This window comes from Oncorhynchus mykiss, chromosome 11 (assembly GCF_013265735.2).
Source record: "Oncorhynchus mykiss isolate Arlee chromosome 11, USDA_OmykA_1.1, whole genome shotgun sequence".
NCBI classification, from domain to species: Eukaryota; Metazoa; Chordata; class Actinopteri; order Salmoniformes; family Salmonidae; genus Oncorhynchus; species Oncorhynchus mykiss.
Genome location: NC_048575.1, coordinates 43,149,269 through 43,212,616, shown reverse-complemented (window position 1 = coordinate 43,212,616; position 63,348 = coordinate 43,149,269). Strand labels below are relative to the sequence as shown.

Below are 63,348 nucleotides of genomic sequence, written 5' to 3'. Positions count from 1 at the left end.
ATCACAAACAGGAAATTATGTCACTTCCTTTGCGGGAAAACAACTGTGGTGAACCTGGTGAGTATCTAGATTTCATAGTATTACATTTTCATCATTATATGTTTGGTGAGGTGATGTGGGAAAGCATAACTTGTTATGCAAAAATACAAAAATATTTTTGTCAAACAATGCAAATTCCTTTTCAAGTGGCAACCATTATCCTAGCTTCATCACAATCACTTGGAGCATAGTTGCTAATTTTAGCTCCAGCTGTCCACACTCTTATTGTCCACCCTGTTATATATGTACTGTACACTGAACAGGGTGGACAAATGGATATCTTGCATTAATGTGTTGCTAAATATCTGTTTTTGTTCATAAATTGTGTTACATAATTAGAGTATACATAGCAGGTATAGTATTTTAAGAATAAATAAATATCAATTGAATCAGGTTTTTCTGAAGGAATGTCACCTCCTCTTAGTGCAGTTGAAAGACAGTGGCTGTCAGGGAGTGTACAGGTCAGGTGCAGGAGAGCAGAGTATAGTTAACAGGCGCACTTTTATTTTTGTTCCAAAACTGAGAGCACTACATAAATCAAACAAGCTCAAAACACAGAACATAACAAAAGTAAAGCGCGTAATAAAACATGAACATGAAACAATTACACACAAAGACATGATGGGAACCAGAGGGCTAAATGCATGTAGATTGAATGAAAACCAGGTGTGTATGGAACAAGACAAACAAATGGATATATGAAAAATGGAGCGTCGATTGGCTAGAAAGCCGGTGACTCCAGACACCCAAGTCATATACTGTTCTCTCTGCTACCACATGACAAGCGGTAGCAGAATGGAAAAAGTTTTACGCTGCTGCTACTCACTGTTTATTATCTATCCATAGTCACTTTACCCCTACCTACATGTACAAATGACCTCGTTAACCTGTACCCTCACACATTAACTCGGTAACGGTACCCCCTGTATACATCCTTGTTATTGTTATTTTTTAAACTTTTTTTTTACTTTATAGTTTATTTGGTAAAGATTTTCTTAACTCTTTCTTGAACTGCATTGTTAGTTAAGGGCTTGTAAGTAAGCATTTCAAGCATGTGACAAATAAAGCTTGATTTGATTTGATGTGGAGATGACTTGTGCTTCAAAGTGTGAGGTGGTTGTTTTAGATTGTGAACTGTACAACAATACGGATTCTTGCATTGGTAGCCATAGCATTTCCTCTAATTAATTTGTTCTGTCATATCACTCGCATTTTAAAATACAATTTATTATGTACACCTTTCTAGTACTGGGTTGGACCCCCTTTTCCTCCAGAGCAGCCTGAATTCTTTGGGGTCATTCTACAAGGTGTTGGAAGCATTCCACAGGGATGATGGTCCATGCTGACGCGATGGCATCACACAGTTGCTACAGATTGGACGGCGGTTCCATCTCATCCCAAAGCTGCTCAATTGGGCTGAGGTCTGTGGACTGCACAGGCCATTTAAGTAAATTGGACTCGCTGTCATTCCAGGCAATGTATTTCCACTCCTTAATTGTCCAGAGTTGGTGATCGCGTGCCCACAGGATGCGCTTCTTCTTGTTTTTAGCTGATAGGATTGGAACCCGGTGTGGTTGTCTGCTGCAATTGCCCGTCCTTGACAAGGATCGTCGAGATGTGAGTTCCGAGATGCCGCTCTGCACGCCAGTTGTACTGCGCCATTATTTGTCTGTTTGTGGCCCGCCTGCTAGCTTGCAAAATTGTTGCCATTCTCCTTCGACCTCTCATCAATAAGCTGTTTTCACCCACAGGACTGCCATTGACTGGATGTTTCTTTGTTGCACCATTCTCTTTAAACACTGTTGTGCATTAAAACATTCAGGCAGGAATAGAGTACCTCCTGGATACATGTTCAGGAGTTACTCAAGATTTTCAAGTGAAAGTAACTATCCCAGTTCATTGACAGTAGCTGTTCTTGTAAACAAAGATTTGAACAGTAAATGTCTTGCAACTACTGTAGTGCAAATGTTGAACAGTGCCACCAAATGTTCAACAGTGCCACCAGTCTGTACTACTAACACAGAGAGGTCATGTTGACCAACAGATCAAAAAGGTCTCAGCTTACTTCTGAACATTAATTCATGGTTTGGAATATGGTTTGAAACCTAGCCTCTACCAGACTGGTACTGAATGTAATGGTGGTGAGCTTACAAACAAAAAGGAGCCTAAGTAAAATGAACAAACATTTATTCTTTTTTCGGGGTGACGGAGAGCAGGTCTTGTTCTTAAAAAGAAAAATGTAAAAAACATCCCAGACATTCACATTGTAAAATAAAAGGTTATGCTATGAATATAAAACGTTATTATGTGCACTTTAATGCTAAAACACAACTGGCAAAACGAGACAAACATACATGACAAAAATGGTTTTAAAAAGCACAACTGTTGGGCACTCCGTAAATTGATTACAGTCTTCAATTGTGCAACACAAAATCTCTACAAAGTGTTTGGTAATATTGTGACGAGGACAAGGCATAATCAGCTGTTTGAAGCCCTACACTTTGGTCCATTGTTGACCCCTAAATGTCAAACTATAAGGTCAATTTAGTGTAGTGTGTAGTAAAGGAATATCTTCATCACATTGACTAATACTGTGATGATAGCTGTCTCCTGCAAAGCCTGTACGATACATGTACAAAGTATTGAGACTGCCGTCAGGCCAACTGATTGCATCATCAGAATATTTCACTGATGACATAATAGCATAGCAAGAAGAGGAAAAGCAGCTTGAAAAAATAAATTATATCGCATCTCTTGTTGAAAAAGGTGTTTGTTCAGGTCTTTTGGAGTGTTTCACGCAGCACATTCTCTCAATTGTCATTTTGCATTGACCTAAGAAAACGGCACCCATTATCAACGTATTATATATTCTATAAATATCTATTCATATACAGTTGAAGTCGGGAAGTATATATAAACTTAGGTTGAAGTCATTAAAGCTCGTTTTTCAACCACTCCACAAATGTTTTGTTATCAAACTATAGTTTTGGCAAGTCGGTTAGGACATCTACTTTGTGTATGACACAAAGTCATTTTTCAAACAAATGTTTACAGACAGATTATTTCACAGATAATTCACTGTATCACAATTCCAGTGGGTCAGAAGTTTACATACACTAAGATGACTGTTCCAGTGGGTCAGAAGTTTACATACACTAAGTTGACTGTGCCTTTAAACAGCTTGGAAAATTCCAGAAATTGATGTCATGGCCTTAGAAGCATCTGATAGGCTAATTGACATAATTTGTGTCAATTGGAGGTGTACCTGTGGATGTATTTCAAGGCCTACCTTCAAACTCAGTGCCTATTTGCTTGACATCATGGGAAAATCAAAAGAAATCAGCCAAGAAAAAAGGTCTAGTTCATCCTTGGGAGCAATTTCCAAACGCCTGAAGGTACCACGTTCATCTGTAAAAACAATAGTACGCAAGAATAAACACCATGGGACCACGCAGCCGTCATACTGCTCAGGAAGGAGACGCGTTCTGTCTCCTATAGATGAACGTACTTAGGTGCGAAAGGTGCATATCAATCCCAGAACAACAGCAAAGGACCTTGTGAAGATGCTGGAGGAAACGGGCACAAAAGTATCTATATCCACAATAAAACGAGTCCTATGTCGACATAACTTGAAAGGCCGCTCAGCAAGGAAGAAGCCACTGCTCCAAAACCATCATAAAAAAAAGCCAGACTACGGTTTGCAACTGCACATGGGGATAAATATCATACTTTTTGGAGAAATGTCCTCTGTTTTGATGAAATAAAAATAGAACTGTTTGGCCATCATGACCATCGTTATGTTTGGAGGAAAAAGGGGGAGGCTTTCAAGCAAAGAACACCATCCCAACCGTGGGATGTTGTGGGGGTGCTTTGCTGCAGGAGTGACTGGTGCACTTCACAAAATAGATGGCATCATGAGGAAAGGAAAATCATGTGGTTATATTAAAGCAACATCTCAGGACTTCAGTCAGGAAGTTAAAGCTTGATTGCAAATGGGTCTTCCATATGGACAATGACCCCAATTATACTTCCAAAGTGGTGAGTAAAAATGGCTTAATGACAACAAAGTCAAGGTATTGGAGTGGCCATCACAAAGCCCTGACTTCAATCCTATATAAAATGTGTGGGCAGAACTGAGAAAGCGTGTGCGAGCAAGGAGGCATACAAACCTAACTCAGTTGCATCAGCTCTGTCTGGAGGAATGGGCCAAAATTCACACAACTTATTGTGAGAAGCTTGTGGAAGGCTACCCAAAACGTTTGACCCAAGTAAAACAATTTAAAGGCATTGCTACCAAATACTATTTTAGTGTATGTAAACTTCTGACCTACTGGGAATGTGATGAAAGAAACAAAAGCTGAAATAAATCATTGTCTCAACTATTCTGACATTTCACATTCTTACAATAAAGTGGTGATCTTAACTGACCTAAAACAGGGAATTTTTACTTGGATTAAATGTCAGGAATTGTGAAAAACTGAGTTTAAATGTATTTGGCTAAGGTGTATGTATTCTTCCGACTTCAACTGTAGGTGTTCCTTTTGTCGAGGTCGGAAAGGGCAGTGTGGAGTGCAATAGAGACTGCATCATATGTGGATCTGTTTGGGCGGTATGCAAATTAGAGTGGGTCTAGGGTTTCTGGGATGATGGTGTTGATGTGAGCCATGACCAGCCATTCAAAGCACTTCATGGTGACAGTCGTGAGTGCTGTGTGTCAGTAGTCTTCTAGGCAGGTTACCTTATTGTTCTTTTAAAACATGTTGGTATTACAGACAAGGAAGAAATGTCAGGATTTGTGAAAAACATAGTTTAAATGTATTTGGATATGGTTTATTTAAACTTCCGACTTCAACTCTATATTTATCTTTACAACACACGGATGAGACGAGATGAAGGCTGCAGCTGGTGACAAGGAACTGGTTATTTGTTCAAAGCTGACCTCACAAGCACTCTAAATTGATTGGCTCGGCATCCCCCATGTTTCTTTTCTCTTTCAGTGATCTGAAATCTGATTGGTCAGTGATGTGTGCCATCCAATAGTCCCAGGGCCTGCTCCGTTCCTCTGGTAAAGATGAAATCTTGGATGAAAAACTGCATAAAATACATACAGTAATCATGTTTAACAACAGGAGCTCTATTGATGTTAAACCCAAGGATAGATCCTCTTTCTTTGAAATTGTATTTCCGGATTATGGAGAGGACCTTAATGGGAGATGTATTGGTTACTGCGGATTCATTTGAGCGTTAGGAGCTGCGTAGCACAGACTATTTGAAAATGTTTTGAATTCTTTTGTATAACACAAGCACAATAATTTCACAAAAGCTGATCTTTGCCTGTATCTTTTTCACCATGTAAGAGTTGAACAATCTTCAGTCTGTGTAAAATAGAGGACTGTCTAATGAATGCACTATTTGGTTCGAAGTTCTTCCCCAGCACACTCATGAGAGGTTATTTTTCTTTAATTTCCAGTAGCCAGTGGAAGGTATCCACTTTGGCGTTGTTATAAATTAGTGTCCCTATATCAGAATATTCTTTGAAAAGGCACTTCATTCCAAGATTCCATCATCAAAATGGTAAGAAAATTTCACATTTCCTTTGGGTTTGTTTTTTTTGTTCCTTTTTTGTTCAAATGTATTTTTCTTTTTTCATTCGTAAAAAAAAAAAACATCTCCACATGAGTGACAGTCATGCAGTCCTATTGTGCAGATTGTGAGCAGGCGTAACCTAGCCTAACCACATCTCCACATGAGTGACAGTCATGCAGTCCTATTGTGCAGATTGTGAGCAGGCGTAACCTAGCCTAACCACGGCGATCCCTGTCTTCTGTTTCGCCTGTTCACCGATCTCCTCAATCTCCTTCCTCGATGGTGAGGACGGTGTCGGGCCTCTGCCTCGTCGGACCGCCACTTGTAGTTATTACTGCTGAACAGGCTGTAGCTCTGGTGCCTCCTTGAGAATGCCCTTTGGGAGTTTGATGCTGAGGAAGAAACAATAGCACTTTGTCGGAAAATGTGGAGTGAAAACCGGTAAACAAAGGTATCCTCACTATAATCAGTCAATTAATCAATCTATTGTACTTACGACTCATGCAAGCAATTTTGGGGATGTCCCATCGGCCATCTCCACGGCAACGGATGGTTGGCACATGCCTCTGGATAAAGCCGCCCTTACACTGATACCTCACCAGAGCATTGATCTCATAGCGTGACCTCTTCCTGCCGAAGGTCTGAGCATTCTGTACCAGAGGGGGCTGATTACAGGCCACTGAGGAGAACACACAGGGGTAGATGGAAGAATGGATGGCTGAATAGATTAATGGATGAATGGATGGATGAATGAATAATGTACACAGTCAGTGGATTGAAATAGCTCTCAACAAGGCACTGCATGTTTTACATTGTGTAGTTGTGGTGAACACACTCCCTTTTTTTTTTAATATGGCAAAAAGTATTGTTTTCAAAGAAAAGAAAAAGAAAAACGACAAAAAAACAACTTTGTCTTACCTGTGCCTTTCTTGCAGGTGAAGGTGAGGTGATAATTACAGGGCACATCGTTCCACTGGCCGTCCTCGTGCCAGATCATCACCACACAGTCCTCTCCAGATGAGAAGAAACTGTCCGGCTGGTTGGGGCGCCAGTTTTCATATTGCTGGTGGGGAGGGAAAGAAAGAACAGAAACAAACTATTATGAAAAGATCATCATCATCATCATCATCAGTAGCAGCATCATAATCCTCGTCGTCCTCATCGTCGTCCTCATCAGCATCCACCTCAGCATTATCAGGTTTAGGATTATGTTTATTTCAACATCTTGGAGAAACACATATAAAATCTGATGCAATACAATATAAAACGCAAGTCAAATATATGATCAGTGTATCATCAATAAATCATAAGTCATAAACAACCAATTGGAATACCACTAAATCAAATAGGATCAGACCAGGATCTCCGTAAATACACCTTAGAGATTTTCCACTAGCAAGTGTCTCACTTTGTCCTACCCCATACAATACAGAAACACATACTCTGTCTCCCTAAGAACGACAGCTAACAGCATGCTGACAACACTGCTTATCTCTGGGGTACAATTGGAACAGTAGATATGATCAGTGATAGTCCAGTCTTAAGGTAACACAATCAGTACATTCACTATCACAGTAAATCACACATATTTCTTACCCCTAACATGACCCACCAGCTCCCCCTTGCTATTGCACATAAGTGTACCAAGTTAGATTCTATTGATAATAAAGGAACTTGGGCTTTTAACAATAATGTGTAAGATGCATTGTTTGATGCAGCAGGAGGGAACAACACTGCTGTTGAAAATATAAAACAATTGCCATTGGTTTCACATTTTCAGTCTGTGTTACCAATAGCCTTTCAGTATGTACTGTATACTGAACAAAAATATTGCAACAATTAATTCCAAAGATTTTACTGAGTTACAGTTCATATGAAGAAATCAGTCAATTTAAATGAATTCATTTGACCCTAATCTATGGATTTCACATGACTGGGAATACAGATATGCATCTGTTGGTCACAGATACCTTAAAAGAAATGGGCCTCACAATGGGACTCAGGATCTCTTCACGATATTTCTGTGCGTTGAAATTGCCATCAATAAAATGCAATTGTGTTCGTTGTCCGTAGCTTATGCCTGCACATACAATAACACCACCGTCACCATAGGGCACTCTGTTCACAACGTTGACATCCACAAACCGCTCGCCCACAGGACGCCATACACGTGGTCTGCGGTTGTGAGGCCGGATGGACGTACAGCCAAATTCTCTAAAACGACATTTCAGGTGGCTTATGGTAGACATTAAATGATCTGGCAACAGCTCTGGTGGATATTCCTGCAGTCAGCATGCCAATTGCACACTCCCTCAAAACATGAGACACCTGTGTCATTGTGTTGTGTGACAAAACTGCACATTTTAGAGTGGCCTTTTATTGTCCCCAGCACAAGGTGCACTTGTGTAATGATCATGATGTTTAATCAGCTTCTTGATATGCCACACCTGTCAGGGGGATGGATTATCTTAGCAAAGGAGAAATGTTCACTAACAGTGATGTAAACAAATTTGTGCATTTGAGAGAAATACGCTTTTGTGTGTATGAAACATTTCTGGGATCTTTTATTTCAGCTCATTAGACATGGGACCAACACTTTGCATGTTGCGCTTATATTTTTGTTCAGTCTAGTAAGGTTGGTGAGGCAATTTCTGAATGTGACTGCTGTATGTGATTCTTAGATTCCCCACACGGGGGCACTATTTTCCTTTTTCCTGTTCAGATCAATACAGACTTTTGACTCATCTTTAACTATTATAATGGTCATGCTGTGTGGCCCTATAGACATCACAGCAAAAACATTTGTAAATTATATTTATTATTTAAACTCGTGTTTACTTATAAACAAGATCAGGCGAAGAGTTGTAAAATGTACTGTCACTTAGGGTAAGCTAAATAACTTTTCATTTTCCTCCACTTTCAAACTGACCCCTCTGTCTCTCTGACCACCCTCTTAGCCTCTATCCTAACCCCCTCCTCCCCTCTGTCCTCTGTCCTTACCCCTCTCCACCCCTTTGTCCTCTATCCTCACCCCCTCCACCCCTGTCCTTTATCCTCACCCTCTCCACCTCTCTGTCCTCACCCCATCCACCCCTCTGTCCTCTACCCCTCACATCACCCCATCCACGCTGCTGCCTCAGAGACCCCAAAGGATACTGCAAGACCAGCTACACTATGACATAATTGTACAGAGTTTTCTGAGAGAGGCTTCACTTCAAAGCCAAACAAAGGAAGAGAAAAGAGGTCAAAACACAACATAAACTGAGCATGTAAGTCCTGCTCAGATACACATTTACACTGCTACAGAATTTGTGCTGTGCAGCATGGAAATAACCATGAGAAATATAAGGTTTCTACTAGAAATACAACGTCACGTTGCCAGTTTGTAAGCTGGTGGACACAGATCCATTTTGGAATACAGAATATTATCAATTCATCCATGGAAAGTATATTCAAATGCTACACCAACAATATCATTTTCCTAAGTCAGGATTTTTCTTCCCGAACAAGGTGAGAGTGGGTTTAAGAGACGGAGGCTTCTCAATGCCTTGCTATCGTCACTGTACAATACAATCCTAGGAAAGAAAAGGTGCTATTTAGAACCTAAAACTGTTCTTCGGCTGTTCCCGTAGAAGAACCCTATTTTGAAAAATATTTTCCAAAGAAGGTTCTACATGGAACCAAAATGGGTTCTCCTATGGGGACAGCTAAAGAACCTTTATGGAACACTTTTTTCTAAGAGTGTATACCAGAGGAGGCTGCTGAGGGGAGGACGGCTCAAAATAATGGCTGGAACAGAGAAAATGGAATGGATTCAAACCATGTGTGTGATGTATTTGATAGCATTCCACTTATTCCACTCCAGGCATTACCACAAGTCTGTCCTCCCCAATTAAAGTGCCATCAACCTCCTGTCGTGGACACGTTTCCAACAACATACAACACATCCCGATTATAATATATGCCTGGAATAATTAGTGTAACTCTGCTTCCACACACTACAATGCGCGCACACACACACACACACACACACACACACACACACACACACACACACACACACACACACACACACGTACAGTTGAAGTCAAAAGTTTACATGCACTTAGATTGGAGTCATTAAAACTTGTTATTCATCCACACCACACATTTCTTGTTAACAAACTATAGTTTTGGCAAGTTGGTTAGGACATCGACTTTGTACATGACACAAGTAATTTTTCCAACAATTGTTTAGAGACAGATTATTTCACTTTATCAATTTATTTATAATTCACTGTATTACAATTCCAGTGGGTCAGAAGTTAACATACACTAAGTTGAATGTGCCTTTAAAAAGCTTGGAAAATTCCAGAAAATGTTTTTCGGTAAAATGGCTTAAGGACAACAAAGTCAAGGTATTGGAGTGGCCATCACAAACCCTGACCTCAATCCTATAGAACATTTGTGGGCAGAACTGAAAAAGTGTGTGCGAGCAAGGAGGCAGACCTGACTCAGTTACACCAGCTCTGTCAGGAGGAATGGGCCACAATTCACCCAACTTATTGTGGGAAGCTTGTGGAAGGCTACCCAAAACGTTATACCCAAGATAAACAATTTAAAGGCAATGCTACCAAATACTAATTGTGATGAATGAAATAAAAGCTGGAACAAATCATTCTCTCTACTATTATTCTGACATTTCACATTCTTAAAATATAGTGATGATCCTAACTGACCTAAGACAGGGAATTTTTACTAGGATTAAATGTCAGGAATTGTGAAAAACTGAGTTTAAATGTATTTGGCTAAGGTGTATGTAAACTTCCAACTTCAACTGTACATGTAGAGTATATATTGACTCAGCTTCAGAGCTGCTTGGAATGCACTGCTGCATTGATCAGAGCTACCATCTCTCAGCAAGGCTTTTTGTTCAAATAGTCTGTTCAAAGCTGTGACCCCCCCCCCCCCCCCCCTCTCTCTCCCCATTCCTTCCCTAAGGCCCCATGCAGGGACCCTGTTATTACGGTTAGCAAACACATCAGCTTCCTGCTTTGCTGACTGACTCAACAAACACCGCTTGGGCAACCCCACAACAGCCCCCTGCATCCTCCACAAAATAATCAAACAGGCTCTTCACCCCCCCCCCCCCCCCCCCCCCACACACACACAGTAGAATTTATACATGTCCTTAATTAATTGAGAATCAAGGCCGTGTGTGTTACAGTTGAAGTCGGACGTTTACATACACCTTAGCCAAATACACATGAACTCAGTTTTTTACAATTCCTGACATTTAATCCTAGTAAAAATTCCCTGTTTTAGGTCAGTTAGGATCACCACTTTATTTTAAGAATGTGAAATGTCAGAATAATAGAGAAAGAGAATTATTCATTTCATCTTTTATTTCATTTCAATGTGTTTTTTTCTTCTTCTGTCCAGCTTCTTAAGCAAGAGATTATTTAATACCAGTTATGTTAATACACTCTGCTCCCAGATAAAGCCGAGATACAGTAAAGCTGACCACCCACCCAGGCCCACTACCCTACCCCCTCCCCTTCTCTCTATCTGCTGCTGTGCACAGGTGCTGCCCATCTGTGTGTCTGGCTGCTGGTTGGTGGCCCTTCCCTCGGGTGCCTGCTGTGCTTCCTGAGGAGAGAGAGGAGAGGGGGAGGCCTGTACCTGTCTGTGCCTGTCAGTTCCTCTCGATTCCGCATCACTGACACCTTCATTCCTATCTCTCTCAGCTGAGAGGGGATCCTGCTGCAAACGGACACAACTTATTTCCTGCCCCCCAGGCACTCTCTGTCCCTCCCCCTTCCAGCCTCCCCTGGTGATGGTGGGCTCTTATCTTTGAAGTGAAGAGTTAATCTGTTTAACGTAGCTGAAAGTAGTAATTAACCACTTTCCTGTTTAGTGAGGGGAATCTGCAGTAAGTTTACACAACCATAAACAAACACACATCCACTTGAGCAGACGCATAACGCTGCATACTGAAGCACACCTAGTGGCAATTTTTTTTATTGTTAAAGTTTGTGAATGACAGAGATTGTTGTCATTGAGTGGCACCCGATGTCACTGGACATATAGTGTAGCGTGACACCAAGCCAGTGCGCTCAACAGGGTGTTGAGGACAAAGTAGTGTACTTCATGAGAAAGTGACCACAGTGAGTTTATTTTTTAACTACTTCAGGATAATCTTTTTCGATGTAACCTTTCTTTAACTAGGCAAGTCAGTTAAGATCAAATTCTTATTCACAATGATGGCCTATGCCGGACAATCCCGGGCGACGCTGGGCCAATTGTACACCGCCCTATGGGACTCCCAATCACGGCCGGATGTGATACAGCCTGGATTTGAACCAGGGTGGCTGTAGTGACGCTGAATTGCAGTGCCACTCGGGTGATGGCCACCCAGACGGTGGTGTCAGCAACATATTTAGCAGGATTCAACACTGTTTATTGGGGCAAAAAAAGTGTGAGAACCCCTTCTTACCATGGGCATGCTGTCGGTCCAGCGGAAGTCATTATCGTACATCTTATCGTTCAGGCCGATCCATTGGTAGTCCTGTCCAAGACCTGGCGTGCATGGCACAAGGAAACACAGGAGGTCAATGATTTGATTCCACTGCCTCATTTAGGCGTCTTTCAGTCCTTCCATAAACAGAGAAAGGCATTTTTTAAGTACATGCACCACTCTTCCTGTTCCAACTGCCTGCCTCCATTCTCTCTCTCTCTCTCTCTCTCTCAGTCGAGACATTTGTTGTCTACTCTGCTGGCGCTGCCAACCAGCCAGAAAACTACTGTTGTCATCCACTATGCCTCTTTAACTTTTGCTCCACAGCCCATATACACTGATGAGATGAGCAAATGCTGACTTTAAGGCGAGCAGCATGGGGATACATGTGTTGGCAATCCCCTGGTGTTTCTGGAAATCCGTTCCATATATATATATATAATATATATATATATATATAGGATAATCCTACTATTGGCTGCTACCCTGCAGGGGTTGTGCCTTAGGAGGTATACTGTCTGTGATATGCCGTAGAAGTAACTTACAGCTTGTTAATACTGTGTTATTGAGCATTCTTCTCTGCAAGAGTGTCTGTCTGCTTGCCTGTCCGGTAATGCAAATGCTTTGAACTACTAGTTGGTTGTGTCTTGTGTGCAACTAACAGTGTTGTTTGTGTGTCGTGTACGTGCATGTGTGATATCACACTTACGGTTGACAAACTGCTGCTCATCATGGGAGAGAATGCTGGTGAGGTGTGCCCCCTGTACCCGACACTCCTTCTCCGCTGTATCCCAGTTCCTCCTCTGGGGGATGTACTTGTAGCAGTGTCCCTGGAACTTATGCCAGCCGTAGTCACACGTTTGAGTGTCTGAGAGAGAGAGAGAGAGAGAGAGAGGTAATATGATTAGTAGATACAAAGGTTACACGTATTCCAATACCCTTTCATTATTATTTCACTGAAAAATATAGTCTGCCTTAAGATTTAAGAATGTCCAATCTGTCCAACACCTGTCGGAGCCTGGTCCTATCTGCACGTTTATCTTTGTTTGTTACTAATCCTCCAGTGCATAACAAATAGATTAAGGAGATATTTGGGAGAAAGACAGAGAGCAGGGTACTGTGCGTCTGGCTCTGCTGCTATCTCGGACACATTAATTAGCGCTGTTGCTCTCACTGTATTTCTGTCTCTCAGGGTCAGGATATGGCCGCTGTCTCCGTTACCCCCGAGAACCACTAAACGAGTGGGGAGGTCAAACAAAGAAAGACACTCAGGGTCGACAACAGCAGGAGTGTCACACGAACATCCTGGATAGCTGTGTGGACGGTGTCTTCCCCAAATCTCAGGTCGACGCTAAACAATTGTAAGGTTATTGTTCTCAGCATAGCTAATTAAACGTGAAATACTGTAAGACCACGGTTTTGGAATGTAATTGATATAGCTCTGCTAGGTGAATAGTTACAGGGGTTCACAGGTCACATTCTGCATATATGGATAATTGTGTTGGGAAACCCCTGAATTGGTACCAATTAATATTCTAGAATATAGTTGAGCATCAGCTGGCAATTCCTAATATAGATTAGCATCAGCTGGCGGTTCCTACAGCCATTACTGTAATTTTAACCAAGCCAGGCTTTTCCCAAAATAAGAATGTAAGTATGAAGTATGTAACATTACACATTGTTTAGCTATCAATCCCCTCAGTTTCTAACAGACATAGTGGAAGAATAACATCTCCTAACCTCATTACACAATGGGCTGCCTGCATTTACACAGGCAGCCCAATTCCGATCTTGTTTATACTTATTAGTCTTTTGGTCGGCTCGGAAAAAGATCTGATGTGATTGGTCCAGAAGCAATTTGTGGAGAAAAAAAATATCAGAATTGGACTGCCTGTGTAAGCACCGTTTTTTCAATATCAGATTTCATGAACCATTTTGATTGTAACCCTGTCATGATGCAATCATGTGTGTGTGTGTGTGCTTGTGTGTACTACTGTGACACGTCTATTTACTTCTATTTACTATTTACTCTCTCTCTCTTGTCGTGGTTACTCCCTCGATACAGCTGCACAACCCTATGGATTAATCGTGGCCTTTTCTCTGTTTGTCCACTCTTACTGTTTCTCCTCTGGCACGAGACCCTTAGAAAACAGCTGGGTCTTAGCACACCTGGCTCGCTGAGGAGTGAAGGCAGCAACATTCGAGGTGCGGTCGGGACAAACTGGCCAATGTGGATGATGCCCTTGGTCAACACACTAGGGTCAAAATGGGGTGCAGCGAAGCTATAGACTCGAATAAGAGGCTATGAGTTGGTCTGGATGGCATCATCCTTAGTTATCACACCCATCAATGTCAACGAGTGTCCCGACCCAGGTTCTGTGGAACAAATCCAGTAAGGTCTACTGATTCCTTTCACATTCCCTGCTTAAGGCCAGTGAATGATTGCATCATTGTTGAGCTGATAAAGACTAGCACACCTGTACTGGTAAATTCCTTTACAACTTGACTGGGTGGGCATCAACCAAATGTCTGTGATTTCTTTATTAGGCCATTGTGTTTCCTGTCATGTGGAATTTGTAGAGACTGTAGCCCCTGGCAATGTGTTTAGTAACACTACCCTATATCTTAATAGTATGAGTGCCTGAGGACGACACTAAGGTCTGTAAAATGTGGATGTCCTGAAGACATAAATAAAGATGTTTATGACTCAGAGACTGTCTGTGAGTGGAAAGCAGCAGGTGTTATGGAGAAGGCACTGAATGGACCTGTACTGTGAGGTGGGAGGTGACCATCCCATTTCTACTCTAACTCCAGTGTTTTAATGACTCAGTCTCATCGTCCCACTCTATTTCCCAAGGGCTTATTTTACTATGTCATATTCTTCCTTGTATCTACAAGTGCTCTAATGAGTGGATACACTGTAGGTCGGACATAAAATAAAAAAAATAAAAAAAAGGTTAGCTGGAAGCCTGAAACAACCTAAAACCAATATCTGATCATATTATTTGATTCAGCTGATATGTTCGACACGGAGAGGATCATACTGACAGATCCCATGGAAATTGTAACAAACATACCTTCATCACAATACAATCCAGCATAGCTTGGGAGACAAACACAGGTGAAGGAATTCAGGCCGTCAATGCAGGTACCTCCATTGCGACAGGGGTTGGATTGACATTCATCAATGTCTGAAAATTATTTGGGAATAATATGGGTAGATTACACTGCATAGGTAAACAAAAAAAATGGTGGGGGGCAAATACATATTTCTGGGGAACTCTGAATTCAAATATTATGCAGATCCTACCATTCGTTAAATTTTGGCACATGGCTAATGCACCCAACGCTACACCAGTAAGCCACCAAAATGTGTCCTCTTTCAAATGTATTTCATTAGCATATTGAGAACTGATCATCACACTCTGCAACGCTTAGTAAAAAAAACATTCTTGGCATACCTGTTTCACAACGATCCCCACTGTAGCCAGGGGCACAGCTGCAAGATTGGAAACGTCTGCTTCTGTAGCAAGAGCCCCCGTTCAGACAAATGTTCTCGGTGCAGGAGTGGATGCCTGTGGGTTAGAAGTAAAATGAGAAAAACAAACATTCAATTGATATCACATTCTAGAGAAGACAAATGTGAAATGACAAATGTTAAAAAGTATGATATGATGATATTATTTCCATTACACACAATAGCATTGTATCATTGACCACCATTTTTAAAATGACATACCTGCAATCTCAACAACAGTCATCTGGCCCAAATCCATTCCAGTCTCAGCTGAAGTGATAGTTTCCACTACCTTGATGGGGGGTTCACCCTCGACTAATGTAGGTCCTGATACATTATCATAGTCCACACTTTCCTCCTCCTCAGACACAGATGAAGGAGTGCTTTGGATCATAGAGACAGATTCTGTCTGGCTCTGTGTTTCAGCTGGCGATACAGTTGTGTACTCTGGCATTTCCCACATTGGCATCTTAGTGGCAGGAGTAACAACTTCAGAAGCCGTCTTTCCTTCGAGACTGCTCTCAGAACTCGCTGACTCAATTTCAGCCCTAGGATGCGTGAGAGAGGGTGAATCAGTGATGGCGGTTGCAAGTTCTGCCTGAGTAACAGAGAGGGATGGGGTGGTCTCCTCTGCTGTGTCACTCTCCGGCTTCACAGGGGAAACTATGGTCACCTTTTTCTCCAAGCCGCTTACTGAGCTGCTTTCAGAGCTGGAGGAGGCCAATGCTGACTGAGTCACAGATCGGTTTGACTCTTCCTCCGAGCTGCTCGATGAACTGCTCTCTGAACTTGATGACGCACGCTCAATCTTCTGAGCCTTCGTTGGGACACTGCTGAGCGTGGTCGCTTCTACCTCAGGTGTTGTGGTGGTTTCAATGAGGGAAGGTTTCGACTCAACCTGTAAGGGCTCTGTAATACTCTCATAGTCCACTTCTTCATCAACGTCTGTCGTTGGTGTTCTATACACTTTAGTTTCTAACACTTTCTCGGTTAGAGGAGAGCCAATGGCAGAAATGTCTGTTTCTTTGACCTCGGCCTCTTGTTTGGAGCTGCCCTCTGCACTAGGAGAAGCATCCTCTGTTGTAGGTACCTGGCTTGAAGCTTCAACCTGTTCCTCTGATGTAGATGGTACAGCATCAGTCTTCACTGGAGAGGCAGTGGAGACACAATCTGATTCAGAGCTCTGAGTGGGTGTTGTTAAAGTGTCAACAGACTGGCTTGAATCTTCCTCAGGCAGCATGGGTCTGGTTGTCGTCATTGCTGTTTCCTCAGAAAATTTGTCCGGTTGGGAATGATGGGTAAATGCAATCTCAGACAGGCCCTCTTGGAGCAAAGCCTCAGGTGTTGTCAGGTCTGGTTTGGGGGAAAATGTTGCGACAAACTCGATCATCACATTGGCCTCCGTTGTCACCTTAGTGGAATGGACAGAGACAATTGGAGGGGCTGTACTAGCCAGGAGAGGAGCTTCTGGTGCAAAACCATCTGTGGTGAAACTCTCACTTGTCTGGTCCCCTGAGCTCTTGTCATCTGTAGAAGGTAAGACAGAGTTGCTTTCAGTATCATCAATAACTGACGGTTTATCAGAGACTGCTGGTCTCTCTGTTTGCTCAGTGACTTCACTCTCTGCTGTTACAGATTCCTGTGAAGATGTTGTAGCTTTCTCAGTGCTATACAGAGAAGAAACTGTAGTAGTTGGTGGGTCTTTGGTAAACATATGAGGAGTCTGGTCACCTGAGCTCTCCTCATCTGTATCAGATAGGACTGAGCTCACAGTGTTTTCCATTGAACTGGAAACACCCGGTGGCTGTTCTATGCTTGTTGATTCCGTCTGTTTTGTTTCTTCACTTTCAGCAGTTATTTCAGCAGAGGCGAGGTCACTCATTGAGTCGGGTTTCTCTGTGCTGTACAGAGAAGACACTTTTGTAGTTGCCACCTTTTCACTATCTGCTCTGGTGGTCATTACGTGTGGCATTGCTGTGGTTGTCACTTGTTCAGTGGCAGACTCTGTGGTAGACATATCAGGGGTTTGATCACCTGAACTACTTTTGTCTGTAGAGGAGAGGACTGGGCTTGTCTCCGTCTCATCAATAACAGGAGTAGATGACGGCTGTTTTGAGCCTGATGGCCTCTCTGTTTCTTCTGTGACTTCAGTCTCTGCTGTTACAGTTGCATGTGAAGATATAGTAGGTTTCCCAGTGCTATACAGCAATGAAGCTAAAGTTGTGACAGACTCTTTGGTAAACATATCAGGAGTCTGGTCACCTGAACTCTCCTCATCTGTATCAGGTAGGACTGAGATCACAGTGCTTCTCATTGAACTGGGAATGTCTGATGGCTGTTCTGTGCTGGTTGATTCTGTCTGTTCTGTTTCTTCACTCTCACCAGTTATTTTAGCAGAGGTGAGGGCACTCGCATATTCAGAGACTGGTGATGTGGATGTCTGCAATGGCTTGGCTGTGCTACTGTGCACATGAGCTTCTGTTTCAAGAGACTCCTGGGTGGTCATTGGAGTTGCCCCTTCTACTGAACCTGTTTCTGTGTCATCAACACCTGGAGTAAAAGACTCCTCAGAGTCTGATGCTTTTGTGGTCTGATCAATAGCAGCACTCGCATCTGGTGATTTTGCTGTTGTCATTACATGTAGGACTGGGCTCGTCTCTGCCTCATCAATAACAGGAGTAATTGCTGGTCCCTCGGTTTGGTCTGTGCCTTCAGTCTCTGTTGTTACCGATTCCTGTAATAATGTTGTGAGTTTCTCTGAGCTAAACAGAGAAAGAACTGTAGTTGTTGTAGTTGCATACTTTTTGGTAAACATAGCAGGTTTCTGATCACCTGAGATCTCTTCATCGATGGAAGTGAGGACTGAACTTGTGTCAGAGGCAGTGCTGACAGCTGTAGGTTCTCCCTCTGGTTTTGTGGTTGTTTGAAGAGCAGGTTCAGATTCAACCTGTGACAGATCTGGAATATTTTCATGGCCCGCCTCTTCCTCAATGTCTGGCAAAGCAGATGTGACCACAGCGGAAGCAGGTGTACTGTACACTGCAGTGGTAATATCCGTGACTAGAGAAGTAACAATATACCCGGTCGCTTCCTCCTTTATAGAGATACTGGTGGGAGTGCAAGTCCTGTTGACCTCACTGTCCTGTTCTGAGCTGACCTCTGTATCAGTAGAAACTCTCTCTGTTGTAAGTCCCTGGCTTGAAGATTCAACTTCTGATTTAAATGGTATTGCTGTAGAAGCCGTGGCAACAAAAGGTGATTCTGAGCCCTGTGCAGGTGTGGTTACAGTGTCAATGGAGTCCCTTGAATCTACCTCAAGCAACATGGGACTCGTGGTGGCCTCTGCAGTTTTTTCAGATGAGACGTCAGTGAGAGGATGTTGGGTAAATTCAATCTCAGACCTGGTCTGATGGAAAGATTTCCCAGGCATTGTCATGTCCACCTCGGGGACAAAGGTTGTGACAAACTGGACCACCACATCGGGCATTACAGATGGCTCAACAGTGGAATGGACAGACAAACTCAGCTGGGAGTAAGCTTTCTCTGTGTTCTCAGTGTTAAACAGAGACGACACTGTGGTAGATGTAGTCTTTTCACTCTCTGCTATTGATTTTTCATGTGACATTGTTGTGGCTGTTACCTGCTCCATTTTGACAGTACTGTCAAATGGAGAAACTGTGGTAGTTGCAGACTCTTTGGCAAACATATCAGGGGTCAGCTCACCTGAGCTCTCTTCATCTGCGGGGGTTAAATTGGAAGTGGAAGCAACTGATGATGTATCTGTGCTATACAGAGAGGATGTGGTTTCAGAGGGTTTGGGTGTCCAAGTTGTAATTTCCTCCCCAGAGATGCCCTCCTCTGAGAATGAAGGTGCTGGAGTTGTAACCTCTGTCACTTCACCCTTCTCAGTAGCTGTTGAGCTCATGTCTGGGGTGGGAGTTGTGGTTTGGGAGGTCTCCACTACAGAGGCGGAGGTTCCAGAGCCTTCAGAATCGTCATCTCCTGAAAACTCATCAACAGGCAGTGGACTGGTTGATTTCACAGTCTCTCTGTCTTCCTCAGTGGACACTGACGTCTGTTGTGTAGCAGTGGAAGCAGTGGCTTGCATGGAACTAGATAAAGTTGTTGTGTTCTCCACTTCAGAATCCTCATCAGATGGGCCTTCCCCTGCAGATTCAGTAGTAGTAGGAGAAGGGGTGGTGGATAATTCCATCTCATCTGTCAGGAATTCATCATCCTCACTGCTAACTGTGGTCTGTGTGCTTGCATCTATGGGCTGAGTTGTTGGATGGGATGATACAGGGGCAGAAGGAGTAGTCTCTGTATTGGACTGCTCTTCAGTGACACCATCTCTGGAAAACTCATTAACAAATATATATGATGTGGTGAAGGCCGTCTGAGAGCTGGACTCTGTGAAAACAGTTGTGGCTTGAGTGGTTTGAGCTACAGTGGACATGACCTCTGAACTAGATGCCTCAACATACTCTATAGATGATGTGGTGGTCGTTATTACAGTCTCTGAATCTTCAACTTTTGTAGAGCTGCTTGTCGTCTCAGCACTTGCCTCTTCAGATATATTTACGGAGGTGACTGACGGGATATGTGTTGTAGCCAGACTCGGTGGGTCAATTGTGGAAGACAAGTAGTAATCGGGCCCAGACCCTTCAGGTTCCTCTGTCATTGCATTTGAGGAGTGTGGTGTCATGGTAAGGGCTGTGACTCCCCCTGCTTCCTCTGCAAATATGGTGGGGTGGAATTGTGAGGAGGGGTCCACCATTGTCACAGTATCAGCATCAATTATTGTGTCATCTTTAGTGATAATCTCAGGGGTTGTGGTCATGCTGTCCACAACAGTGGAGAACAGTTCGTCCTCATCTATGGCCTCTTCTGTAAATATGATAACTGGGCTTGTTGCTGGTTTTGTACCACGCAGCACCATGGTGGGGGTCTGGTTAGTTTTGGTTTGGCTGCTGGTTGAGGTGATGATCATAACCTGCTGGTCAGTGACACCCTGATAGATAATAGAGGGGATGGCAGTGGATATGGGTGACTGTGAACCAAAAGGCACTGTTGTATGGTCTCTGACAGTGGTGTGGTCCCTTGCTACAGTGTGGTCTCCAGTGGTTAAATGATCACTCATTGTATGGACTCTCATTGTAATATGGTCTATTTTGGTTGTAGGGAATTGGTGTGTTGTATGGTCACTCATAGTTGTACGATCACTCCCAGTAACAGTAACAGGGGGCTGTGTAGACTCAGGAAAGATGGTGGTTTCTGTGTCAGGGCTGATATGACCTTCCTCATCTGGGCCTGGTGTGCTTGACACAATGGATTCTGTTTGACCTGTTGCCTCGCTGAATGTGTCTCTCTCAGTTGACGGTTGTTGTTTGGTTGTGAACGCCATCCGTTTTGATATGTCATCGACACCCGTTGTCTTGGGAGTGGCGTAGTCAGAGTGAGGTGATATGGAAGTCTGAGAAGATTGCATTATTGTTGACATTGGTGTGGTCATGACTTGTTCTGTCTTGACAGTACTGACAAGAGAGGACAATGTTGCAGTGACAGACTCTTTGGTAAACATATCACGGGTCTGGTCACCTGAGCTTTCTTCATCTGTAGAGGAGACTACTAAGCTTGTCTCTGTGTTAGGGAGAACTCTGAATATGGTAGCTTCTCCCTCAGGTTTTGTGGTAGTTTGAACAGGTGAAGGTAAATAGTCCACCACTTCGTCAATATATGGCAAAGTGGATGGTGTGAAAGTGGTGGTAGTAACAAGTTGTTCTGAGCCTGACGTTTTCTCTGTAACTTCGCTCTCTCCTGTGGTCATTACAAATGGCGGTGCTGTGGTTGTCACTTGTTCTGCTTTGTCAGTGCTGTCCAATGAAGTAACAGTTGCAGTGACAGACTCTTGCATAAACATATCAATGGTAAGGTCACCGAAGCGCTCTTCATCCTTGGAGGTTAAATCTGAAATGGAATCAACTGATGTTTTTTCAGTGCTACACAGAGAAGAAGGTGAAGTTGGAGCAGATCCTGCAGTCTCAGCTGTGGTCAGTATTTGTGTTGGCTTGTCAGTGCTGAACATTGAAGTTACTGTAGTTGTAGAAGTCATTTCACTCTCTTCTGTTGCAGTTTCCTGTGACGTGGTGGTAGGTTTCTTAGTGCTATCCAGAGAAGAAACTGTAGTTACAGAGTCTTTGGTAAACATATCAGGGGTCTGGTCACCAGAGCGTTCTTCATCTGTGGAGGTTATATCTGAAATGGAAGCAATTGATGATTTATCTGTGCTGTATAGAGAAGAAACAGAAGTTGTAGCAGTCCTTGCAGTATCATATATTGCAAATTTATGTGACTTAATTGTCAATACTTTTCCTGGTTGCTCAGTGACATGTTCTGTTTTGTATGTACTGTATACAGAATACAATTTTGCAGTGACAGACTCTTTGGTAAACATATCCGGAGTCTGGTCACCAGAGCTGGCTTTGTCTGTGAGTGAAATGGAAGCAACTGATGGTTTATCTGTCACATCACTTTCCAGGTCCTGAGCTTTGCTAGAAGTAACCTTTGCAGTTGTGCCAGATGATTTATTTACATCAAGCTCAACATCTGTTTCTTGGATTGTTTCAGTGCTGAAAGAAAATGTGTTAAAATCCTGCTTTGTTGTTGCTGTACTAGACAGAGGAGGAGAAGTTGTGCTTGCAGGTTGCCGAGTAGACACGTCAGAGATGTCTTCACCTGAACTCTTGTCCTCTGTCCCTTCAGCCTCAGCTGTAGAGTCTATTGTCAAGTCCCCACTACTCTGCTCTGTGAAAGAGGCTGGGGAAGCCTCTGTTGTATTATCTGTGCTTGACATGGAAGGAGATTGGATTAATGTGGATTTCTGGGACTGCGTGAACTCTGTTGAAGATTCAACACGAGGTGTTTCAGACGTGCTTTCAGTCTCTCTGATTTCAGTCTCATTGGTTGCAACAGTGAAATGGTCCTGTGGTTCAGTGGTGGTCCGCACTTGTGCCTCCTCCCCTGACTCTTCTGCTTGGATTTTCTCCTGGACACCATCTATTGGTGAGATTTCAGAGACCTCCATGTCTACATAAGTGAAGGAAGTGAGAAAGGGTTTTGATGTGCTTGCTAGTCTAGTTGTTTGGTCCACAGAAAGCTCCAGAGTTTCAATGTCTGCAGCGGGAGTGTACAAGGGTGTTTCATATATTTCTTCTGTGGGTGTGATGACTGTTCCTACAGTTGTGCTTTGGAAGGGGTCACTGCTGATTATTGGGGAGGAAGATTTGGTCATCACAGCATCTGACCCTAGTGATGTTGCTGTAGCAAACTCCTTGCTAAACATATCAGGTGTCAGGTAGCCAGAGCTCTCTTCATCTGTGAATGTGACCACTGAGGCCGCCACATGTGAGTCAGAGCCAACTGAATGTCCCTCGGTGCCTGTTAGTTCTTCTGTCTTTTCAACCACCTTGGTTCCATCAGTTACCTCTGTGCTTGCTGATTTTGTAACCATTGAGTCTGTTGAAGATGATGTAGTATGCAGTGGGGTTGTTGTAAAAGCATATGTGTCATCACCTGAACTCTCATCCTCTTTGCCCTCACTTTCTGAAGTAGAGGGTTCTGTGAAGTCTCCACTTCCCTGCTCAGGCAATGAAGCAGTCGCTGATTGTGTTGTTTCATCTGTGCTAGTGGAGACAGGATATTGGGATGACATAGATGCTTGGCTGATCCGTGTTGAGGATGCAACACGTGGAGCATCAGATGTACTCACTGTCTCGTTGATTTCTGTCTCATCTGTGGCTACAGTGAACTGGTCCTGTGGATTAGTGGAGGTCTCCACTGGTACCTCTTCACCTGAACCCTCTGGCTGAGTTGTCTCTTGGTCATCCTCTGTAGTTGAGATTCCAGATCTCTCACCCATGTCTATGAGTGTAGAGGTGCTGTGAGTAACCTGTGTTGAGGCCCCGGTTTGTTCTGTCACCTGTCCAGTTGATGAATGAGGAGTGGTATAACTACTGACAAACTCAATTATCGTAGCTTGCACCTTGCTAAACATATCAGGGGTCTGGTCACCAGAACTGTCTTCTTCTGTTGAGGTCACTGTTGTTCTTGATGTAGTGTACGCACTAACTGACTCTGATGGGAATGCCGTAGTTGCAACAGATTCCTTGGTGAACATCTCAGTTGTGGCACCACTTGAGCTTATATCCTCTTCTGAAGTGAGGACGGCTATAGTCTCTGTTTCATCAATGATGAAAACAGCTGAGGACATTTCTGAGCCTGTTGGTTCTTCTGGCTGTTCTGTTCCAACTGTACTGTACACTGGGAGAAGAGGTGCTGCATCTGACTGTGTGGTAAACATATCAGGAGTCTGAACTCCTGAGAGCTCCTCTGGGATGGTACTATCAACATGAGCAATGGTACCTGTGCTACGTAGAGACAGATCTGTAGTAGCAATAGCAATCCCTTTACATTCTGCTGTTGCAGTTCCCTGTGACGCTGAAGCCATTACATGTCCTGATTTCTCAGTGCTGAAGACGGAAGTCGCAGATGTCTTTTCACTCTCTGCTGATGCCCTTCCCTGTGACACTGTGGTATGTTTCTCAGTGCTAAACAGAGAGGAAGATGTGATGATTGTATTCTTTGAAGTCTCAGGGGTTACAATTTCATGGAATGCTGTAGTTACTAATTGTACTGGTTTCTCAGTGCTGAATAGAGAGGACTCTGTGGTGGTTGCAGTGTCTTTGGTAAAAATAGCAGGGTTCTGGTCACCTGAGCTTTCTTCGTCTTTGGAAATGAGGACTGCACTTGTGTCAGGGGCAGTGCTGACGATTGTAGGTTCTCCCTCAGGTTTTGTGGTTGTTTGAATGGTAAATGGTATAGTTTCAACGAGTGGAGGCTCTACACTTATGTCATAGTCCACCTCTTCATCAATTTCTGGTGAAGTGGATGATGTGACAGTAATGGGAGCTAAATGTGTTGCTTCTGTGCTGTACAAAGAAGATGTAGGTGCTAAGGAAGATGTATTGGTAAACATTTCAGTTGTCTGGTCACCTGAGCTTTCTTCATCTGTAGAGATGAGGACTGAACTTGATTCTGTGTCATCAGTAATATGGGTAACAAAATGATTTTCTGTTACTTGTCCTGGTTTCTCTGTGCTATGTAGAGATGAAGCTGCAGTAAGAGCTGTCTTTGAAGTCTCAGCTGTTGCAGATTCATGTGACGACGCCGACACTGTTTGGCTTGGTTTCTCTGTACTGAAAAGAGAGGAGACTGTCGTAGTTGCAATTTCTTTGGAATAAGTATCAAGGATTGAGCTTGTCTCTGTATCGCCAATGTTGGAAACACCTGATGTCTTTCCTGTTTGTCGAGTCGGTTCAGATTCTGTTATCTCAGTTAATGCTTCCTGCGAGGTGCCGATCACTGTAGCTGATGTCCCCATTGATTCCCATGTCTGAACTATCAGGGTAACCACGGGAGTCATTGATGATTCCTGGGTAAAGATTTCAGTTGTGTCCGCTGAGCCCTCCTCTGTGAGGGTGTATATAAAATATGCTGTTTTTTTGACATTTGCAGTGACTGATGGGTGGACAGTTGCATCTGTTGTCTTGGTGGTAACGTCCAAAGAAGTGGCGGCAGTACCTGCTGTGGTCGGGGACCCAAAAGGTGACACTGTCGATATCCCATTAGCATGTCCACTGGGTCCAACGCTTGTTGATTTAGTAGACACCTCGTCCCTCATTGTGACTGTGCTGAACTTAGGAGATGCAGTTGTTGCAGAAGCCATACCGGTGAACATTTCAGTTGTCTGACTGACTGGACTCTCTTCTTCAACTGATGTGAATCTTGTCTCTGCATCATCACTAATAGGAATAGATGTTGACTTCGAAGACTTTGTGACTGTGCTGAACAGAAGAGAGGCTTTTGTTGCAGAAGTCACACCGGTGAACATTTCATGGGTCTGTTTACCGGAGGTCTCTTCATCTGTAGAAGTTATTACTGGAGATGTAATAGTAGTGCCTGCCATACCAGGAGTAACTGAGAGTGTATCTTTGCTTGAGGTTTCTACTTTCTGCTCAGTCACACCCCTTATCACAATAGCTTCCTGTGTTGTGTATCTGCTGACTGAGTCTGATGGAGAGGGCATGGTTGTCTTGATCATCCGAACAGTAGTGTACATTGGATACGCTGTTGTCACTGGAGTCTCTTTGGTGGACATCTCAGATGTCTCTTCATCTATAGACCTGATGGCTGCATCATCAATAACTGGAGTTACTCTTCCTGTTTTCACTATCACTGTTGTCTCTATATCAGGCTGTGTTGTGGTTGTTTCCAGCTCTGTTTCGATTGTGCTTGAAGCCCTTTTTGTGGGGGATATATTAGGAGTCTGGTCACCTGAGCTCCCTGTAGTAGATGAAGAGGAAGTTGTTTCTGTGTCATCAGAAACAGGATACACTGGACGTTTTTCTGTGACTGTGCTTTCTGCAATTCTTTCTGCGCTGTACTGAGAAGTTGCTGTGGTTGTAGTGACCTTTCCACTCTCTGCTGTTGCAGTTTTTTCTGATATTGTTGAAGGTTTCTCAGTGTTATACAGAGAAGAAGTTGCAGAGATTGTAATATTTGATACTGAAGTCGTTACATGTTCTGGTTTCTCAGCGCTGAACAGAGAATAAACTCTGGTAGTTGTGGTGTCTTTGGTAAACATTCCAGGTGTCTGATCACCTGAGCTCTCTTCTTCTGTGGAGGTGAGGACTGAACTTGTAACAGGGGCAGTGCTGACGGTTGTAGGTTCTCCCTCAGGTTTTGTGGTTGTTTGAACAGCGGAAGGTATAGATTCAAGAAGTGAAAGCTCTTCACTAGTGTCATAGTCCACCACTTCAATAATATCTGGCAACGTGGATGATGTGACAGTAATGGAAACTAAACTTGTTGCTTCTGTTCTGTACAAAAAAGACGCAGGTGTCACGGAAGAAGTCTTAGTAAAAATCTCACTTGTTTGGTCACCTGAACTCTCTTCATCTGTAGTGGTTAAAGAGGAAGTTGTTTCTGTGCCATCGGAAACAGAAGTAACTGAAGGTTTATCTGCGGCTGTACTTTCTGCAGTTTTCTCTGTGCTGTAGAGAGATGTTGCTTTAGTTGTAGTGGTCTTTCCACTCTCTGCTGTTGCAGTTTCTCGTGACATTGTTGTTGGTTTCTCAGTGCTATACAAAGAATATGCTGCAGATATTGTCACCTTTGATGTCTCACCTGTTGCAGTTTCATGTGACAATGTAATGCCGACATGCCCTAGTTTCTCTGTACTGAACAGAGATAATACGTTGGTGGTTGCAGTGTCTTTGGTAAACATATCAAGGATTGAGTTTGACTCTGTGTCATCAATAATGGGAACACCTGATGTCCTTCCCGTTTCTTTGGTTGGTTTAGATTCTGTTATCTCAGTTAATACTTCCTCTGAGGTGTCGATCACTATAGCTGATGTCCCCATCGGTTCCCAAGTCTGATCTATGAGGGTAACCACGGGACTCATGGACGATTCTTGGGATGATTCTGTTGCAGTTTCATATGACGCTGTAGTCCCTACAAGTCCTAGTTTCTCTGTACTGAATAGAGAGGACACTGTGGTAGTTGCAGTGTCTTTGGTAAAAATATCAGGGGCCTGATCACCTGAGCTCTCCCCATCTGTAATGGTAAGTACTGATGCAATTGTCTGAACATCAGCACTCTTCTCACCAGTAGTGGAGGTGACTGAGCTTGTCTCTGTGTAACTAGTAACAGGGGTACCTGAAGGTTTTTCTGTGTTTGTGTGCCTCTCTGTGACTCCTGTGACAGTCTCCACTGTTGCAGTGTCTTGTGACATTGTTGTTTTCTTTGTGCTATATACAGAAATAATTGTGGCGGTAGCGGTCTCAGTGTCAGCTGTTGCAGTTTCATGTGATGCTGTAGTCACTGCATGTTTTGGTTCCTCAGTAATAAACAGAGAATGTGCTGTGGTTGTTGTAGTCACAGAGTCTGTGGTATCACTTGTCTGGTCACCAGAGCTCTCTTCATCTGTAGAGGAGACTACTGTGCTCATCACTGCGTCACCAATGATAGGTGGAACTGATGGTGTTTCTGAGTCTGGTGGTTTCTCAGTCTGACCTGTAACTTCACTTTCTCCTTTTGGGATCGTTACGTCTGGCATGGCAGTGGTTTTCATTTGCTCTGCTTTGACTGTGCTATAAACAGAAGAAACCGCTGTATTGACAGGCTCTTTGGTAAACATATCAGAAGGCTGGTCAACTGAGCTCTTTTCATCTGTTGCAGAGGGGATTGAGCTGGTCTCTATATCAGTAGCAGAAGTTTCTGTGGCTTTACTTTCCTCTGTTTCATGTGATGTTGTAGATATTACATTGTTTGGTTTCTCAGGGCTAAACAGATAGGAGACTGTGCTGGTTGGAGTGTGTTTGGTAGACATATCAGGCATCTGGTCTCCCGAGCTTGTCTCTGTTTCATCACTTATGTGGACAGTGGGGGGCTTTTCTGTGACTGATGTCTCTTCATTTGCAGCATCGCCGACTGTTATATCTACAGGTTGCTTAGTGGTCGTCATCTCAATCTCCTTTTTGATTGAGCTGAACAATGTAGCGCCACTTGTGGCTGTAGACTCGGTGGGGAACATATCAGGAGTCTGATCACCTGAGCTCTCTTCATCTGTGGAATCAAGGACTGAGCTTTTCTCTGTAACGGGAAAAGATGACGGTTTTTCTGAGCCTGACAGTTTCTCGGTCTGCTCTGTAATTACAATCTCTGCAGTTTTATGTGACACTGTTGTAGTAATTACTGGTTTATCAGGGCCATACAGAGACGACACTGTGTCAGTTGCAGTGTCTTCGGTGAAAACCTCACTTGCCTGGTCACCTGTCACTTTGTCTGTAGAGGATAAGGCGGAGCTTACATCTGTTACCACAGTATCCATTGCAGAACCACTGGAAAAAGCTGTGCTGATAGTTACAGAAGGTGCGACTGCTGATGATACATCAAACATTTCACTGGGTTCAATGCTTGATAATACCGTTGATCTATCATCCTCCTTTCTGCCCGTGCTAAACAAAGGAAATGCTGTTGTCACAGGAGACTCCTTAGTGGACATCTGAGTTGTCTTTTCTCCAGAACTCTCTTCATCTTTAGAAGTGACGGTTGTGCTAGTCTCTGTGTCATCAATAACAGGAGTTGCTGATGGTTTCTCTGTAGCCTCGCTGGTTGCTGTTGAGGTTGTGGTCACATCCTCTTCTGTTTTGACTATACTATAAAGAGGAGAGAGATGTGTTTCAGTAGCTATGCTAGTAGACATATCAGGATCACCTGAACTTTCCTCCTCCACAAGATTTGGGGTAAGTGAAGGTTTTTCTTTGCTTATGGTGTCTTCTGGTTTAGGTACCGCACTTGTCACAATTGTGCCCTGTGTGGTGTATCGGGTGATTAAGTTTAAGAGAGATGACATGGTTGTCTTAACCATCTGAATAGTACTATATATTGGAGAGACAGTTGTTGCAGGAGATTCTTTGGTTGGCATTGGAGATGTCACTGTACTCTTAGGACTCTCTTTATCTGTGGAAGTGGAGGCTGAGCTTGTCTCAGTCTCATCAATGATAGTTGTGCTTGTTGTGCCTTTGGTGAATGCTATTACCTCTCTTTCCATTGTTGCTTGTTGTGTAGTGTCTGATGAACTTGTTCTTGGTGATGTTTTTGTGGATCCTAACAAAATCTGTTCTGTGCTGGATAATGGAGAGCTGGTCGTGGACATTTCAAGAGTTTGGTCTCCTGAGCTCTCCTCCCCTGGTACAGAAATTACACGTGTTGCAGTAGTGTATTTCACTGTGGAAGACACTGAAGGAAGGCTAACCGTTGTTCCATCTTGCTGGCTTGCCAAAGATTCAGCTGTGGTAGAGATCATTGAAGGTGATTCCGTGCTGCCTGCCTCTTTGGATGGCATCACCTCACTCTTGATTGTTTCTACTAAATGTGTCTGGCCACTTGTCATTGAGGGAGGCAGAGTGATGCTAGCTGGTTCCTCAGGAGTGTGTGTGGCCTGTGCTGATCCTTTCTTCTGGCCTGAGGTGGTGCCCTCAATGTCATTTATGGTCGCTGGCACTGATGCATCTTCAACATCACCAGAAGAGCGTGTAGAGACAGACAGTAGAGGGGTTTGAATGGAGATGTCAAAATCCGGAAGAGCAGAGGTGCTTTTTGCAGTGTCATTGTCATCAGTGGCGACGTGTATTTCTTTTGTGGGTGAAACAGAGGGCTCTTCCCCTTCTGGCTGAGTCACCTCAGCATCCCTGTCATCATCTGGGGGTTGTATCCCTGACCCCTCCACCTCTTTGCCATACACAGAGGTGCTGATTTGTTGGTTTCCCTCAGGAGTCTTGGGTGCATGAGCTGTTTGGCTTTGGGTTTGTTCTGAAGTTTTGCTTACTGCTGTGCCAGATATTGAAACAGTGGACACTGCTGCAGTGGATGTAGTTATGACGTCACTTGGTCCCTCTGTGGTCTCTGAAACAGATGATAGACCCTCAGCTCTTTGCTCCGTTTTGGACGGAGTGGTTCCCACCATTGTTGTGACAGGTGCAGAGGTTGCAGTCACATCTGTTTGCATAGTACGGCCTTGTGTGGTTTCCTCAACCTGCTCTGGGGTTGTGGTAGGAGTTGACTCCACATGAACCACCTCAGGCCCATAGTCATAAATGTTTTTATCTAGAGTGGACATCGACAAAGGCAGTGGGGTACGTGAGAATGGGTCCCCCGTGGACTCCAAAGGGCTCTCCTCATGATCAGGCTTATCTGGTATAGTATCAGGTATCTCTATCAGAGAGTAATCAAACACAGTGGGGGTCACCTCCTCCTCACTGCCCCCCAGCGCGGTCACATTCTCCTCAAACTGGTCACCTCTTCCTCTCCCTGCTTCCTCCTCTACCTGTCTTCTCTCTTGCTCCAGGGTCACCTCGTGTTTGCCATTGATGAAGATCAGCGTTGGAGTCATGGTGATGGCAGCAGAGGAGAAGAAGTCAGGTTCTCCACGGCCCGGGAGAGGTTCACCGTCCACCAGGGAGGGGGTGGCCCGGTCAGGAACGAAAGGGATGACAGGGAACTGACCCAGGTCAGGCACCTCTGGGAACACAGGGAACTGACTCAAAGTGTCTAAGATCGGCAGAGTCATATCCACTGAAAAGAGAGAGGAAAATGGGGAGAAAAGATGAGAGAGTGAATGAAACACATGACAATGACACTATGATGAGCAATAGTGCGGCTAGCCTTAGTTAATGCATTCCTACAGAGGTCCATGCAGGCCAGACATTTTGATTGCTATACGTTTGCAGAAAGAGCATATTCCAAGATTTATAATGACGTTTTTGGGTTGTCAAAAAACTCTACACATTACACTGATGGTCTCTGTTTCAATATATCACTTTTTCCTAGAATAACTGTGGCTCCTGTGAGTGTCCGTCATCTGAGTGACAATCAGCAATAGCCATTTGGGAAGAAATATCCTTTCTATTTTCTTCTGTTATATTCCATTATATTCTTACTGTAAAATATATGTGTGTTGACTGTGTTAGGGTAGGGCCTGTGATGTCTGCTAAATGAACCAGATGATTTCATAGGCATGACGCAGCCATAGCCTCGGATACTAAGCACAGATAAATGCTACTCAAAATGTGCTATTCTGTTCTCTTGGAATAAATTGACTTATAGCATGTTTTTTTTATGACCTTCCTAAACAAAATAGGATTGATTTCTTTGTGAATGTGCATATTAACACTAGAAAGTCAGAGCCTCGTCATGATTCAAAACCAAGTTAAATGTTTAATAGAGCATGGATTATCTACAGATGAACACATTAAATCTTGTGCGACAAGACATTCCTATGAATACATGAATTGAAAGGCATTTTCCAAACCTCCACAGTTCTCCTGTCAGTGTTCAATGCTCTGGAGCTGTATTTAGCGGTATTCCAAACAAAACAAATCAATCCCATGTTTGTCCTACCTCCTGCAGTTGAATTAACTCACGTCAGCTCAATGCTTTACAATGTCATCTGGCCTACCTCACATTGTTTGGCACTGATGCTTCAATCAGGCTCTTACGGGGAGCATTATTAATCCATACAGACGGAGTGTACAAATCATTAGGAACACCTGCTCTTTTAATGACATAGACTGACCAGGTGAATCCAGGTGAAAGCGAGGATCCCTTATTGATGTCACCTGTTAAATCCCCTTTAATTAGTGTAGATGAAAGGGAGGTGACAGGTTAAAGAATGATTTTCAAGCCTTGAGACAATTGAGAGATGGATTGTGGACGTGTGCCATTCGGAGGGTGAATGGGCAAGACTAAAGATTTAAGTGCCTTTGAACGCCTAACTGAGCAATCGGGGGAGAAGGGCCTTGGTCAGGGAGATCCAGAGTTCTTCTGTGGAGATGGGAGAACCTTCCAGAAGGACAACTATCTCTGCAGCACTCTGCAGCACAGTGGCCAGACACCCCACTTGAAGTTTGCCAAAAGGCATCTAAAGGACTCTTAGACCATAGAAACAAGATTCTCTGGTCTGATGAAACCAAGATTGAACTTTTTGACCTGAATTCCAAGCGTCATGTTTGTAGGAACCTGGTACCATCCCTACGGTGAAGCATGGTTGTGGCAGCATCATGCTGTGGGGGATGTTTTGAGTGGCCCAACCAGAGACTGGATTTGAACCAAATGTAACATCTCTGGAGAGACCTGAAAATAGCTGTGAAGTAACGCTAACCATCCATCCTGACAGCGCTTGGAGAATCTGCAGGGCAGAATGGGAGAAACTCCCCAAATGCAGGTGTGCCAAGCTTGTAGTGTCATACCCAAGCTGACTCGAGGTTGTAAGGTGCTTCAACAAAGTACACTGAGTAAAGTGTCTGAGTACTTATGTAAATGTGATATTTCAGTTATTTTTTTATACTTTTGCAAAAATGTTTTTGCTTTGTCTTTATGGGGTATTGTGTAGATTGATGGGGGAAAAACAATTAAATACATTTTAGAATAAGGCTGTAACGTAGCAAAATGTGGAAAAAATCAAGGGGTCTGAATACTTTCCGAATGTGCTGAATGCTCGGTGTAACACTGACCTTAGTAAGCCCCTGCCCTTTGGGCTGAAAGGTCCCTCTCAGACCCCAAGTCAGCTTAGGCCCTGAGCAAAGATAGACATCCTGTTCCTGCCCTGAGCAAATCCACTGGATGTCAGTGTCTCCCTGGAGAGGAACATGCGCAACATCCGAAGATCGGCCCACACAACTGCCTAAAGCCTTTGGAAAAGAAGTGCTCACGCGTCCCCTTGAGGTGCACACTCCTGTTTTTTTTTTCTTCTTCTCCAAAATTTTTAACAAACTTTGTGCTTCACTCCCTGTTCTGACAAAACTATAACTATCTATAAAGCAGGTGGCAAATGGCTTAACACAGAGCAGTGTTGTGGTCTCTCTGTTATAGTGAACAGCTCTGCATTCTTTGGCTTGTGACTTGCAATCCAACCAACGCCAGGGTAGGGGATAATGGTTATTCATTCACTATTCACTCCTCCTCCATCCATCTCTCTCTCCCCCATCTGAAAAGTGGAGTTTCCCACAAGCTGTGGCTCAGCTAGATTAGTGGCTGGGAGAGAGAACACCTGCAGGAGTCTGACACCTGTTTAAGGCCAGTGGAGCCTGGGAACACAAGAGAGCAATAACCCAACCCCTCACACACACACACACACACACACACACACACACACACACACAGACACACACACACACACACACACACACACAACCCCCCTATTTAATCACCGCACCTTACCTCACTCGACAGCCCCAACTCACAACCACTCCCCTCCCCTTTCTACTCCCCACCACCACAATTGCCATTCCCCCCTGTCCCTTCCATCCTCAGTTGCTCAGTGGCCGTTGCCCAAGCTCCTGGTGCCGTATTACGAATCTGTTCAAATAAAAACAGACGCCCACATAAACCCAGGCCAGCGGTGGCTCGGGAGGAAGAGCAGTGCTCCATGCTGAGGACAGGCACAAACGCTCTGTTGTGTGCAAATCATGAACTCAGCAACACAACTCACCAGCCCCACAGGGCCTTGTGTATCTCATTACTGCAATTCAATGGGCAGGTAGTTAATGTGGTTGCTTTGAAGGAATCGTTTTGCACTGGATAGCACATAATAAGGTTGGACCACACACTAAAACTTGACGATCAAATGATAAGTGGAAAATACCAATGTACACCAATGGAATCTGTTTGTTCTTTCTGATCTGGGAGATCAGAAAGTAAACAAAGCCCTCTGTTTACTATGACTCCTGTGAGTGTACAAAACGGACAGTATCTTTCAGATGGCCAATTTCCATAAACCAGGGGTTTCTTCTGTGAACGTCCAGGTCGCACCAAACAATACGCCACTAAAACACCCATCATCTCCCTCTCTAGTCAGGCCACCACAACACCAGCGGCTCAGCTGTCCTTACAGAGCAACTAACTTCCACAGTCCCATGTCAGAATTAGACATGCATCCATGTTTCTCAAATGTCAAATTTAAAAGTTGTTGCAAACATCAAATTCCGAAGTGTTTAATGTCACGGTTAGGCATTAACTCCGAATGGTTAAGGTAAGAGTTAAGCTTCGGGATAGACTTAAAACAAAAATCTCAAACAAACTTTCTATCGTTCGATTCAAACATGCAACCTTTGGCACCGGAGGCATATGTTCATCCATGTTTCTCAGACATCAAATGTCAAACCTTTGGAATCAGAGGCAGATGCTTAAGCCCACCCGCCATCCCTGTCCACAATGCCCTAGCAAAACGGAATCCTACTTGAAGGTAACAGTTGCCCCTGGTGGCCGGTTTCCACGTCTTCTCCCGAAGTCGTCAGATGTGGATTGATGTCGAATACTGTATCACAGGTGGCCTGGCTGCACAGAGAGGGGAGACTTTGCCTTAGATGTTTATCATAGTACAAAATGTGTACGAGTACACACAGCAGTGTTCTAGAATATTGAATATACTTTTCAAATTCTCAGCGCAGCTCAAAGCAATTTCTCCAACTGTCAACACGTTCAAATTAATAGAAGACGTGTACCGGAGCGGCGTTGGTTAAGAATTGTGGGGAGGTGCGTCTTCAGGTGCGCGTCAGACTATGGAGTCTCAGCATCTGTGGACTATGCTTTACGCTTTAGTGGGGACATCACCCCTGAGTTGGTGTTCAGGCTGCAGTGTGATGACAGGCATCTGTGCTTAGTCAGGTAGGCTGCCAAGCCTCCTCCTTTGCTGCCAGGCTGGCAGAGAGAGTTACACATATACACACACACACACACACAGAGGGTGTGGCCTTGGTCCTTGGTGTGGCTCCTCTGCACACAGCTTTGGCTCTCATCCCCAGGTTGCACCGGCAGGCCTGCACTCAGAGGGAGAGGGAGTCCAGATCACCAGTACCCAGGCTCCATGGCAGCCATCTGCCCATGGCAGTCCCAAACCATGTGTGTCTTGTACCACTGTGCCAGAACACCAGACATATTTACAATTAGTGTAGCATCACATTAGGTCAGGAACGCTTGAGTGCATAGCTCTGGTTGGATGCTCACAGTCATAACATACAGTAATTGCTGTGCTGGAAACCATGTATGTGCATGTATTCCTTCTCTCCTCATATTTCTCTACCTCAACTTTCTTCAAGACCAGCCATATCCTCTGACTCAAGGGGAAAAAGTATAAAACATTCCCATATACTCTAATGTGAAGTGGGTGAGGTAATGTTACTGACACATGTTAAAAGGCCACTTCAGGAGAAACTACTGGCCTTACACTGAACAGTGGCATTATGACTCATGGTAAAATATTATAATTATGCTATCCTTTCTATACCCAACATTACTCAACAATTCTGAGTAATTTAGCCTGAGACACACTGCCACTCTGAGCAACCATCATCCAACCAATAACCTGCCTACTAAGTCGTAAGACACTCCTGCTCAGTAATCTCTCCACTGGTCGATTGACTGTGAGGTGAGTTGTGGAACTCAACACACCGCATTTCGTTGTCTTACACCATTGCGGATGCCTCCATGAAGGAGAATACCAGAGATAGCGAAAAAGAAAAGTGGGGGGAGTAAGCCTAAGCCATAATTTACATAACTGAGGTTCCGGAGGCCTCACTGTTATGCTGACCACAAGACCCTGTTAATACAATAAACAGCTGCATGCCGAGAGATTGTGGCCTTTTTCATTTTTCATTCAGTGTTTATTTCCCTATGACCCCCATGTCTGTCTGGACATCTGTTCAGCTGGACTGACTGACCGAGTTGAGGTGGTCCAGGCACTAAGCTGCAGTCTGTCAACGGATGTGGGAGGGAGGACCCACAGAGGAATTCGCGAGCTAGCTAGGGGGGATAGGAAAACAATAACAAAAAAAACGGGTTTTGCAAGAGGTCCCTTGATAGGTCTAGAAGGGTGGACATGGAATATATATACCTGTTTACTATTATTTAATCCAACGACTTGATTGAAAGTCATGGTATTTATTTGTTTTTTGAGCTTTGTAACTACAGTGTATGATCATGTAAAAATCTGACAATAGGCAGATTCGATTTCGAAGGCTCTTTTTAAATAGCCTACATGATTCTTGCTTGGTCTAAGGTATTTAAAAAAAAATACGCTAAAGTGGTCTATATAGAGTAAAATGTTGTGATGATTTTAATTAAGGCCAGACAACACACCCTAATAAGGTCATTTTTCTCCCTTAATCACATCACAATCAACCTTTACCAGTTGAATGTGGACACAAATGTTTAACTTTTTTGTATTACAATTCATTTGAAATATTGTATGTAAAATATGCAAATGATGTGATTCCTCATTAAATATGTGCATATTTGTAGATCACACAAAAAAAACAAAAAAAACATTCTGAACACTGGACGAAGTCAGCCTAAATATTTTGGTTTCATTTTGTTAAGGTACTCTAGGACTGAATGTATACATAGCAGATTGTGGATAAATAGGTTTTTCAATCTTTCCAGCAGTAAAATACTAAAGAAAGGTATGTAAAAATGCATTTTTTGGTGTATCTTTTAGAAGACAAAATGTCATCCCCAAAAATGTTTAGGACTACATATCAACAATTCTCTATGCACGTCTGAAGACTATGTCTAAGGATAACCACACACAATTTGGTGAGTGCAGATGCTTCTGAGCCCGAGAAAAAGTTGTTGGCATGTGGGGAGAGTGTGTGGGAAGAGACACTGATTTTAGACTACCAAACACCTATTTAGACCCAATCACCATCTCTTCAAAGTACGTTGCTACATACATTATAGTCCAGTTTGTAAAATTCTCTATGAAATGGGTTTTTGAATTGTGTGATTGAATTATGGGAATGATGGATGTCCAGTGGTGTTTGAAATGATTAACACCCTTGATAAAGATGAGCAATAATGACTGTATAAAATAAAATAAATAGCTCATATACTGAGCTACATGTGTATTGTTTGCTGCAATATACAATTATACGACATGAATACAATTGCTCGGGGATTTGGTTTAACAATTAATACATTTTTTCTCAAAAATGATTGACACCCCTAAAGATTCTTATAAATCGATTAGTCAAAATTGGTATTTGGTCCGATATTGCTAGCACGTAATGACTACATCAAGCTTGTGACTACAAATTTGTTGGATACATTTGCGGTTAGTTTTGGTTGTGTTTCAGATACTTTTGTGTCCAATGTAAATAATCTATTGTGTCATTTTGAAGTCACTTTTATTTTAAATAAGAATATAATATGTTTCTAAACACTTCTACATTGATGTGGACGCTACGGTGATTGTGGATAATCATGAATGAATCGTTAATAATGATGAGTGAGAAAGTTACAGAGGTTCAATAATCATACGGCCAAGACATGCTAACCTCTCACTATTACCAATAACATTTGGTTGTTACCACTCAATCCATTCTAGCAGCAGGCTACACAGAGAATGGAACAGCTGGATAGTGGAAATAGCTTGATTCGCACAAAATGGAATATAACGTTGCAGACCATTTCATGTGTACAATCGTCTAAAGACCTGCATCACTCTACTGAGAGTGTTCCCATTTCTAAAAGGATGCATTTTGGGTATTCTTTGAGCATATGTCCATGTTTTTTTCAGAGCCCCTATACTGCACAACGAGAATGAGTAAATGAATCACTGGTGAAAGTGAAATAAATAAAAAAGTGCCTGGATCCTTAAATTACAGCGCATTCAGAAAGTTGTCAGAACCATAGACTTTTTCCACATTTTGTTACATTACAGCTTTATTCTAAAATATATTTAATAGTTTTCTCCCTCATCAATCTACACCCATAATGACAAAGCAAAACGTATATAAATGTATATTCCATTTTTTTTACTGATATATAACATTTACGTAAGTATTCAGACCCTTTACTCAGCACTTTGTTGAAGAACCTTTGGCGGCGATTACAGTCTTGAGTTGTCTTGGGTATGAGGCTACAAGCTTGGCACACCTGCATTTGGGGAAAGTCTCCCATTCTTCTCTGCTGATCCTCTCAAGCTCTTGGCATTCAGGCCAAAGAGTTCAATCTTGGTTTCATCAGACCAGAGAATCTTGATTCTCATGGTCAGAGTCCTTTAGGTGCCTTTTGACAAACTTCAAGCAGGCTGTCATGTGCCTTTTACTGAGGAGTGGCTTCCGTCTGGCCAATCTACCATAAAGGCCTGATTGGTGGAGTGCTGCAGAGATGGTTTTCCTTCTGTAAGTTTCTCCCATCTCCACAGAGGAACTCTGGAGCTCTGTCACCTCGTGAAGGGGTCTGAATACCTTCCAAATGCACTGTAACATCCCATTTGGTTGTGGCACATTAATTCTACAGTATTTTAATGTGTTTGTTTCAGTAATGACAATCATACTGGCTGTATTTCTGTACTTTAAAAGTGATGTATCTTAAAAACATGATTGCTGACATGCAAAACTATTTGGGTCGATATCAACAATTGACTAATGAAAAGCAAATACAAAAATAACGTTTTTGGTCAGAGTTTTTCTTTAACTTTTTTAGATATTTTTTGGGGTTGGAATGCAATTTGCACCATGTGTGTAGAATCACCCATATGCGTAGAGATACATGATAAACTAGATAGCTAACTGTGTTGTCACCCATGAAGATGTGTTCAATCATCTAGCATAGTTAGCACCCATGCTAAATCAGAACACTGTTAGCGTATTCCAAAAGAGGAGAGCTTCACCATTTGCAAAGCCAAAAAAATATAAATATTATAGCTAAAATTATGATTGGTGTAAGCTTTGGAAAAAACCTGATGAGAGATGTTCCATAAAGGTACTGAAATGAACGACAACCAAACCAGATGCTGATGTAGCAACGCCTCTATGCGTATGTCTGTGTGTGTGAGAGAGAAAGAGAGAGCAGCACATGCATTCTCCTTGGCTGAGAGTCAAAACCCCCACTTCAGGACCCTGGACAGCACATGGTCTTACTGTATCTGCCAAAAAACCCTCTACTGTACATTCATGTGCATTGGCGGAGAGCTGCAGCACCGTATGCTATAAGTGTTAACACATGCCTATGTTACAGACAACCACTCTCTGTCACATAGGGCCTAGGCCAAAACGTAAAGAGCTGTTCTCCACAGTAAAACCAAAACATGTACTGTGCTTATGTTTTCAATAAGCTTTTTGGCAAGTCAACAGTTTGAAAGTGATCAAGTTGAAGTCACACCCCAGTAACAGTAACCTAACACATCTGACCTCCTACCAGAGCATACATAAAGGATCCCAGGCAGTGGCTGATCTGAAGAACTAGTCCTTATGCACCACATTACTATGTAATAGGCCTAATCCTAATACAGAAAGTACTGGTCTTTCCAGGTGACATACAGCAAACTTTATCTACCGCAATTAACTCATGCAGACAAGATTACTGTCAGGAAAAGAGACCATCTGGAGAGATACTTGGAGTTTGACCTTTATTTAAAACCTCTTCAGTCTACCCCCTCCTTTTTCAAACATTCTGTTAAAAATCACGCAACATTTCAGCGTCCTGCTACTCATGCCAGGAATATAGTATATGCATATTATTAGTATGTGTGGATAGAAAACACTCTGAAGTTTCTAAAACTGGTTAAATTACGGCTGTGACTATAACGGAGCGTGTGTTTCATCGAAAAGCGCAAGAAAAACTGGTCACTGAAAACTGAAAAAAATATCATGCGCCACTTGCATGTATTGTTTAAGGGACACCAAATTCCTACAGCTTCAACACGATGTCGCCAGTCTTGTCAATTTCCTGGGAGTTATTTCTTGGTCAAACAAAGGAGAGAGATTCCATTCCATCCGGTCTCCGACAGGACGTCTTTGAAGAGAGATTTCCCGAACATGATTTGAAGACGGAGCTATTGAATACACATCGCCCCGTGTTCAATTTGATAGATTATTAACGTTTACTAATACCTAAAGTTGGATTACAAAAGTATTTTGAAGTGTTTTGTGAAAGTTTATCGTCGACTTTTTTAATTTTAAAAAATGACGCTGCGTTTTGAAACAGTGTTTTTTTCTGAATCACACAGTTTCCATAGATGGATATTTTGGGTATATATGGACCGATTTAATCGAAAAAAAGACCCAATAGTGATGTTTATGGGGCATATAGGAGTGCCAACAAAGAAGCTCGTCAAAGGTAAAGAATGTTTTATATTTTATTTCTGCTATTTGTGTAGCGCCTGCTATGCTAATTATTTTGTTTACGTCGCCTTCAGGTATTTCGGGGTGTTGCATGCTATCAGATAATAGCTTCTCATGCTTTCGCCGAAAAGCATTTTAAAAATCTGACTTGTTGGCTAGATTCACAACGAGTGTAGCTTTAATTCAATACCCTGCATGTGTGTTTTAATGAACGTTTGAGTTTTAACGAGTACATTTAGCATTTAGCGAAGCGCATTTGCATTTCCAGGTGTCTAGATGGGACGTCTGCGTGTCGGTGGGAGTAAGAAGTAATAACAAACTATATAGGTCACTGAACTCTGAATTGTTACAGAGCAACGTTTACCTAAAATGTCTAGCCTATATCATATAATATAGTGAACAAGAGGTATTCTTCTTACCTGACTCGTTTTGCTTCTGCTTGTCGGCATTGATGTTGATAACTTGGATGGGGAGTCCATCTGGGCCCACAGTGGCTGGAGCGCTGGTGGAGGTCAAGGGAGCAAATGAGAAGTACTCTGTATCGATGTCTGTGGTGGTGTCCTGGACTTCAGGCAATGTTTCACTGAGGGACTCAGGAAAGTGAGTGTTGGACTCTTCAATGACCTGATCACCTGAGCTCACATTTTCAGCTGACGTCTCACTGTCGATGAGAATGGCGGCTGCTGTTGGGTTCACTGAGGAAGGTTCCTTAGAGGTCACGGTTGCATGTGAAGTGGTGGTAGTGGGATCACTTGGTGGGTCCTGTGTTTGACTCGCATCCTCCTTGTACAGAATGGCTGGTGTCTCTACATCATGAGGAAGAGGTTTCTGTGTGGGCTCAGCTTTAGAAGCGCCTTCTGTCTCAGCCGGGTGAGTGACAACTTGTATGATTGAGTATTGGGATGAGGGTGTGGTCGGGGCATCAGTTGCTGAGCCATCTAAAGACTTTGATGATGACTTTGTTGGTATTGCTGATCTTGTACCTCCTGATTGTGTTGGGGTGATGGCCTCCATGCCGGTGTTGGGCTCTGTATCACACACGATAGTGGTAATCATGGTTGTTTCATCCATGACAGTGGTGGAAGAGGTGCTTGTTGAGGGATCGTCATGCACCGCTTGGGTTGGCGGAACGGGTGGGGTACCCTCTACAAATCCTGCAGTTCCAATCTCATCAACAAAGTCTGGGGAGGGGGTCGTTGAATGAAGGCCGTCAGAGTATGGCTCTCTTTCTGGGTACACTGTCGTGCCAGCGGGACTTGATGAATCAGTGTGGGGGCTAAGTGTGCTTCTGTCCTCAGTGTTTACTGCCACTGTAGATGATGACCTTGGTGTAGGTGACAAGGTGACCGCAGCAGTGGAGCCCAGGTCATTGATGGTTTCGGGACCCATTCCACTGCCCTCCACATCTTCAGTGAATAAGGTCACAACCATACTGGGAGTGACAGTGGATATTGTGGGTGGGGTAGTTTCAGTGATGACTGCATTAGGGGATCCCTCAAGGACCTCTGCTGTTGTGGGTGGGGCAGTGGCCTCGACTTCCCTATGATCAAAGGGTTGAGAAGTAGTGCCACTTACAGACGCATCTGGAGTGGCGGAGGCCATCACCATTGTGGAATCATCTGTGGTTTCAAGAGTGGAGGGCTGTTCAGTTACACGTAGACTGGACTCATATGTAGTGTCCTCAGTACTAACAGGTTCATCTTTAGTTTTCTCAGTGGTGATTGGTTCAGTTGGTTCGGTTGTCGAAACTGATTGGGCGTCTACCAGGTCAGAGGAAATCTCTGCAGTGATCCCTTCCAGGGTGGTTTCCTCTGCGTTTCCGTGAGCAAACATGGGTTCTGTGCTTGGAGAGGCCTCTAGAAGAATGTCAGGCTGAACTTTGCCCACTTCTATCACATAGTGATTCTCTGGTTCTTCTGTGGGCTCAGCCAATCTCTCCCCAGACCCTGTGCTCGATGGCTGGTCCACGGCGGTATCTACGGACACTTCAGGTGAGGCATCTTCTACCTGGATGACTGCAGTGGCCTGAGGGGGAGCAGGGAAGGTAGAATCACTAGGATGTGGACTTCCTGTTGTGGGTGGAGCTTGGAACGTGTCTCCACGGGGAGGGACCGACTCCACATGGCTTGGGCTTTCCTCAAAGTCATCAACATTGTAATCGGGGAAGGATGTTGTCGGGAAAATGTCACCTTCTTGTTTTGCAGCGGCAGTGGTGTGTGGCGAGGTCACCTCCTCAAGATCGCCTTCATGTGTTCCCGGGGTGGGGCGAGGCGATACCATGCTGGTTGAGAACATAGACGAAGGGGCCGCTGTTTCGGCTGATTCTCCGGTCTCTGAAACAAGTTCAAAACTTTGGGTCTGAGTAGTGCTGCCTCTGTCCAGGGGAGAGAGAGCTGTGGTGGGACCAATGGCGGATGTGGCCAGCATGGGGGGGGATGTAGTAGCACCCTCCACAGACACTTCCACCCACGTCATCTGATTTATCCCCTTCTTCCTAGCTGAGGATAGAGAAAGATCAATAAAGTGTATTACTGTCAAATAAATCCCCCGACAAAAAAAACAGCAGACCAAAATAAGCAATGACCAGCATAGGAAAATTTGGCCAGGCCCAAAAATACTTTGTTACATAAGATCAGAGTGATTAATAGACGGTGAATTAATATCCCAGCGTTTTATTTTTGGACCACATAACTATTTAATCTGGGATCTTTCATTCTATTTTCAAACTATCCAGTTCCTGTCTGAGGCTCCTTGGCTGGCACCAGAATGGCACGTTTATCTTGGCTATACCTTGCCAACTCACTCAGTCCACCAGGTTTCACACAGCACTACCCACTCACAATGCAACACACTCACTGGTATATGGCACAACGCCAGTATAGACTTCAGTATGAACCCTAGAGTGAGAAGTAGTGTTTAGAAATAACATGACACTTAGAGACACATCATTGTCTTGTGGGACTTACCCACAAAGCTTTGACAGTTACTGTTTCTACCCCTGGTCCAACCATAAATTTACCCTCACTCTCTAAGAACTAATTATATAATTCTGAAAGGGTATGGAGGGGACTCTCTGGAGCATCGATTTTGGAAGAAGTTTCACAGTATCCACCCCCAGAGGCTTGTGACCATAACAAGGATGGACATTACCAAGCAATGGTCATAAACTGTGTCTTGAAGTCCAATGTTATCATGTTGATCCACTCTGAACGTTCTTTTTCCCCCATTCCCACCACTAACACGGGCTAATTTACCTCGCTAAAGCAGATAATGTCGGTGAGGTCATTTTCAAAGCTTTCTATTTCGGTGCACACGTTGAACATTCCTTTTACATGTCCTACTGTGTCTACGGGCATTCACGGGGCCATTTAAGAGTCAATTAAACAGCATATAAACTTTTCGGGATCTTCTGGTCTGGTTTTGTGGAGTGGCCCTGAGTCTTGTCTTCTGGTCTCTTCCATGCCTGTGTTCCCACAGTCTCTGTGTTTACTAGTTTTTCCCTCCCTGTGGTCCTGCTCCTGACTTTTATATTTATTTGTATTCGTGGTCACTTGGGCTGCTACTCCAGTATTCATATTAAATAGACTAATCATAATTATGATCCCTCCCTATAAGTTACAGCACTGTATGAATAACAGAGGTTAAGCTGCTAAGAGACCAAGACTGAATTCCTCCCAGACTGCTCTGTGACTGGATCAAAGCTTGATTGTTCAGAAGGCACATCCTTGCTTGTTCTCACCCTGTCCCAATGTCTGACCCACTCGCACTCTCCACTCACACTCTCTCTCACCCTCTCTCTCTCTCCCTCTCTCATATACCGTACAGACACAGGCACAGACAGTGTGACAGTTTCAGTATCCTCTCCTCGGTCACAGACTGCGTAAAGCAGAGAGCAACTGTTCAGCACTACGTACTTGCCCTCCTCCACGCGACTATCTCTAATGTAAGGTTTGAGAAACTTCTTTCACTAACAGTATAAATAGACCCTGGTCTATAAGAAAGCAGAGGGAGTGCATTATCTCACGGATGTTTGTGTGCGGTCACTTTTACTGGGGCCTTTGTTTTCTCCAGTCCAGGGACCAATTATCCCTCCATTTTCCTCCTCTGCCACTCTTTCATCTAACTGACTAATGTTTATACAACATCTTCTTTGGTGTTTTTGTGTTCCTGCAAGGGGAAATTGTGAAGAATTCCAGCCAATGGAAAAGGGGTTACTTGAAAAGCACTTAGGTGAGAACAAAACCAAAAAAGCACAGAGAGCGCTAAAATGGAATACACAAAGCAGGAGGTCAGGGTGCCCTGTTTGTGTGACCTCCTAACCCTGTGGGGACTTATCACACGGAGAGCTAGCGTCTCTCAGGGAGACCCAATAGCCTGGTAGGGGGCAGCTTATCTCGCTGACCCTCTTTTAAAAAGATGGAAAGGCCAGGTCAGAGGTCACCGAGGCTGACTGGCTTTAGAAGTCCGGCCAGTAGCTTCGTCCATTAACCTAACGTCTGCTCCGATAACTACCAAGTGAGAGCGATGGAAAAGCGGAAACTCTGACAGCCGAAACAATCTGAAAGAGGAGGAAAGAGAGAGATAGGCTGACAGGTGCTGTATCCGCACTTTTAGTCACACGGATATAGTCATGTTTAGGTGCAGTTTATCTAACTTCGATCAGATAAGTACAGTGCCTTCAGAAAGTAATCATACCCCATGATTTATTTTACATTTTTTTTTTGGGGGGGGGGGGGGGGGTGGATCAGCTTTAATGGATTGTGGCTTCTATCAATGTAATTGTCTGCATAATTTCTAATCCCCTAAACATGTTTTTTTATTAGTAAATTATTATTTCCATATTCATTATTTTCCCCCTTAACCTACCACTCCTCTCCTAATTGGAGTAAACTAATTAAATATATTTTGCTTCTTTATTTTGTTGTGTGACACCCTGAATTCAAAATGTATTAAATCAAAACATTTTCACCCATCTACACACAATGCCAGATAATTACAAAGTGAAAACACATTTTTTAGACATTTTTTTTTTACATTTATTGAAGTATTCATACCCCTGTGCACGATTTGCCCATTATTATTTTCTAAATTCTCCAAGCTCTGTCAAATTGGTTGTTGATCATTGCTAGACAACCATTTTCAGGTCTTGCCATAGATTTTCTAGTAGATTTAAGTCAAAACTGTAAGTCAGCCACTAAGGAACATTCGTTGCCTTCTTGGTAAGCAACTCCAGTGTAGATGTGGCCTTGTGTTTTAGGTTATGGTTCTGCTGAAAGGTGAATTCATCTGCCAGTGTCTGGTGGAAAGCAGACTGAAACAGGTTTTCCTTTAGGATTTTGCCTGTGTTTAGTTCCATTCCATTTCTTATTTATTCTGAAAAAATCCCCAGTCCTTAATGATTAGAAGCATACCCATAACATAGTGCAGCCACCACTATGCTTGAAAATATGAAGAGTGGTATTGGGTAATGTGTTGTCTTGGATTTGCCCCAAACATAACACTTTGTATTCAGGACAACAAGTTAGTTGCTTTGCCACATTTTTTGCAGTATTACTTTAGCGCGTTGTTACAAATAGGATGCATGTTTAGGAATAGGTTTGTTCTTTACAGGCTTCCTATTTTTTCCTCTGTCAATTGGGTCAGTATTGTGGAGTATTGTGGAGTAATTGGCATTTTACCTATGTTGTTGCCTTACAACCTGGAATTAAAATAGATTTTGGGGGGGGTTGCATCATTTGATTTACACAACATGCTTACCACTTTGAATTTGTTTTGTGTGTGTGAAACAAACAAGAAATAAGACAAAAAATCTGAAAACTTGATCGTGCATAACTTTTCACCCCCCCAAAGTCAATACTTTGTAAAGCCACCTTTTGCAGCAATTACAGCTGCAAGTATCTTGGGATATGTCTCTATAGGTTTGGCACGTCTAGCCACTGTGATTTTTGTCCAATCATCAAGGCAAAACTGCTCCAGCTCCTTCAAGTTGGATGGGTTCCGCTGGTATACAGCAATCTGTAAGTCATACCACAGATTCTCAATTGGATTGAGGTCTGGGCTTTGACTAGGCCATTCCAAGACATTTAAATGTTTCCCCTTAAACCACTCGAGTGTTGCTTTAGCAGTATGCTTGGGGTCATTGTCCTGCTGGAAGTTAAACCTCCGTCCCAGTCTCAAATCTCTGGAAGACTGAAACAGATTTCCCTCAAGAATTTCCCTGTATTTAGCACCATCCATCATTCCTTCAATCCTGACCAGTTTCCCAGTCCCTGCCGATGAAAACATACCCTACAGCATGATGCTGCCACCACCATGCTTCATTGTGGGGATGGTGTTCTCGGGGTGATGATAGGTGTTGGGTTTGCGCCAGACATTGCGTTTTCCTTGATGGCCAAAAAGCTAAATTCTAGTCTCATCTGACCAGAGTATCTTGTTCCATATGTTTGGGGAGTCTCCCACATGCCTTTTGGCAAAGACCAAACATGTTTGCTTATTTCTGGCCACTCTTCTGTAAAGCCCAGCTCTGTGGAGTGTACAGCTTAAAGTTGTCCTATGGACAGATACACCAATCTCTGCAGTGGAGCTTTGCAGCTCCTTCAGGGTTATCTCTGATTAAGGCCCTTCTAGCCTGGTCCATGAGTTTTGGTGGGTGGCCCTCTCTTGGCAGGTTTGTTGTGGTGCCATATTCTTTCTATTTTTTTAATAATGGATTTAATGGTGCTCCGTTGGATGTTCAAAGTTTCTGATATTTTTTATAACCCAACCCTGATCTGTACTCCCTGACCTGTTTGGAGAGCTGCTTTGTCTTCATGGTGCCCTTGCTTAGTGTGCCCCTTGCTTAGTGGTGTTTCAGAACAGGTTTATATATACTGAGATCATGTGACACTTAGATAGCACACAGGTGGACTTTATTTAACTAATTATGTGACTTCTGAAGGTAATTGGTTGCACCAGATCTTATTGTGTTGCTTCAGAGCAAAGGGGGTGTATACATATGCACGCACCACTTTTCCATTTTTTGTTTATATATTTTTTTAAAACAAGTTATTTTTTTCATTTCACTTCACCAATTTGGACTATTTTGTGTGTGTCCATTACATGAAATCCAAATAAAAATACATTTAACTTACAGGTTGTAACGCAACAAAATAGGAAAAACGGCAAGGGGGATGAATACTTTTGCAAGGCACTGTACAATGTTGTTGATCCATCCTTAGTTTTCTCATATCACAGCCATTATACTCTGTAATGCTTTTAAAGTCAACATTGGCCTCAAGGTGAAATCCCTGAGCGGTCCCTTTCTTCACTGGCAACTGAGTAATTAAGAAAGCCTGTATCTTTGTAGTGACTGAGTTTATTTATACATTATCCAAAGTGTCATAAATAACGTCATCATGCTCAAAAGGTTATTTAATGTAAAAAAAAATGAACAAAAATTACCCATCTACCAATAGGTACCCTTCCATGCGAGGCATTGAAAAACCTCCCGTGGTTTTTGTGGTTTGAAATTCACTGCTCGAATGAGGGACCTTACAGATAATTGTATGTGTGGGGTACAGAGATGGGGTAGTCATTCATGCAACTTATTATGTTACTTGTTACGAAAATTTTTACTCCTGAACTTAGTTAAGCTTGCCATAACAAAGAAGTTGAATACTCAAGACATTTCAGCTTTTCATTTTGAATTAATTTGTAAAAATCTGAAGAAAAAAAAATCTGTGTGTAGACCAGTGACAAAAAAAATCTACATTTTATCCATTTGAAATTCAGCCTGTAACACAACAAAATGTGGAAAAAGTGAAGGGGTGTGAATAATTTCTAAAGGGACCGTATACTATGAAGTATTTTAACAGTTTATATATTGTATATTTTATGAAGGAGTACGTGACTGTTTTCACTGCTCAACTGCGCCAATGAGGTTATCCAAGGCTAACCACAGAGAAAGGAAACAAAAACATGTGTCCTGCCTTGAAGTACAGTAATACAGGTGATAAACCCGGACAGATAATGATTGTGTCGGACTCTCCAATACACTATTGGTAAATAAATCTTCCATTAGTATCAGATTGAGCTATGCACCGAGTTCAAAGGCAGCATGAGTTTAGAATGATGATTTCACACTCCTGTGAGCCAATCCCAATTTTGGTTCCAGAGGTAACGGGCGGTGAACCCAAAAGCACATGCAGTGAGGTCAGTAATTCACTGTGCTGGGCTACATAGCCTAGCTCTAGCACAAAATGCACAACGCTCTACATAGGGATGCGTTTCATCTGTTTGGTTGGTGGTTTCTTCTATCAACAAACAAAAAGAAACACGAAAGTGACCATGCAAATAAACCTGACAGTTGATTCAAGATGAGTTATAGACATTATATTGCAAGAAGGCTGTTTTGTAGATATCTCATTATTTGTGTCAGAGAGGTTGCTGCAAATATGAGTATTGGGGATGGGTGCAGGAGCTACACCCTTAGAGGGTAACATCACAATTACTCACAGCGCTGGCCTTGAGCAAAAAATACTAAACTCTATGAATAGTGTGCTCTTTCAAATCCAAAATGTAACATTTGCTCATAGAAGAGAATATAACAGTAAAATGCCTATGTATGTTTACCTTTGAAGCAGTATGCTCCCAGCTGGGTGATGGGTTCTGGGAAGCCAGTCTGGTTCCTGTAGCGATACATGGTCCTGACGCCCAGCAGACCGCCGCCGCACTGCATTCTGGGTACCGCGACGGGGTGGCGAGCGCTGCCGTCGGCCAGCCAGCCGTAGTCACACCTGTCCAGACCCTGTCTCCAGGCGGAGTGGAGCTGACCCGGCGACGCCAGGATGGCGTTCCTGTTCTCACACTCCTCCTTTGCCTCCTCAAACGTCATCTTATGGGTCACAGGCGCGTAGAACACCTCACCTGAGACAAATAGGAGTTTCATGTAAAAGGCAACTTTCTAGTGACTGAGCATCAGGATGTTTTCATGCAAAGTCTATGTTTGCCATGACTGATCTAGTGTGCTGAAATACTGAACTGTAACTGCTTACACTAACAATAGTGTTAACACTAAGTTATACCTATATTTTAGTTCAGTCCTCACTATTATAAGAATGTGGATTTACCTTTTCATAAACTTCTATGTGACAGTGCTTCAATATATCCAGTCGATATGGATATGGGGGGGGGGATTACTTATCATTCCAATTTTACCATGGTAGCAGTTGCATAGAGATATAGACCCATAATTACAACCTAGTGTCCATGCTGTGGAGGGCTCTGGGCCCAAACATTCTCATTTGGGACTACAGTGCAGCATTCATTCCATTATCCTGAGGTGGGCTAGCAATGCTGACTATGTGTTTGCACTCACAAAGACAGTCTGTCTATCATGCCATTAGGTCCCCCACCGTGGGTGTGGCAGTCCGTAGTTAATGTGGTCAAATTAATTTTTCAAAATGTAGGTTTCCCACTAAATGAAGATGACAACACTTATTGGCTGTGTGTTTAACTTGGACAACATAATCAAACACATCAGAACAGACACCGTACTTGAGCAACTACATCTGCTCCTCAACTGGCCCCCCCATCACACTGCATAAAAATCAATACCACTAATACACCATTAGTGTATGCCAATGATATTATCGTACTCCTCGCTGACTGATCCAATGATCCAGAATGACATCCCCTTAGCCATATGACCCTCAACCTGATGTGGTGGGGGATATATGTAGGCTAAATGTTGAGTAGGCCAAATATCTTTAATCTCACGCCTGCACTCTTAGAAAACAAGGGTTCCAGAAGGGTTTTTCAGCTGTCACCATAGGATAACCCTTTTTGGTTCAAGGTAGAACCCTTTTCCAAAGAGGGTTTTACCTGGAACCAAAAGGGTTCTTCTACCAAGGTTTCTCCTATCGAGACCTACTAAGAACCCTTTTCGGTTTTAGAAAGCGCTTTTCTTTCTAAAAGTGTGCCTTCAGTTTAGCGGCCTGAGGAGTGATGTTAGAGCTTATAAACGAGCAATGGGGCACGCTGCAACTGAGGTTCAATTTGTCATCAGCCTCAGCAAGGAGGATACACAAAGAGAGGATGAAGTGCATTGGCAGCTCTGAAGCTTTTCCTTTATGGTGCCAGCAGCATTTAAAGCTCCCATTATCACACAGTTTCTGGTGTCTTTTTTTAGAACCTTTTAGAGCCTGGTCCAATGTTGAGAGACTGACAGCTTGTCTCTGTTGATCGCTGTGATTGTCAGGGGAAAAAACGTTTGGCACTTTGCACTCTTTTACATAGAGTTACTGTACCTTTCACTCATTTCTATTTACATACCCCAAAATATGTTATAAACAGTCAACAAAACAAGAAGTAGCCCAGTAAATATTTGGAAAGGAAATGCCACACCAGGTGAATTTACTTGCTTACATTAAAATACCAGACAAAGACCTAAATTGTACATTGTCACCTCTTTCCATCTCCAGGTGTATAGAAACTCACTTCTCCCCTAACTAGCATCAGTGTACAGAGCACCTGTGCGTGGTTCCATTGGATGTGCTGATCTTGCATAGGTTTTCATTGTATGTATCACTAGGCCACTATGTCCCACATTTTGTTCTCTTACCATTCAGCTTGTCCACATAACAGTACACATCATAGGTCTCTGTGGCCTTTCGGGGTCCATATGTCCTCACCCCAGGCTTCCCCTGCAGGTTTCCATAGCAGCCAGGTCTCGGTCTAGTGATTGGGTATCTAAACATGCAAAGAAAAGACAAGATAATGTAATTGATCTGTAACCGGAAATGTCATTGTGTCAGTCAACCTCACATCATAAAATGATGACAAAGACAAAAGGGACTGCCAGGTGAGTTAGAATACAGCTGGAACTGTCACTGGCTTGAACAATCTCAGTATATGTGCAGTTCACATTCAGGCCAATGACAACTATGGCAGAGCGGGTAAACCAAGTAGTTTTATACTTTAGGCCCTGTAAAAACCAGTTACCAGTAGCCTGGGAGCCAGTCCTTTTCTGATTAAACCAAAGATCAGAGAATATATAATTGATGGTCATCTTTTTTTTTTAGGGGGCATAGATCAGCTTAGTAGTGCAGATATATTGTAGCTTCCATCAATTTAATTGTCTACATCATTTCCAATTCCGAGCATGAAAAAATATTTATATACATATATTTTTTAAATATATTTTCCTTTCTTATTTTCCCCTAACCCTACCACCCCTCCGATAATTTGGGTAAACGAATGGACAACAACACTTAAGCTTCTACTTCCAGCTTAAACATACTATATACATTTATGGACACAATGTATTTTAAAATAGTTTTCCTTTGTTTGTTTTAATCCCATCCTTCGGCTACCATCAACCCCTCCCATCTATCTCTAAAGACCGTCCAGTTGTATTTCTATTTTGCCATATATTTTTAACCGTGCCGTTTATCAAAAATTCTGAACCAATATACATTTTACAGACACAGTATCTTTTTTATAAGTAATCTTCTTGTTTTTTTTATCCCAGCCTTCAACTCCACAACCCCTCCCATCTATCTCGTAACACCATCCATTTTAGATTTGTATTTGACATGTATTTTTCAGCTGTGATGTTTCACAAAAGTTCTGAGCCTTTCTATTCTCATAGTTTCTCCGTATTGTAAATTAAAGATAAATATATTTGCTAAAAGATTTGTTATGTTATTGATCGATTGACTATGACTTTTCAAATCACCCAGAAATGTTACCTGCAGAGTCATCTCAAGGTAAATGTTGCACCTCTTCAAACATTCCTGGACCTGCGACCAAAAACAAGCTACATATGGACAGTACCAAAACAAAATGATCTAATAATTTGGTCTCTTCGCAGCAAATCTGCAAAGCTGGGATGGTTGTATCCCCCATATATATATATATATATATATATATATATATATATATATATATCAGTTCATAAACCATGTGGCATGGAATCGCTACATTGAAAATCTCTTCCCAACTATTTTGCAATATCTATGGCACAGCTGTCAATTTTTTGGTCCTTAAATAAAACTGGTATACTTTTTTATTTATCGCAATTTTCTTTCACTAATTTTGGTCTTTAATGCAGGGCCAAAAGATAAGTTCCTTGCTTTTTCCCCTTTCTACTTGCCTCTTCTATTTTTGCAGTAATACTGCAATTAGTTGGATGTACATTTGAGTAGAGCAGACATTTCCATATATTTTTGTTAGCTGCGTGTGTGACATTACTCCACCGGTCCTATTTATGATATAATTGAATGTTTCTTTGTCAATTAGTATATTTGAGCTTAACCACAATATTTGTTCTGTCTTTTCTGGTGGATTAAACTGAAATCCCAACCACCTTTCTATTTCTTGTTTTAGAAATAGCGATATTTTGGAGATTATTTCTTTTTTTTTTTACCTAACTGACAGATCTGCGATCCAACCTGCATCACAGTGGTCAAAGCCGTCCTCATACGCTGATTTCAGCTGGTCAGGCGTGGCAATGGAGGCTCCTATTGTTTGGCAGGCCTGGACAGCACTCTCATAGTTCATGGTGTACCTGCTGGTGCTTGCCCGGTAGTGAAACACAACACCTGGGAATAAACACATACATACATAAAGACAAATTAGGTCCTGTGTAAAAAAAAAAGGAAAAGAGTACAACTGAATCATGGGTAATGTCTAAAGCCTTGGTCACGTTGGCAGTTTGAAGTGACTCAGATCAAAATTTTTGCATATCCAATTGGAATCTGTTCTTTTTCCTGCAGTCTGAACAGACAAGAATAGGATATTTCAAGCCACATTTCAAACCACCTTCGTAGATGATTTGAAGTCAGATACAAATCTGATTCTGTCCATGGCAGGCATTGTTGTCACCTTAGCTTGCTACATAACTTCTGAGATATCAGCCTGCACTACTGCCCCCTCACTCGCCATTACTATGACACCTAGCGTAGCCATGTCAGCAAATTACTTCTCTCTGAACACACACACATTTGATTTGGTTACTTGTAACTTGCTGATTGTACAGTCAGTATTCCCAAACGGATTTGAAAAACAAAAACAATTTGAGCATTAAGGCCTGCAGTGTGAACAAGGCTAAATAGCACATGTGTGAAATAAATCAGGGTCTACATTTCTTGTGATGATACAGTATATTACAATTTAGTGGAAGATTACTAGAATCCTCGGCAATGACCACAAGATAACTCTGGATGATTTAAAGACAATGCCATGGCCCTGACTTCCCATATTTGTGTAAGCTGACTGACTGATGCCTTGATTATAATTGATGCGAGTTGGAGAGATGAGCGGTTGGGTCTCTGTGAAAGCCAAAGCTATCCCATGTCAACCCATACCTGTTTTCAACATATCCCAAATTGGAGCTATGTCTCCCAGATAAAGTAACTTGCAAAATAAAGATGGGGGAATAGAGGCTTATTAAGTTAAGATTTACACCACAGTTCCATACACAGTTAAACGATAGTGCCGCAGTAATCAGCGGTAATCAGTCTGGTAATATGAGACTACGGTGCAGATTTCATAGCTATGGAATTGTTCTACCCAACTTGGAACATGGACTTTAAACAGCAAGGTTCAACTTTTATGGTAACACCTTATCGATGACTGACCGTAATGTGTGTGTCTTTGCTCTGATCATGCAGTTGTCCTGATGAGAAGACTCAACGAGCCCATCCACTACGCACTGTTTTACAATCAGAAACGGTCTTGAAGAAAACCCATACGAGATACATCTCTAGTGAGAATGTGTGCCCGTGGCACAAAATGCAGGAAACCCCTAGTCTCCAGTCAACACACGTGCTCCTTCATTTCATCTTTACTGATTGGCACACTTAGGGAAAGTGCTTTGATTAGTCACTCAAACGTATCCGCCACCGCCCACTACATTCAAAGCTTGGCTCATTAACTTCGGAAGTGTTCATATTTTTCCAACATGAACTTACCAGGGTGTCAATGTGCCGAGAGGATTTTTGCTTCATCATAAGGGAACGAGCAGAGAAACTGACTATACTTATAACTGTAAATGTTTTGAGCGTGGATTAAGTAAGCATCAGCAAAACCGTTAATTCCAAATATAAGCGTCATGACAACAACAAAAAATCCATAGCACACAAGACTGAACTAGTCATACTATTATAAGGTTAACCTTCACTCGACCTCTTATACATTTTAGAGAGGCGTAAATAACAGTGGTGAAAAGAGACAGAAAAAAAACTGATGACACCAACCGTTGACATTGAGGTTGACCGTGTCCTGCGTGTCCTCGATGCCGTACATGACTTCGCAGCGGTAGGTGCCGGCATCGCTGGCTCGGAGCTTCACCATGGTCAGAGAAGAATCCCCCACATCCTCTGGGTGGCTGGGCACCGACACACGGTTCCTGTAGGTGGAGCCTATTTTAATCTTGCCATTTTGGGCCACCAGCACTGTGGATTCCATTTCCCCTTCAATTTTGGTCCATTTGATGCGCAGGTAGTCGGTGCTGGGGGTGGTGCCATTGGCGTTGATGGCGGGCATGGTAGTGGGTATGGTGGAGAAGTGGCACGGCAAAACTACCTTCCCCGAGAGGGAGCCACTCACGGGCCTCGCCATGGGTAATGTGTTGGAGACTGGGAAACAAAGCACAAAAAGTCTAGGTAAGGCAGTCAAAATAGATAGGATACTGAACAAGTGCATGTTTTTTCACAACCAACGGAATCAGAGAATAACAATGTTAACTGTGGGCACAGTACCTGCATGGGTGATACTGGACAACAACAAAAAACACAATATGTTGATTCAAGTTTGTCCCCTTTGACCACACTACCTACGTTTTTATTCTATGTGTTTATGTAGTCTGTGACAAGATCTTAATAAAAAGTAAAACCTTCTATTCAAAGTTTAAGTCAGTCTTTATAGAGGTTTAATTAGTCAAGTGGGTAACACTTTACATTAAGTTGCCCCTATTACTATGTAACTACACAGTAATAACTGTAGTAACGACGATGTAATCACATAGGTGTAAGTATGTAATTACATGTAACAAGGTTGTAGTGCTATCAGTTATTACGCAATTGGAACAAGGAATGTGTAATTACACATCCACTTGCTTGTATTACCATTGAATTCACATGTAAACAGGCTCCTGAAGGAATCTATCCCCAAGCCATGAGACTGCTAAATAGCTTACAAAATGGCTTCACAGTTTGACCCTTGCATTTATTTAAATGTTTGCACTGTCTCTATGCCCACTAATAGGACTCTACGCGCTCACGCAAACTGACACTCCAACACACACATAACATGCACACACATTTATACTGATTCTACACACATACAATCTTCATTAACTCTGCTGCTACCCTGTTAATCATACATCCTGATGCCTAGTCACCTTACCCTGACACTGTAGATATCTACCTCTATCACTCCACTATTCCTGCACATTGAAAATATGGTATTGGAACTGACCCTGTGTATAGCTTCTTACTCTCTCGTGTTCTTCTTATTTCTTATTTTTATTTGTCATGTGTAGGGCTGTGGCGGTCACAAAATGTTGTCAACCGGTGATTGTCAGGCAAATAACTGTCAGGCTCATGGTAATTGACCGTTAATTAACATAAACACAATTAGCATCTCCTGACATATGCACACTGATGCAGACCTTTGGAACATCTACATTTAAAACAAATAAAAAGTTGAATAAATCCCTGTAATATAGCCTACACCTTCACAATATCTCCATGATTTATTTTAGATAGGTCTAAAGAAGCATGATACGAAGAAAATGTAGTCTACTTCAGAAGAACCTAATAGCATATTTTGAGTTGTCCTTGTGTTAGGTCCTGATCTGGCTATTCCAAATGGCTGTGGGCTACGCTAGTTCATTTGGCAGACAAGATTTTCTTAGAATTCCATGGCATTATTTTATATTATTTTATAGTATGAAGAATACAATTGAACCAAGCTGAATAAAATATAAATATTTTCTCTACATTGGGCACGTGGTTATTCTGTGTTGAGTGGTTAACACATAAATAGGTACTCCAATACCCTTAATTTGAAGTTACTCATGTAACTTGAGTTGTTCTACAAACGTTGGGCTGTATGTTTAGATTTGTACAGTGCCTTGCGAAAGTATTCGGCCCCCTTGAACTTTGTGACCTTTTGCCACATTTCAGGCTTCAAACAAAAAGATATAAAACTGTATTTTTTTGTAAAGAATCAACAACAAGTGGGACACAATCATGAAGTGGAACGACATTTATTGGATATATCAAACTTTTTAACAAATCAAAAACTGAAAAATTGGGCGTGCAAAATTATTCAGCCCCCTTAAGTTAATACTTTGTAGCGCCACCTTTTGCTGCGATTACAGCTGTAAGTCGCTTGGGGTATGTCTCTATCAGTTTTGCACATCGAGAGACTGACATTTTGTCCCATTCCTCCTTGCAAAACAGCTCGAGCTCAGTGAGGTTGGATGGAGAGCATTTGTGAACAGCAGTTTTCAGTTCTTTCCACAGATTCTCGATTTGATTCAGGTCTGGACTTTGACTTGGCCATTCTAACACTTGGATATGTTTATTTTTGAACCATTCCATTGTAGATTTTGCTTTATGTTTTGGATCATTGTCTTGTTGGAAGACAAATCTCCGTCCCAGTCTCAGGTCTTTTGCAGACTCCATCAGGTTTTCTTCCAGAATGGTCCTGTATTTGGCTCCATCCATCTTCCCATCAATTTTAACAATCTTCCCTGTCCCTGCTGAAGAAAAGAAGGCCCAAACCATGATGCTGCCACCACCATGTTTGACAGTGGGGATGGTGTGTTCAGCTGTGTTGCTTTTACGCCAAACATAACATTTTGCATTGTTCCCAAAAAGTTCAATTTTGGTTTCAGCTGACCAGAGCACCTTCTTCCACATGTTTGGTGTGTCTCCCAGGTGGCTTGTGGCAAACTTTAAACAACACTTTTTATGGATATCTTTAAGAAATGGCTTTCTTCTTGCCACTCTTCCATAAAGGCCAGATTTGTGCAATATACGACTGATTGTTGTCCTATGGACAGAGTCTCCCACCTCAGCTGTAGATCTCTGTAGTTCATCCAGAGTGATCATGGGCCTCTTGGCTGCATCTCTGATCAGTCTTCTCCTTGTATGAGCTGAAAGTTTAGAGGGACGGCCAGGTCTTGGTAGATTTGCAGTGGTCTGATACTCCTTCCATTTCAATATTATCGCTTGCACAGTGCTCCTTGGGATGTTTAAAGCTTGGGAAATCTTTTTGTATCCAAATCCGGCTTTAAACTTCTTCACAACAGTATCTCGGAACTGCCTGGTGTGTTCCTTGTTCTTCATGATGCTCTCTGCGCTTTTAACGGACCTCTGAGACTATCACAGTGCAGGTGCATTTATACGGAGACTTGATTACACACAGGTGGATTGTATTTATCATCATTAGTCATTTAGGTCAACATTGGATCATTCAGAGATCCTCACTGAACTTCTGGAGACAGTTTGCTGCACTGAAAGTAAAGGGGCTGAATAATTTTGCACGCCCAATCTTTCAGTTTTTGATTTGTTAAAAAAGTTTGAAATATCCAAGAAATGTCGTTCCACTTCATGATTGTGTCCCACTTGTTGTTGATTCTTCACAAAAAAATACAGTTTTATATCTTTATGTTTGAAGCCTGAAATGTGGCAAAAGGTCGCAAAGTTCAAGGGGGCCGAATACTTTCGCAAGGCACTGTATATATATTGTAAGGTTGCATAATGCGACTCTAATGATGATTTGAAAAAAGTTACTTGAAAGGCGTGAGCACTGCTTCGTTTTTTTTGCGCAGGCTGTAAACACTTCCTCAGTCTTTCATTCACAATTTGACAAGAACTTGACAGTGCCTCGAATGTCACGGCAGCATCCCCTTTGTGGCCGTACAGCACAAGAATCCATGCCTTTTGCAGCCTGTGGCCATTGTGCCCTTCTCCCTGAGTGCTGCATGCTCCTAAGCACCTCTCACTCACATGGCTCTCCATCACGTGATCGGGTCTTTCTCATAGGCTCCAAGTGAAGACAGATACATAGGGGACGCAACTGCACGCATCCTTATCTAATTCTGAGGTGCATATTGAAGATATTGGAAGAACTGTCCACATTTACTTTTTTTCAGCCAACAAGATGAGTAGGCCTAACGAAGAGCAAAATCACTAGCCTATGTCAATCTTCTATCCCCCATAGTACAAAGGTTTACCTATTCTATTCTGTGCAAGAAATACATATTCCTTACATAGTCTGGGACATTTGTGGGATGCAATAGATCCCAAATTAATACAACCACTAGCATCAAAATACCTTTTTTACGCAATGTGGCGGAAGCACAGATCAGAACATTTAGCTTAAAATGTTGAGAAACTATCAGGATATTTCTTCACATTAGAAGCGCAGCAATGCGCACATGGCAGTAGGCTATAAACACGAATGTTCAATTAGTGTGAAAACACCATTATCAACAGTGACCGCAAATGCGATTATGCATGTAATGCTTTTAGTTTAAAGGTGCATTTTTATGGTGAAAATGATCTTCCCCAAACTTGAAACTCACACGCTGCTTATGAATGCCAGTTAGGCTCTAAACCCCTTGTAAAAGCAAATGAATGGGCTTAATTTTAAGAAGCTATTTGGCCACTTTAGTTGTGCTACAAACCTTATCAAAACATATAGGCCTATGGGCCAGGCTACATGAGTTAAAAAATATATATATATATATTTCACCTTTATATAACTAGGCAAGTGAGTTAAGAGCAAATTCTTATTTACAATGACGGCCTACCAAAAGGTAAAAGGCCTCCTGTGGGGCTGGGGGCTGGGTTAAAAAAATATAAATAAATTAAATAAAAATATAGGACAAAACACACACCACTACAACGAGAGACAACACAACACTACATAAAGAGAGACCTAAGATGACAACATAGCATGGCAGCTGCACATGAAAACACAGCATGGTAGCAACACGTGTTGCTCTGATTTTAAAAAGTCACAAAAGGCAGTTTCTTATGTTTGGGCATCATTCACAAGTGATAATATATAAGTGATAGGCTAATATTGTCACCCATCAGACTATTCTTGATTTAATCTTGTCTTTTACATTTACTAAATAATATACAGTACCAGTCAAAAGTTTGGACACACCTACTCATTCAAGAGTTTTTCTTTATTTTTACTATTTTATACATTGTAGAAAAATAGTGAAGGCATCAAACTATGAAATAACACATATGAAATCATGTAGTAACCAAAACAGTGAATTTAGATTCTTCAAAGTAGCCACCCTTTGCCTTGATGACAGCTTTGCACACTTGTGAGCCTCTCAACCAGCCTCATGAGGTAGTCACCTGGAATGCTTTTCCAACAGTCTTGAAGGATTTCCCACATATGCTGAGCACTTGTTGGCTGCATTTCCTTCACTCTGCGGTCCAACTCATCCCAAACCATCTCAATTGGGTTGAGGTCTGGGTGATTGTGGAGGTGTTTCCTAACTTTTGACTGGTACTGTTTGTGTTTTGACTTGGAATGGACCATTATCATGCACCTATCTCGAAACAGGGACAACGGGAAGAAATACATATCATCTAGGTACTAAAATAGCGAATGGAGGACGCTTTTACCGTGGTTCATTTTCATACCAGTCGGGTAGGCTATACTCCTGTTGTAAAGATAAACTATGTGCTTAATATTAGGAAAGTTGAGAAATAAATATAGTAGGCCTAGCCTATGGAAAGCTGATGGGATCCTCCTCTTTTTAGTACAGGCCATCACTTTGTTTTCTGGTGCAATTGCATAGCCAATAGAAATGTTGCACAACATGAGCTCATGGGCTCTCATGAAGTGTTTGATTAGAGTTTTTGAACACATTTTCTTTGAAGTCAGAGTGATTAGAGGGTAAATAGAGTGCTGAATACCAGGCAGTTGGCACGTTTGGTAGGCTACTAAAGACCATCTGCAGCATCAGAGCTTGAAGAAGCTGAATTACCATGAATGAAGGGTCACATGAAATTTGACTGCCTTCATGACTCGTGTAGTACTGTGTGGCAGTACCGCCTGTGTGGCAGTAATACGGTCACTGCAACAGCCCTAGTCATGTGTCTTTGTTCTACCTTATGATATTTGTAGTACTACATTGATTTTGATTACTGAATTGTTGAGTTTAGAGCTTGCAAGAATGGCATGTCACTGTACTTGTGTGCATGACATTAAAACTTGGAACTTAATAGCAGGGTTGATAAATAGGCTAGCACCTGGCAACAACAATTGTAACAAGGCATACCCTGTCGTTAACTACCGGTCATGTTCTATTTCTTTATTTCTATGTTATGACCTGGCTCAAAGGCTATACCGAATCAAATGTAATGTAAGAACATTGTAGTTACATACGCGCATCTATGGCGTACATGCACCTACTCAGGAGCAAGCAACTTAATGTAAAGTGAAACCCAGTATGTTCACCTTTATGATGACTATGTAGTTACAATGTAACAACCTTTGCAGACAATAGGCTGACCAGGAGAAATTAGGAGACAGGAGAAAAATATGTATAACTATTTTTTAATTACATTGCACTTACAATATAACAATCTTGACTAGTGACTAGGTGACAGGATAGATAATTTACAGTAGCAGCAAAGTACAGTATGTGATGAGCCAAAATAGTAGAGCAGGAGATTCCACGGTAATAAAGCTGTCGCGCTATCAGTAATTACACATGTGGAATAACCTTTGAATGTGTAATTACACATTCCCTGTTCAAATTGTCTAATAACTGTTAGAGGCACAACCGTATTACATGTAATTACATAGAAACAGCGATGTAACTACTATGTTGTTACTACAGTTATTACTGTGTAGTTAAATATTAATAGGGGCAACTTAATGTAAAGTGTTACTGTCAAGGGCATTGCTATTTTGCTATGAACCTCTCATTCAATAACATACACAGAGGGTGTTACATTCACTCCAAGACTATATAGAAAAAAAAACATGGATCATAGTACCAAACTGGCCCTTGAGAAGTCAATCATCATCCTCAACATGATGGGTGGGGAGCCTTCCGGTGAAATACTGTATATACACAATGTGCTGTATAGAACAAGTGTATTACATGAAATATATGTTCTCCACCCACAAAACAGAGGTCGAACAGGAAAGGCATGTCTCCATCCTTAAAAGTTGTTCCACAACTATACAACTTGTCCTGAACCATAAGACCAACTGATTCCTTGTTCTTCCTGGGTATCAGTGCTAAAAAGATTGGCTGGTTTCCCAAACACAGATTATGCCTAGTCAGACTAAGAAGCACTTCCAGTGGAGAATGTAGAGTAAATGTAGAGGACGTGTGTCAGGTACATGGTTGCTCATGGTCTCGTGATTGGTAGCCATGCCTTCAAAATGACTGTTGGCCCTCTGCCCAAAGTCTAACGTTCAAGAAGTTGGATTCTCCTGTGTGAGACCCGGGTTCAGATAATGCCTGTGAAATTAGCATCGCATCTGGTCATTCTAGACCAGTGTTTCCCAACTCCAGTCCCCGATTACCCCCAAACAGCACACATTTGTTGTGTTGCCCCGGACAAGCACACCTGATTCAACTTGTCAACTAATCATTAAGCCCTCAATGAGTTGAATTAGGCGAGTTTGTCTGGGGCAACAAAAATGTGTGCTTTTTGGGGGACTCGAGTACTGGAGTTGGGAAAACACTTTCAGGCAGCAGGTCAGACAGGCCAACAGTCCTCTAGAGCAAGGTTATTCACAATTCCCTATCTTTAACTATTCCTTTGTATAAAATTATCCACACAAAGTGACTCCCAGTCTCGGTCTATATGACAGTCAGAGCCACACTTACACACAGTGCACACCCTCACAATGCCAGACGCAATGTCAGAGCAAGAGGCTGAATCACCTAGGCCACCGGAACAGGATTATCCCATTGGAGGGAATCGACGAACGTTCCGAGCAACAATGTTCAGAATGTTTTGTAAGTGGTGTGGGACAGCCCCTAAGGCATGAGCCAGGGCTCTAAACAGAGGGACTTATTAGTGCTGAGATGTGAATCCAGCTGTTTTAGCCTAATCTAGACTGGGACCTGGGCTTGAAAGGTGTCCTGTCTGTACCCAGAGATAGGGCCAAGGACCTGAGGCTCTAGATGCCAACTGTTGCCTAGCACAGGGCTGACCTTACCCTGCTAGGATAGCAGGGCTGTGGGCTCACAGTCACTGACTTGGTGCAGTCTGCATCACTTGAAGACTGGGGTGAAACCTTACTGCTGTGAGACATGGGGTTGTAACAGCAATGATTACAGAATGGAAACCAATACAACACAGTAGTTCGCAATTTACTGGGGGTCAAAAAGTTGTGTCTGACCACTTGCAAAACACCCAGAGATAGAGGGAGAGAGAGTAGTAGTAGTAGTAGGCTACACTTACCAAGCCCAGATACAGTTTGACACAGGCAGTATAACCACAGGATATGTTTTACATTCAGTATCATCTTGAGCCTGAAGGTGGGATGGAAACGCAATGCATTAATTGATAGTTATAATGAGACATACCCCCATCTGCTATAAGGTCTAGCAAGACCCAAGTGGGCAAAATACACATTCATTACAGTGAAGATGTCATAAGATTGCCATGTCAGCACATTCAGAAGTGAGTGGGGGAGCTAACTGGATGATAAGGGAATCCTGATAGGGGGAAATTGGATGCAGTGTCATTTCACAGCCCAGAACAAGCATCCATGGTCTCTCTACTGCTAGTATCATGCCCCAAAGGTGCTCTAAGGGTAATTTGTCAGTCTGGTCACTTCCTCCTAATGCGTGGGTGGTGAGATTGAGAACCCCATGGAGGTAGCCTCCTGTGGAGTCAAATCACAAACGTGTGGGATAAAGGGGGACGCTGAAGAGGGCCTGTGAGTGGCCTCATTTGCACTGCGGTTAT

At 42.6% G+C, this 63,348-nt stretch overlaps 1 protein-coding gene across 1 annotated transcript; it reads right to left on the bottom strand.

Annotated features, from left to right (window-relative positions):
* Positions 1-4,612: 4,612 nt before the first annotated feature.
* On the bottom strand, positions 4,613-54,985 carry LOC110535025 (versican core protein). Its single transcript, XM_036936306.1, has 12 exons — positions 54,622-54,985; positions 52,791-52,965; positions 50,985-51,112; positions 48,995-49,288; positions 15,583-15,696; positions 15,199-15,312; positions 12,831-12,989; positions 12,101-12,183; positions 6,544-6,688; positions 6,122-6,304; positions 5,836-6,017; positions 4,613-5,764 (listed from the first exon to the last, which is right to left on the bottom strand). The coding sequence occupies exons 1-11, from the start codon at positions 54,983-54,985 to the stop codon at positions 5,836-5,838; spliced, it is 1,941 nt and encodes a 646-aa protein (XP_036792201.1). The 3' UTR covers positions 4,613-5,764.
* Between the last annotated feature and the right edge of the window lie 8,363 nt (positions 54,986-63,348).

Coding starts and splice junctions, on each gene's coding strand:
- LOC110535025 (XM_036936306.1), bottom strand. CDS start 54,985: ATGGCGAGGCCCGTGAGTGGCTCCCTCTCGGGGAAGGTAGTTTTGCCG. Junction 12,184..12,830: donor TGAGCAGCAGTTTGTCAACC/GTAAGTGTGATA, acceptor CATGCACGCCAG/GTCTTGGACAGGACTACCAA. Junction 6,689..12,100: donor GGACCGACAGCATGCCCATG/GTAAGAAGGGGT, acceptor CCTCCCCACCAG/CAATATGAAAACTGGCGCCC.